We start from the raw sequence: 72,089 nt of genomic DNA, 5'->3' as shown, positions 1-72,089 counted from the left end.
GCTATTGAAGTTGCGCAAGCCTACTTAGACAACATCTTCAAGCTACATGGCCTTCCAAAGGACATTGTCAGTGACAGAGACCCCACTTTCTTAAGTGAGGTATGGAAGGAATTATTCAGAGTCCACGGTGTAGACTTGCGATACTCTACTGCCTATCACCCTCAAACTGACGGGAAGACTGAGATCACAAACAAGACACTGGAGACTTACCTGCGATGCATGACTGCTGAAGCACCGAAGACTTGGAGCAAGTGGCTCACCCTAGCAGAATGGTGGTACAATACAACCTATCACTCTGCTATCAAGAGCACACCTTTTGAGATTGTTTACGGTCAACCTCCTCCTCTACACCTTCCTTACCTACCTGGTGAAAGCTCTTCTACACTGGTTGACCGAAGCTTACGCAAGAGGGAAGAGGTAATCTCAATGCTCAAGTTTCACTTACTGCGCGCTCAAAACAGGAACAGGCAAGCCGCTGATTCACACAGATCACAGAGGGTGTTTGTGGTTGGCAACTACGTGTACCTCAAGCTCCAACCCTACCGACAGAACACACTCAAGAACAGGAAAATCCCGCATAAATTGTCTCCACGCTACTACGGCCCCTTTAAGGTCACCGACACAGTAGGCTCTGCAGCTTATCGCTTGGAACTTCCCCCTGAGGCCGCAGTACACAATGTGTTTCATGTGAGCCAGCTAAAGCTTTGTCCAAACCCTCCTACTTCATCTCCAACGGTGCCACAGTTTTGGTCTGATTTGGGAACTTCCAAGGAACCTGAGATGATTTTGGAAACAAAGATGGCAAAACGTCGCAACTTAGCTGTCACTAAAGTCTTGGTCCAGTGGAAAGGGGAACGTCCTGAAGACGCAACATGAGAGTTCTACAAGGACTTCATTGCTCAGTATCCTCATTTCCATCCTTGAGGACAAGGATGATCTCAAGCAGGGGGTACTGTGACAGCATTTACCTCTCTACTCTCCTATCTTTTACTATCTTTACCTTCCAATAAGTTACCTAGTTAACTAAGTGAGTCACGGGTTGCATCCCGGTTACAGGTCGCTTGTTGACCGTTAGGAATCTTTCCTTTATATGTACTACATTGGCATTTAGCTAAAAGTAATGAATCAGTATTATCTTATCTTCCTTCTTTCTCTCTCTCTTTCGTAAGCATACGCCATTGTTGCCGTTATTGCTCATATCATTGCACTTAGAGGTGACATTTCTAAAGCTTAGATCACCTTTCAGTCCTTGATTTCATTTCTCTTTAAATCTACGGAAGGTTTACAGAGAGATTTATCTCACATACTCTTTTACTGTCTCAAGTGATGAGTTGAAGGAGAATCCAGAAGCTCGGAGAAGTCTAAACCAAATCCCACAAAACCAGTGGTATCTGGCTCATGACGGTTGCCGGAGATACGGAATCATGGAGATATATACCGAAGCCCTGTTTTCAGATTGTAGAGCGTTTAATTTGGCTGATCATGTACGAGTGTTCTCTTTGTAGCCGTGCTTCTCTTAGTTTCGGCCATGTGTATATCAAACCTGTCACGGACAAGCTTGAAGAGTTCAGGAAAGCTTCTATTGCTTACGTCGTAATGCCGTTAGACGATAACACGTTTCAGGTCGCAGCAGCGTCAGGAAATGATGTATGGATCGTTCAGATGAGCGACTGCACCATCTGCACGTGTGGGGATTTTCAAAGGTGTACACGCTAGCCGTCTGCAAGAAGCTGAAACTCAACCCTTTGAAGTATGTAGACGACTGTTACACTTTTGAACGGTATTACAAAACTTATGAGGCAACTTTTCCTCTTGTTCCAGAGTTATCATCGTGGCCGGAAGCTCACGGACTTCCGAGATTGTTTCCTCCACTTATGTAAGGCTCAACTGCTTATGGTATGGTTATGTGTAGTAGTATCTTGTGACTTTTTAAAAAAGGGATAGTTGCTGTAACAGAAACAGAAAGTGTGTTGATGTTTTTTGTATGTGCAAACCAATCCGGTTCGTTTGTAAACCGTTAGGAAAACAATTCTAAACATGATCGAAAACTGAATACCACTAAGAAGCTAATGGTTATTACACACCTTCAACTCAAGTCCCCACTGGCTTTTTGTTAATGAACCTGTTGAAATAACCATTTGCTTATCACAGCTTCTGTCTGGATCGTCTTAGTTCCCAATTCGCCTTATGAAACAAGCTGCAGCAGGATGAATTTGATTCCCGCCATTAAAAAGGCCTCCACATCATGCGCTCGTGCTCATGACCATGTAAAAATCTAACTATATAAAGGCTATAATCTATTGAGTAGGCCATGTAGGATTTAAAATACCAATCGTATTATGACACATCATTATATTAATTTATTATTTATATAAAATATTAATATATCCATATTAATATATCCATAGTAGACCTGTAGCTGGCCATCGACTAGCCTAGCGATAGATGATCGAGGATGATAATCGATCGACACACACTCTGCGTTGTCGATCAACGGCGAAGCGCGCAGATGCCATATTGGTTTCAGCCGACTTTAAGCCAAAGTCCCACAAGGATTACCAGATTACCCTTATGAGTTTTAACCTAATAATTATGTACTCTTCCATTATTGTAGCGACACACGCTTTCTTACTTTCATACAACAAAATACTTAGAGTCTTAGGCTTGAAGAGAAGATCCAAGAACTCATTCAGAGATTTGTGATTGAAACTCCAGTTTTCTACTCTATTCAATCTATGCAGTTTTCATATTTCTTTGTGATGGATTGCTTAACTATACCTGAGTAGTTCTCCTTGTTAGATTTAGGGTTCATATATTCATGAGAGATTATCCAAAAATATAGAATTGCTAAGTATTACGATATCCATCAATTAAACTGTTCTCAATGTCTGTGTTCTAGAGTAGCTAACTAGGACATTGCCTATATATATTAGGGCGCAAGCAGAACCTTGGTTCTATGTCTGAATTAGTTTAGAATGTGCTAGGATTGCTAGAAATAAGCGGAAGCTGATTTAATTAAACCTAGTGAACACGTCAAACCTGTGTGTAACGCTCCCTGGAAGGTTCATTGATCGACAACTCATTAGTTACATCGATCGACGAGTTAAAAGGTGTATCGATCGATAACCCGTTGTTGGTATCGATTGACACTTTCCCAGGACCAACAAGCGACAGTTGAGGTCTTAGATCCGGCGATAGATAGTCTAAAAATATGGAAGTTGATCAACTATTCTTATTGTTTGAGTTCTAGAATATCCATTATATGCTTAGTATATATATCTCTATAACCATGATTGTCTGAATAGAAACTATAAGTCTAACGTTTTTCATATTTGTATTAAAACCCCAATCAATCAACTGAACAATTACTTGTTCACAACCATGATATTTACATTTAAACATGTTTTCCTAGCTTAACCACATAACTAGTAGATCTATTGTGTGCATTATCTCTCTGTGAATTCGATACCTAAGTACCGCAACTCGACCTCTCACTTATAGGGTAATTTGAGTGATATCAATTATATAGATTCACTTCGTATATACAGTATTTTTAAATTTTTTAAAAAAATGTAACACTTTCAAACATTTATTAATTATATAAATTTAAAATACGTGATTTTTCAAATTTTAGGTTATGTGCAATTAAAAATATTCAAAAATAACATAAACTAAATATAATTAAGTTCATGTCATAAACTATTGAAAACTTTCCGTATGTTATTTTAAATCACCAAAAATATGCCAAATCATTTTTTTTTTAATTTGCAATTTCTAAAAATGTCAATATTACCAAAAACTATTTATTTCAAAATAAAACATACACTGATATAAAAGTTAAAGTTAAAAAGGAAAAAGGATAATATATAAGTTACTTAACGTGAAACTGATTTTTTTTTTAAATTAAAATAAAAATAGTTAACAAAGACAATTATTAAACAAAAAACTGGAAGACTTTCAAACAAAAATAGAAATCAATATCAACTAAGGTAACTTAACAAAAGTAAAAAATTATATAAATTAAATTAATATATATATATATATATATATTATATTTTCAAGGTAAAATAAATAAAATAAAAAATGCAAGACGTTACAAAAATTATTTTAGTTTGTTATTTCTACAAAAATCAATATTAGCAAAAACTGTTTATTTCAAAATTAAATATAAATTTAAAAGTCAAACTTACAAAAGTAGAAAAAAAAATATCAGTTATTTAATGTAAAAATGACTTTTTAAAATTAACATAAAAACAAAAAGCAAATATAATTATCAAATAAAAATTGAAAGACTTCCCAACAATAAAATTTAAATCAATATCAAATAAGGTATAAAAAAGTAAAAATATTATATAAATTAACTTAATATTTATAACATTTTCTTATTTAACATAAAAAAAAAAATTCAATACATTTAAGCAATTAAAATTGTATAAATTTAAATCCGTTGATTTTAAAATTTTAGGTTATATGTTATTGAAATACTCACAAATCACATATAAGTTGTTGTTATAAGTTATTGAGAATGTTCACATGTTATTTAATAAAAATATGCCAAATTATTATTATTTTTCTATTTCTAGAAATGTCGATATTACCAAAATTGTTTATATCAAAATCAAATACAAATCAATTTAAGAAGTTAAATTTAAAAATAACATAAAAATAACCAACAAATGTTAATTATTAAGTAGAATTTGGAAACTTTTAGAAAATTATAAAGTAAAAATTTGCACTTTTCAAAGTTTAAATTATATGATATATAAAATTTAAAATAACATATACTATATATAAATTTATGTAATTTTAAAGTTTATGTTATTTGGTATTGAAAATATTCACAAATAACATATTATATAAGTCAATTCCGTAAACCATTGAATATCCATATATTTTTATTATTTGATATATAAAATAATTATTTGGAAATAAATATAACTGTTACCTAAGAAAAAAAAACTGTTTTTAATACAAATCAAGTTTTTAAAAAAACAAAATCTAATATTCATGTATGTAAAAATATACTCAATGCAAAGATACAAAATATTAAATTAAAAATGGAAAATTATCTTAAAAGTTAGATTGGTATTTATACTGACATATTGAACTTAATATAAAAGAGTTTAACAAGAAAAAATAAAATTATGTCCACAATCTTTTTTTTAGAAGGGCTATATGCTATTAAAATATAAAAGAGTTTAACAAGAGCTGTATAATAAGTACTAATTAAAAACTTTTAAAAATATGCCAAATCAGAATCATTGTTTAATATGTTTAGAATTCTTAAATTTCTACAAAAACAATCTATTAAAATAAAATTAAAATATCGATTAATATAAACAAAAAAAAATAAACTAAAAAACTAACTCGATAAATATGCTACTTTTTTCAAAAAATGAACATAATTAATATTGATGAAAATTATGCATAAACTATGTCAAGACATACAAATAGCATATACATCAAATAAAATTGAAAATTAATATCAAAATAGTTAACCTAATCAAATAAATAAAAAAATCAAACTAAAATTTAGTATTTAAAATTTTATTAGTTATATAGGTATTAGCTTTAAAAATAATCTAAATTTATAATCAGTTACACAATTTTTTTTAAAAAAACTAATGGTTGATTTTGATCCCTTTTTTACTCAGACAATTCATTCTTTGAGTTACAGTAAGAATGAATTGAGTTATATAGGTATTGGCTTTAAAAATAATCTAAATTTGTAATCAGTTACACAATTTTTTTTTTAAAACTAATGGTTGATTTTGATCCCTTTTTTACTCATACAATTCATTCTTTGAGTTACAGTAAGTATACAAAGTTTTACTATAGATAAATGATGATAAAAAAATGCAATTTACTAATTTAATTCACTAATTTAAGACACATATTGTTAACTCTCATTTATCTATGTATTTTCAAACTTCCTTTTATGAAGGAAAAATTTCATATTTACCACTTTCATGGTACCATTTTTCATCTTTACCACCACTAAAGAGATATTTTCAAAAATACATTCTTCATTAAGTGGCAAAAGACTCTTATACCCTTGTTCTCTATATATATAATAAATCATTATTTAAATAAATAAAAAAAAAATTTGGGCGCAACTCTCTCAAATAGTCTATTTTAAGTTTTTGTCACAAAAATAGCTCTCAAGAAAAAAAATGACCAAAATAGCTTTTTTTTATTTTGAAATTTTTAATTTTTTTAAAAAAATTTGAAACACTATCCCCAAAAACCATCTCCTTTACTCTAAACACTAAGTCTAAATTAGTTAACCCTAGGGTAAAAATACATTTTTACCTTTTAATAAAATTTATTTTGGTCATTTTCTTCATTGAGGACTATTTTTTGTGACAAAAACTTAAAAATGGCTATCGTAGGGAATTTCTCTTTTTTTATGTTTTCGAATTATACTTTTTCAAATTCAAACTTTTTTGTAATTTTTTTTTTATTTTTTTTTCAAATATGTTTTTTCTTGAAAATTTCTTTTTGAAAATCGAAAATTATGTTTGAAACTATTTTTAAATTTTTTTAATATTTTTTAAAGTATTTATTTATATATTTATTAGAATCTTAAATTTCACATTCCAAAAACCGTACCCCACCCCTCAACTCTAAATCCTAGATCTAGATTAGTTAATCCTAGAGATATAAGTGTCTTTTACCGTTCATTAATAATGAGGGTAAAAATAGTTAGTGTAAACATAAAAAGTGGTACTATGAATGTGGTATTTGTGGCAATTTCCCTTTTATAAATCAAATGAATTAATATACCTATTTACAACATTTTGTTTAGAAAATTATACTCCAAATCTTCATGAAACTAATCAAATAGGAGTTTTTGAAATAAACCTAAAGATTTTTATGATCTACAATATTTTTAAGACGAGGTCGTTAACAATAAAGCAAAGTACATGGTGATATTCAGAAGTCTCTAATGTAATTCACCAGTAAAATTTATAGGATCCATACTTATAAAACTTTACTTATAAAAATTTGTTAAAGCAATCAACAAAACATATACAATTAAAAATAATCTCACACAAGTTTATCAAATAAAAATATTTGCAAAATTAATGAATATATGAAAACATAAAAACTTTAAATAGGTTCACCAAATATTCTAATAATATTAAAATAATATGGACATTGCAATATAGTCTCTGCGACAAAAATGGAGTATATTCATTATACATTTGTCAATGAAAATTATATTATCTAAAAATATTAGTCAATAAAATAGAAAAAATAAAATTGTGACAAACTTCTAACAATGTTTTTTGTCGTCAACTTGAACAGACTCTATGAAGACCCCCGCAAACTAAACTAGTAATTTTACATCCATATGAACAACGAAAGACGTTTGTTTCCTTGCAATCCGTGCCTAGCTGTCCGCCTTAGTATTCAGCGTTCGGAGAATATGAATGATCTCTGAGTGAGTCAAACTTCCTTGAAGAATCCTGATGTGGTCAAAATAATTCTCAAAGGCCGGTCATTCCTCTAGTGCAGAAACCATCTCCACCAGTTGAATACAATCAATCGCAAAAGTAACATGGTATTGACGTAAGTTACTTATACTTTCCATTGCCAATATGAGGACTTCTATCTTTGAGTGTAAAGGTGAAAGACTTGCTCTCGTGTTCCTTGTTCCCATTAGTCACTCAAAACCTGGTAGCGTGATGTACCAGCCCTGTCCCGAGAATAAATCTTGCTCTTTCCATGATCAATCTATAAAACACCAACGGCCCGGAATTGAAGGTAAGCTTATTTCTTATATATCTCGCGGTTGGGTTGATCCACTTGTGGCTGAGGCCTGAGCCTCAGCCCATAATAAAGATCCAGTGCCAATTTCAAGGTATCTCTAGGATAAACATCAATATTGCTAAAAACCTGATTATTACCCCCCTTCCAAATGTACCATAAAATCCATGCAAACTGATGATCATCCATATATACAGAGACGCCCTCCAAAATAGATAAAATATTAAAAGATATGTGAACTACTAAAAACATTATATCCCGCGATTAATTTAAATTCTAACTAGATCAACGAAAAGATATATCTAATATTTTTGATTTTATATATTTTAATTTTAATAAATAAAATATTACTTAATGTTAGTTTTAAATTCTATTTATTTATTTCCTCTTTTCTTATAACTAACAAAAAAATTTAATATTATTTAAATTTCGTCAAAATAGTTATCATGAAACAAAACTAAACCTAAATATTATAATATTAGATATGTATTTAAAATAATTAAATAGAAGTATTAAAATATTAGTTTAATGCAAAGGTTGGTTTAATGCAACTGAGAAAGTACCCTCATCTCCACATGAACATGTGATTGAGGAACTACAAGTCTTAAGCTTAAGTATATAATAATCATATTTCCTTGTAAGATTTGGTAAACACAACGAAAAATTTGACATTGTACATATGGATTATCTTTTATGTCATTCAAATAAAAACATAGATAAAAATTATAATAAAATATTTATAACAGTATAGTATTAGTTAAGACGCATCAAACAATCTATATATTTTTAAAAACAAATAAAGACTAATATAACCACATTATAAATACATTTACACGTTTACATATACAAACAAAAAGATATGTAAATATTAGTTATCTAAAAGATATAATTGTATAAAATTTTAAATAGAAAAATAAAGCATAATGTGAATACAATTTCGTAGAAAATGTATATAAACCATGTATATTTATATATATATTATTTTGAAATTATTAAAATAAACTTGCGTGTAGTGCGTATTGAAAATCTAGTTAATTAGTAATGGTTGAGAGTAGAAGCATGATTTATTGAGAATCACTATATGTGAGCAAATGCAATGTGGACTTATTTATGCTCAAGTGATCTTAGTGAAATTTGAAAACAAACATAAAACCCGAATAGTTCATTGAAGAGCTTTATTCAAAATAGAAAAATAAAAGAAAGAGATTTAAGTTTGTTTTCGAAAAATAAAAAGACCTATTGATTTATCATTTATATACTAAAGCAAAAATCATATTACCAATCATATTCTGACATTTGACAAAGCTTTACAAAAAAAAATAATTAAAAAAAAAACTGAGCGATTGCCACGGAAAATAGCAAATAAGTTGATAATTTGAAAGAATGGAAAATTGACAAAGCTCAATTCAATAAGAACATGAAATGACTTTGTTGCCCGTGTTAATCGATTCAAGAAATAGGGAAGTGAGAAACATGTGATGGTGACATAGATGTAATGATGATTTTATTTAAAATATTTTTTTATTTTCTCTCTCCATCGAAATCATCTTCTTTTTCCATTTTTTTCTCTTATTCTTCCTCTCCTTCGTTCAACCATCATGAGATCTATCAGACACAATCACTCAATAAAAATTCGTTTTATCAACACCACAATCTCTGGTTCAACTCGCTCTCTCAATGGAGATCCACATCGTCATGCAATGCAAGGATAATATGATAATTAGCCATGAGTGGTTAATCTAAATCATTTATGGATCGTACATAACATGAGTTGTATGTTTCATGGTTATATTTTTCACTTATCTGGGCCATTTTAAGTTTAGTATCATTATAAACTGATTATCTGGATACTTTACATGTTAGTTGTATATAATTTTATATTTACGGGTATTTGATCAGTTGATGGTTGCTATTTTGCATCGAAACTAAATTTAAAGTATAGTTATGTGTGATTACATTAGTGACTAATCGACTTGTATATGGTGTATGGATTATTGTTGTATGAAAAAATGATATGTTCGACTAAACATAAAATTTAACTCTTTACCAAATCACAACACATGAAAAAAAATTACATGTTCGGCTAAGTATAAAATTAACTCTCTAAAAAAATCACAATACATATAATAAAATTTGCATGTTCGACTAAGCATAAAATTAACTCTCTAACAAATCAGAACACATGATAAAAATTTGCATGTTCGGCTAAGCATAAAATTAACTCTATAAAAATTTACCATCTCTGACGTCCACGTGGCGATTTCTGACTAATTAACTTAAGTTAATGATGTTGGCTACATAACAACATAAAGTTCAAGGATGTTAGTATGTATAACATATATTTCGTGTAGCTGAGTGTGTATTTCTTTACTTTGCATGGTCAGCTATGTGGAGACCGATACTTTAAGTAGCTAAGTAACATTTTTCCTAAAATTAACTCTCTAACAAATCACGACACATGATAAAAATTTGCATGTTAACCGGTTATTTCACAAAATCCCCTAGAACTATATTTGCGAAGTGATTTTGTCACATGTCATCTCTACAATCAATTTCACAAAACAAATATGAAAACAAATATGACATGACTATTGAAATTGATGACATGACTTCCGAAAAATATGACATGGATAATTTTATTTAATGTTGATTTATATTTTTGGCAAACTTATTAGAATATAGTAATAATTCATATATTATATTTAATATTGATATTTCTTTTTTGTAAACTTTTTTAAATATTTTAATAGCTCATACATCATCTATAAAATAAATGTATTCATATATAACATTTCAAATTTTGAAATATTATTAATTTTGTATAATTATACAATTTGTATTACCAAAGCTTTCAAAAATTTCTACAATTTAAAAAAAATTAAATATCTAATCGTAAGATCATTAGTTTCTTATATATCTACAAATTTTATAAATATTGTTTAGGCTAAATTTTTTTATAATTATACAATTTTATATCATTTTTATTAGTTTTATACAAATTGATTTAATATATATCAAATATATATTAAATATTAGTAAGAAAATAGTAAAATTTATAATATTTAATAAATTTTATTTTTAAATATAAGTTAGATTTAAAAAATTCCTTACTGCACATGGTGCAAGAAAACAACTAGTTGCTTTGTTAAAGAAAGTGAAAATAGAATAGCGAATAAAATCAGGGCACCACTCAGAAATAAAACCCACAATGTCCAAAGAATTAGGGCACCACTCAGAATTGTCTTGTGTGTTTCTTAACACAAGCGATTTGTCTATTCTCGGCCGCTTTCAGTGGAGAGATCTCTAGCACTGTTATTCTAAGTTCCGGCACATCAGCAGATATACTCATTCATGACAGACATGAAGATGCTCGACCATCAACTCTGACATCCATAAGTAGATTAGGAGGCGTCAAGTGGATTAATTAAATGAGATGGAGCGGGACAAAGCCCTCAATAATCAAATAAAATCTGTCACTTGTGGAACATCAAGATCCGGTTATCAAAACGACAGGTAATTACCATTGCAACAAAGTAGCAGCAGAAGCATTAACGGAGGAAGAAGAAGGTGCTAACAATTTGATGATAATGATGATGGTGAAGAAGAAGAAGAGCAGCAGTGACAACCTCCGAAAGTAGGCCTGGGCATTTCGGGTATCGGTTCGGTTCGGGTATTTCGGGTTTCGGGTAGTTCGGATAGGGGCTAGAGGATCCATTTAGTACTTGACCTATTTTCGGTTCGGTTCGGTTCGGATAGTAAAAGTAGGAACCGGAAAATATCCGGAAAAAGTTCGGTTCTCATTTGGATCCGGTTCGGGTTCGGATAGTTCGGGTAGTTCAGATAATTTGGATAAAATATCGGTTATTTAGGGTAAAATATCAAATAATTAGGATGATTTAGATAAAAAATTTGGATATTTCGGATTACTTTGGATATTTCAGATAAAACTATCCGGATAGTTTCGGATACTTTCGGGTAGTTTGGATACTTTATAATAATTTAGTTATCCTCAACTATTTTCAGATACTTTTAATAGAATTTTAAATTAAAATATATTTAGTGATGTTATATTTATATATAATTAATATTTTTATATATTCGGGTACCCGTTCGGTTCTGGTTCGGTTCGGTTATTTCGGATATAAAAATATAGGAACCGTTCGGATATTTGAGGGTATTAGTCCGGTACCGGTTTCGGGTATTTCGGTTCGGTTCCGGTTTGGTTCTTCGGTTCCGGTTATTTTGGCCAGGCCTATCCGAAAGTATCGAGCTTTTACATCAATGGACAAAAAAAAAGCCACAAAATCAAAACTTTATCAAGAAAACAAAATCAAGAAAAACCTTGACAATGAAAAAAACAAGACACCAAGTATGAAACTTTTACATCAAAAGACAGACAGGATCAGAGTCCAAAGAATCACAAAAACCCACAAAAAATCAAAACTTTATCAAGAAAACAAAATCAAGAAGAGCCCTCATGTCTGATAGCTATTAAATCTAATCATTCATGGCTAGATTCTGTTTTTGTAGTGAGAGAAAGCAGTGAGGTTAGAGTTTCTGACGGAGGAGAATTGGGAGTAAGTGAAGCTGACGGAGCTGTTGGCAACAGAGGACAATGGACCTTGACGATTGTGACGGAGAACAACAGAATCTCTTGGTCTAGAAACGGTGAGGTAAACAGTAATTGCGGCCATAATAGCAGGGGAGTTGAGACTTTTAAGAAATTTAGCGGGAGAGAGATAGAGATTCTACTTATGAATGAAACTTTCTTTTTTTTTTTTTTTTGTCTTTTCTTATGGTGAGAGAGAGATGAAAGAAGCTTGTCTCGGAGATGGGGACTCATTCTCTCTCCATTTCTCGCTATATTATGCGTGATTATTTCTTCCCTAAGAGCAACAGATTTTTTTTTTACGGCAAACACCATGTTTTATTAATTCAGGACGAAGAGGTTAGCTTGTGAGGCTAGCCACGTCGGAATCAAAGAGTTTACATGGGATATAATAGAATTTTGAAGACGGGCTCCTTTAGCAAGGAGATCGGCTCATACCCCGACTTGACGGTATAAAGACCTGATTTCGTAAAGATCCAACAGATACCATATTCTTTGCCTATGTAACTTGGACGTAAACTCCGTATCAACGGGATGTCTCCTTGGTCTATTAGCGCCTCAAGTATATCAGTTCTCCATTGTTTTGAAGTCTCATCAATGAGATAACTAACCAATAGATCTTTGTCACGATACACGCTAGCGTCTATGGCCGATCTTGTCGGGGACGTTGGGATCCACGGGTCTAGCCATACGCGTGTGCTAAATCCTGACCCTATCGTGTTCTGCAGTCCTTCGCGGAGGAAGTCTTGTGCAGCAAGAATACTTCTCCATCCGTAGGATGGGGAGTTTGACGATTTGACCTCCATAGGGTTAGAGTGCCTGAAATATCTTCCTTTCAGGACGCGGGCAAGTAAGGAATTTGGATGATGCAGAAGCCTCCATAGTTGCTTGGCTAATAAGGCCAGATTAAAATCGTGGAGATCCCTGAAGCCTAAACCCCCTTTATCGAATGGCAAGCATATTTTCTCCCATGCTATCCAGTGAAGTCCTCTATTATTAGCTTTCGTACTCCACCAAAACTTCGCTATTACACCTTGAAGCTTGTTTAGTATCTCTTTTGGTAGGAGAAAGCATGACATTACGTAAGTAGGCAGGGCTTGGGCTGCTGATTTTAAAAGAACTTCTTTACCTCCTTTTTATAAAAGTCTTGGCGACCAGGAATTGATCCGAGCATTTATACGGTCCCTGATGAAAGCAAAGACTTGCCGTTTGGATCCACATATTTTCTCGGGTAACCCTAAATACATTCCCATACCACCTTCCTTTTGAATGCCTAGAGTTTGTTTAATAGCTCTTTTAATATCTTGACCCACTTTGCTGCCACACAAAATTGATGATTTACCGGGGTTTAATTGCTTCCCCGAAGCCCTTCCATACACAGTAATGATTCTCATCAGCTCAGCACATTTCTGGACATCGGCTTTATAGAAAAAAAGACTGTCATCTGCGAAAGAAGATGTGATACTGCTGGGCTAGCTCTAGCGATTTTTAAACCTGTTATCCTTCCCTCTTCCTCTGCACCTTTCAGCTGTGAGATAAGCGCTTCAGTCAATAGGATAAAAAGAAAAGGTGACAAGGGATCTCCTTGGCGTAACCCTCGAGATGGTTGTATATTGCCCTTTGGTTCACCATTTAGTAGAATTTGATATGAAACCGAGGAGACACACCACCGTATCCAGGAGACACATGTCTCAGCAAAGCCCATTTTCAATAAAAGTGCTTCAAGGAAGTTCCATTCAACCCGGTCGTAGGCTTTACTCATGTCTGTCTTAATCGCCACAAATTTCGCCTTACACATTGGATTAGTACGCAAGGCATGGAATGCTTCTTGCGCCAACAGAATGTTATCTGTTATCAGTCGTTTCGCCACAAAAGTGGATTGGGTCTCTGAAATCAGCTTCGGGAGGAGTTTTTTCAGCCGAGAACATAGGATTTTAGGGATAATCTTATAGCTGACATTGCAGAGACTAATGGGCCGGAATTCTGCCATATCACTCGGCCTCTCTGTCTTGGGAATCAAGCAAATGTTCGTCTGGTTTACCCGTGGGTCAAAGGCACTTGAGTCAAAGAAATTTCTTACCATCACTATTATTTCTTTTGCCGTAACCTCCCAAAACCGATGGTAGAACAGGCTTGTCATACCATCTGGGCCCGGCGCCTTGTCGGGGTTAATGTTGTCGATGGCTTCCTTAATTTCTCCATCCGTTGGGATACATGTTAAAGCCTCATTCATGGATGGAGTGACTTTCACGGTAATGTACCGGAGGGCTTCCTCAAAATCACCTGTCCCTGAGGAGGTAAAAATATTTTGAAAGTATTCGGCGGCAACCTTTTCAATGCTTTCTTCACTTTCTGCCCAACCACCGCCTGGCTTTTTTCAGTTTTGTGATGCGGTTGCGGGCTCGTCTTTGTTTAGTGATAGCATGAAAGAACTTCGTATTTCTATCTCCATCTTTTAACCACAAAGCACGGCTCTTCTGTCTCCAGTATAATTCCTCTTCCCTGAAAGCAGTACAGAGATTCCATTTAAGATTCAGAAGCTCTTCAGTCGTGACGGTATCATCGGTTTGGGCTTTCTCTAGCTGTTCCTTGATGATTTCAATCTTTTTTTGCATATTGGAGGGGTTAGATCTTTTCCATCTTGACATTGCCCGACGCACATCGCATAACTTGATATGGAGAGTGCGGTTTCCCCCGGCTTCTTCTGGTCCCCATCCCGCTTCAATGGCTTCCTTTAGTCCGTCCTTATCGAGCCATCGCCTATCAAACTTGAAGCTTCTACGGAGTCTTATTGATCTTGATTGGACTCGAGTTAGAATAGGACGATGGTCAGAACCCCATAGCTTAAGATACTCCACATTGGTGTGGGAAAAAAATGGTGCCATTCTTCATTGCCTATAGTGCGGTCTAAACGACATTGGACTTTACCGGTACTTCTGTATCCCATCCATGACATCGGATTACCCTTATAAGGGAACTCAACCATTCCACAATCAGCTAGCATGGATTTGAAATCGAGGAAAGATGTCTCAGGCTTTTTTCTTCCTCCTTTCTTCTCATGGTTTCCGATAATCTCATTAAAATCTCCACTCATTAGCCATGCACCAGTTCTAGAAGAGCTCATATGGGTCAATCTTTCCCATACATAGTCTCGGCACTCAACGACCGGATCACCATACGCAAATGTCATAAAGACTCTGTGTCCCTCTATAGTAGCTGCAATATCAATCATACGTTTATCGATATAGAGAATCGACACATCATAAGAATCCATATAAAAAAGTGCTAGTCCACCGCTTCAACCTTCCGGTTCCACGGTAAACAATTTATTATAACATAAAGAAACTTGAAAGTCTTGCAAAAAAGAACGAGATTTTTTTGTTTCAGAAAGAAAAAGAAAAGAAGGTGCGAAAAAGCGATGTAACTCCCGGAGATGTTGCTTGGTCAAATAGGCTCCGGCCCCTTGACAGTTCCAGGAAATTGTATTCATATCTTCTTACATGGTGGTTTCTGGGACCCCACCGAACCTGAAACACAAGACAACATCGTACTTTTAGCAGATGTAAACACCTCATTACGAGGGACAGCAAGAGAGCTAAGTTTTTTTCCATTACCCGAGCCTCTCTTCCTCGGGGATGGGCGTCCTCTTAACGCATTGAGTTTCTTCGATACTTGAACTCCGTTCAGTTCCGAACTTTGGTAGCTTTTCTTTTTTTCCTCCCTTGTACCGCCCGCCCTACTTTGGCCTGAACTTGCTTGTGGGATCTTAGATGAACCGGCGCTTTTGTTCTTCATTTGGTTCATGGTGGTAGGTTGTGGTTCCTTCTCCGCTCCTGTAGTTTCACCATTTTCTTTGTACACAGCATTTGCTGGAGAAAGTTGTGATATAGCATCAATAATCTCCGCGTCATAGCCAGGCTTGTCAATTAGAAGATCATCGTTTTGGACCATATCCTCATCCATTCTACGTCACCAAACTCATCTGCAAGCTTGTCAACCTCCGCTTCTTGAGGACCATATCATCTATGTGGTTCGAATTCATCAAATTGTCTAGGTCTAGGCTAGGTTCCTCCGTTTCATCCCTAAGTTTCAGAGGAGATGGTACAGACCTGGGATCATGTGGGGACGAGCGAATTCCTCCCTCCTTGATTACAACGGCACCTCTGTCTCTAGTAAGAATCGCATGTGGAGTTTGATGGAAGGTCGAGCTTGGAGATTTAGCAGATAGATCTTCACGCATAATTGCTTTTCCTTTGAGGCGTCTCAGTCTTTCCGAAGTCTCATTCTTGTGTACCACGAGAACTCCTGTACCATATCCATCCGGACCGTTACGCACTTGTAACCCTCCTGATATGGTTTGTTGCGAGTCTGCTTTCTCAGGGGTAGGAACACTTTGATATTTCGGGTTTGTAACCGTTCTGGAGGGGCTGCAGCTTTTACCTTCCTTTCTCTGCGTCCGTGGTCTCCAAGCTTGTTGGGAAGCTTGTGACTGATGAGAGTAATGTCGCTCCCTTGGTCTATACGGCTCGCGTTCTCTCTGGCGTTCCTGGCGTTCCATCGAAGTCTGCCTCGGCCGAGAATTGTAGACCACTGGTTTCCTTCTGTCCCTTCCATCAGGCCGATCATCAAGCCGGTTCCAAACAGTAGTTTTTCCTTGATGGTGTGGGTATCGCTCATCTCCTTCCATTCTTCTTCTCTCCATCGATTTTGGAGGAGCATCACGGCCCGAATTGGCTTTCGCAGTCCAGTAACTTTCTGATTCCTTATGTCACTTTTCACCTCTGGATTGTCCAGGAAATCCCGCCCATGTTGGTGATCTTTGGGATACTTCACCATTGGGGGAACGAGGTCTCTTATTATTAGGTATGTTGCCTCTGAAGTTCCCTACCGGTCCAGTCAGTGCCTGGTAAGCGAGAGACTGTGATCCTGTTGCATTGAGCTCCCGAAATTCTTTTATCTTCTGTTCTCGCTCTTCCGGAGATAAGTCCAAGCAAGAGTATATATCATGAGATATACGCTTACACCCAAAGCAGTGTCGGTTGAGACCTTCGTACGTCATGTATACTTTTCCAAAATCTCCATTAGGGAATTCAATCCTTGCCTCTAACTTAAGAGGTCTATCAGCATCGATGGAGACTTGGATACGAGCATTCTTTGCATCAATATCCAAAATTTTCCCAGAGCTTTTGCAATCGCACTGAAAGTATCATCATTCCAGAAGTAGACTGGGACCCTAGTGATCTTGATCCAGAAGGGGATCGTGTTGGGGAAATTTTCACTTGTTGATGGTTCCCAACGTTCCAGAGCAAAAATCCAGTGGTTGAAATGACATGGCCTCTCGTTCAACACCATGTTAAGATCTTCCTACTTATCAAAATCAAAACGGAAACGGCCATTGCCCAGATTAACTCCACGAGCTCTCCCTTCCACATTCCAGATACGAGCTCTCGGGAGAAGGGCAATCATCGCTTCAACACTTCTGCCTCCTCTGTGTAGAACTCTTCCAATTAGGGTTCTTTTGAAGCTTTCAAACGCCGCAGTAAGATCGCATGTTGGGATACGGATGATCTCGTCCTCCTCCGTTGGGTCCAGATGGCGTCTTGTCTCGGCAGGATTCCCTCCTTGGCGGATTAGGTTGGATTGTGAACTCATTGTTTCGAAAAAGGGCAGACACCACCAGCTTAGCTGTGGATTTCAAAGATAAACGTGAGGGTTGCTTGAAATACAAAAGATCTAATTCTTGGCAAGAGTGAAAAGAACGTAGCAAAACGCTAGAAATCGAGTTATTATAGCAGCTATAACCTTACAAAACCTAGCAAGAAGTGTGGGGTAGTCTTTCTTGCGTAGGAGATAAAGTTACGATGGTTTTGTCGTGAAGCGCCGTCAAAAGTTTTGGATCTGACAATCGTCTATCTTGTCGCCCAAAACCGTAGGCATCTTTTCTTTTAAGAGCAACTGATATGAAAATGATTTAAATAAAAATAAATACAATGAGTTTATAGGTGTATGTTAGGATAAGTAGGGGCATCAGTAGCATTATGAAAAATAAACAGTAGAAGTTCCATTTTTGCAAATTACTTAGTTACTGTGTATAGGGAGTGCAAATTCTTTTTTTATTTCATTTTCTATTTTAATGCAATCCAAATTTTCAACTACCCAAATTTCTAACTTTTCTCTTAATTTTAATCCGACGTTATTTTTTTATTATCATCAAACTGTTTTCTTTTTTCTCCTATATAATTTCCACATGTAGTGGTTTTCTTTTCTACGTTTTATCTATAACCAAAATGTTTTTTTTTAATTTGTTACCGAAGTATCAAACCCCAAGAGCCATATCACGTATTCATGTTATCAAAAGGAAGAAGTAAGTGCTTCATCGTTATTATTAGTGATGGAAAATCTGAGTAATCAACTCCAAGTTTTCGTGCAACTACAAGTCTTTTAAAAAATAACATAAAAATTTATAGATTCATTTTCCGTCTGTTTTTATCGACTATATTTTAAAATATTATGTTACATATATGCCATAGATAGAGAAAACATATGTGAAAGAAGATGAATCATTGACAAAACTTGAGGAAACATTAATGTTTTAGAAGAGAAATCACTAACAACGAAGAAAGTATGAAAAAAAAACAAACCATTGCTTCATTTTATCGTCACTGAAAACATTTAATCTTTTTTTTTTCTGTATCTATCATCATGTCACGTTCTATATATCAACGGTTTCATCTCATATATATATTATTTAAACAATTTTTAGTTTTATATAATTTTACTCTCCTCTTCTTCTTTATCATTCCATCTTTTTGTAAGTTTTTTTTTAGTTTTTTTTTTTTTTTTTTTTTTGTTAACCGAGGGTCCCAGGCCGGGGCCCAAACATCCCTCGAGGCCCGCAGCAGCCACGTCATTTCCACCCCAAAAGTAGCAGGGTGGGCCCGGGTGGCCCGGCGTAGGAGTTAATCTGAGGGGGAGATTCGAACTCGCGGCCCTTAGGACCATTACGAGCCGCCTCACGCCACTCGACCACCAACGTCGGGTTTTTTTTTTTTTTAAGTTTTATGTATAGCAAAGATCTTTATTCTGCATCCTTCTCTTTTTCTGAAAATAATTCTACATCATTCCTTCTGAATAAGTTAACTTTAAGATTTTATCAGATTATACTTCTATTTTGTAGCTTTATTTTTATAGCATAATGGAAAATCAAGGTTTTTTTTCAGAGACGCATTTACATTTATAATTATGATATTTAAAACTATTTAAATAGATGAAAATCAGCTTTATAAACATTTTTTTATATAAGAAAGATCTACAATTCAAGCTTTTATGAAAAAATCTTTTTTGAAAAAGCTTTTGTGAAGCAAAACATGATAGAAAAACAACTTAAAAGAGAATCATAAAAATGAGAGTACGGTTGATTTGTATTTTCTAAGTATATATGTATATATTATTTAAGGTTTGTTAACTTTACTAATCATATTAAATTTTCTGCAGATATATTACTTAAATATGAATACGTGTGTGCAGACAAATATTCATTTAAGATATTTAATCACATTTTACATAAATTTATAGATTAATCACGCTCTATGAAATCTGTACTTTTATACATTGTATTTAAGTTTATGTGCTAATATGTTATCCATGTTTAGAAAATATGTGACAAAATAATAATTTATGTTGTTATGTTGATAAATATTATATTTTTGTAATCATATAATATAGATGACACTGAAATATTGATCCATGCTTTGATCCTAATCCTCCGTGATGGAAGGTAATACTAGAATAAAGATAAAGAGAGAGTTGCTTTAAAGGAAATTCTACGTTACAAATGAAAGATGTTTAAAATAAGAAGGTATACAGTTTAAACCTTAGATAAAATATGAGTGATATTATCCTAACCGGCTCATCTCTTTATCCGGACTGTTCGATCAAAGCCCTTAAAAATTACAAATGGACAAGGATGGATCCGGCTACAAATGGGTTTGTCAAGGTAATTTTATTCAACCTAATGACTATGAGGAGCATCCTAGTCAAGCTAGAAGTCCCATGTTCGTGTTGGATTTGGAGTTGGTCGTAGTAGCATGAAACCCGACCAAAGCGAGCTATTTCGACCACCCGAAAAAGTACAAATGGCTAACCTTCTTTCTGATGGACCAATATCAATCCATGCAGGATAAAGATTATTATTTATATTCTAAATGTCCAACCTAGAATTTCACTATTTCAACTGCATTTAATGCATTAAATCTGTTTAGATATTTTGTAGCTGCCATGATATTTAAAGCTGTATTTGTATGTCAGTGCTTAACGTATATTTCTACATGCTGGAAAACTTTCCTGAAGTTCTAATGGTAATTTCCCTTTTTCTATTGCTACATTCTAACTTCATCTTTCGTTGTTGTACACATTTTCCTAATTAATGTATTCTTTATGGTTTTTAACCAATTCACTCTTAAATTAATGAAGTCAGTGGAATTTAATGGGACTTCGAATCTAAAGTGAAATATAATATTATTGGATTGAGTATTCCTTCCATTTTTTTTATATAAGTAGTTTTAGAAAAAAATTTATGTTCCAAATTATATGACGTTTTCGGTTTTCTATGTAAAATTTATTAACACTTAATGTTATATGACTAAAGATAATATACCTTCTATTTTATTATTAGTTGATTTGTGGTTAGGTAAATAATTAATGATGTTTTTGTTTGGAAAATATAAAAAATTAATGATTTCTTAATCTATGTGCACAATTCTAAAACAGCTTATATTAAAAAAACGGAGGGAGTATTTGGTAGATATATGTAATTTGAAATGAATTAAAATTATATGTTCTTCACTATCCATTGGATTTTATTAAAAGTCAGTTTCAATGAAATTTGTGTAATTTGTATGGAAAACATGAGTAAACAAATCCGACACTTCTTATTTGAATTTTGAATGACTTCAAATATGCTTTCTCTTTACGGGTCTCCTACGATGTAACTAATCATAAAATAATCCAAACCCGTATAAAAGAAGACCCGGACAAATTCTAACATGCTTTGGTGTTTCTATTATGTTTAATTGTTGATAGTAATTGTTATGTTCTCATTCGGTAATCTGCAGACATGTTAGAGCTTCTCTTTTAATATTTTTTATGATTCTTAATTAAAACCGCCAGAAAGCATGTATTCTGAAACGTGGATATTTTTGCACCCAAATTCAAATTACAACAGTTTCAATTCTTTGAATTACTAGATTCAATAACAGCCCCTTAAGTTAACAATCCATTTGGTAATATGCTAAAAACCAACCAAGAGTTGCAATGATAAAATGCTAAAAATATACTACTTGAGAGTTGATAATACTACACTAAAGGCTCTTGACTTGTTGCGTCTCTAACTCGCACTGGATAACATTAGAATCAAGCTAGACCCCATATACTTTTAGAAAAAAGATTTTATTTAATCAAAACTATATATGTGAAAAGAAAATAACTACTAAATGTATATATATATATATTTTAAACATGCCACATAGTAGAGAATGCCGGATTTTACCAAGACTAATTTTTTGAGTTATTTTTCCAAATTCTCTCTCTCCACTTAACACACCACGTGGTTTGTATGATCTAGACAGACTCGGCAGAAAACTGAAAAACCTTTGAAAACATATATATAATGATGTCAAAAACACCATATATCACTGGTGGACCTTTGAGTTATAAAGGACTGTTTGTCGCCTTCGCGCTCATGGTGGAAGAATTAGGCTCCGTTCTCCCTTAGCTGATACTTGGCATCATTTAAATCTTCAGGGACCTACGATTGGTTGGTTCGGGGGAGTTTGGTTCAAACGAGCATCATGAAACACTCGTTCATCACATGTGTGGTCCCTAGGCACAGACTATGTATATATATATATATGGTAGGAGTCACAGTTTATTATTTCAATCAATTAACTTATTTTGTTATACAAGTACATTTTCCACGAATACATAGGTAAAAATAGGTTTCAGGGCATCCTGAATCGGGACAATCAGGGTCCGTTTTGCAACTTATGGTCTTGGCCAGTTCTGTTTCGGTTTTTTGCTCCAAACAACTGCACTTTCCGTGCACACATTCCTGACGTACTCTCCCTTTTTCTCCAAAACACAGCAACTCGCAATCAGTTGATGTCGAGCATGAAGATCCTTTGGCTTGTCCAGAGACACTCACTAATAATGTGCCTATTAATTGAAATATTGAAATATCTTAGTTTTGTCGGTCTATTAATTCTATTTAATATACATATAAGAAAATATATAAGAACGGAGTTAACATTGAGAACAAATGATTAAAACAATAAAGATGGTTGTTTTTGATGCTGCCATGTCTTTTGCCTATTACTTTATAATTTGAGTTTGTAGATAAGTAAAGCTTGCATAACTTTTACATGATTGTTCAGATTCTTATATAATGTTTTTGGAACATGGAAATGGTAGTTGATACATAGATACGTATGAGTTATGACTGTATAACTTTGACTAAGGAATTATAATCTGTTGACTACAATGAATGTTCAGTATATAGAAATGCTTTTCTCTTTTGGGTTTATTAAGGTGATAAAAAATATTAGTTTGACTAGCAGAAAAATAAATTCCTTTATTTCTAATGAGGACTTAGCAATAAAAGAATTCGTTCAGTATATATAAATGCTTTTCTCTTTTGGGTTTATTAAGGTAATAAAAAATATTAGTTTGACTAGCAGAAAAATAAATTCCTTTATTTCTAATGAGGACTTAGCAATAAAAAAATTCACTTTATTATATACTAGTGGTATTCCGGCGCTACGCGCCGGGTTCATATGATTTATTTTCACATGAATTTACAATTTATTTATGGTCTTATTAAAGAAAATATGCTCAAAATATGAAAATAAAAATATGTTGAAAGAAAATGATATTTTTTTGATCAATTTGATATTGGTTATCGACCGTAGTGTATTATTATGTTTTAAAGTTGCTTAATTCAAAGTAGAATATAATAAGTGGCTGTGACTAATTGTCTAATGAGAGAACTCATAAGAAAGAAGTAATTCGTTATACATTCTTTGGTTGTTTGTGTGAGTTCAAAGTTGTAAGCAGCGTAAGGTGAGTTTAAGTTATCGATTTTTTTTTGGCTTCTTGTAACATTTTGTTTAAAGGACCATTTATTTCAGAATCGTTTGATTTATTGAATCAATAGTTTGTGATGAATTGACTGTTTGCTTACGTTAGATTTTTAATTTTTTATCAAGATTATCTATAAATATTTATATTTAGTGTGGATTTGTAAGAGAGCATCACAATTTTGAATTGGTATTTTATAAATTATGTATGTATCATTATTCTTGTTTATTTTTCATGACTTCTTTCTATTGAAATTGTTTGATGGTAAAATATTTAACTTTATTTCGTTGAGTCAAGTTAAATTTCCTAATGAGGTTGTTAAGATGGTTTAATAGAGCTATGTTCTTTTTTTTATGGATTAGTCTTTAATATATTTTCTGTTAAGTCATCTACTTTTATTTATATTTTATGTGTTTCTTGTCAAAAAAATTTATAATGCGGTTTTCCGTTTAGACTCTGCAAATATGTACTATTTATATAAATATTAAATTTATGCTTGATTTTTTTTTAAGAAATCACATTTATTTTGTGTGTTATATTTTTGTTTTATTTATTATAACATATTTTATTTTCTCAACTTTGAATTTTTTTTTTTTTTTTGTTATGATTATATGTTAATTTTTGGTTCTTGGTTGAATCATTTTCTTGTTAACTATTTAAACTTGATGAAACTAAAAAGACAATATCATAAATAAATTTTCCACCCTTTTGTTTTTATAAAAGTTTCTTTTATTATTGGAATTTTTATATTATTGAATTATATTATGTATTGTCACTAAATTATTATTTGTTGGCTAATTTTATATTTTTAAAACTCTGTTGACTAATTTTTCATTAACCTTTTTGCTCTTATAAGAAAAGTCAACTCAGTATATATATCAATGAACTCTTATTGTTTTAACTTAGATACAAAATTAAAATTATAGTGCTCTCAATTACATATAATTATTGTTGTAAATATATAAGGTCAAAATACTGGTTTTGTCCATCATGATGTCACATCTAATATTGTGAAAAATTATACACTTGTTTAGCATAATATTTCTTAGAATATGTATTAATCAAAAAAAAATTATATATATTTGTGCCAAAAATACTACAGATATATATTTATCATACAAATAAAATTATTTTTTGTGATTTTAAATTATACACTTTATTATTATTATTATTTTGCTAAAAAATATAACACTTTATTATTTTATGTAATACCAATATAAATAATTATTAATTACAAATAATTACTAATATAATAATAAAAAATAATTCCCTATTAAATATTTCTTGAACCGTGACCAATCTCAGGCTTTCTTTTCCTTTATAAACTGTAATGCAAGATTTATAAGAGATAAGGAACAGAGCAATAGTTTGTAGCTGAATGCGATAAGAGTTTTGTAGAAGTTGGAATCTTGTTGATGTGTGTGTTCTCAAGACCGTCAGTGAAGGTGAGTGTAGTTGGCGGTTGTTTGTTTTGTTAATGGTCATCGTTAAATAACATAAAGGTGGTGTTATAAGCTGACGGGAATTTAAATCATTAGAATCATAAGTTACATCAAGTCTAAGCAGCCAAATGAAAGGAAAAAAGTGAGCTCGTATGTGATTACAGAACCAAAAATCATTATCGCAGAAGAGATCGATGACTAATACTTGTAAAGAAAATCAAGATTGCCAGAGATTTGTGATTCTAAACCCAGCAACTCCACCAGACCCTCCTATTGCTGCATGTTAAAGTATGAACTAAAAAGGGCAAATACATAAGAAAATATGTTTGGAGTATGACTTGGTGAATATATACCTTGAGATTTTTATTGGACACTGATTTTCCAACATAATAAAACAGCTTTTGACAACCATCACTTTTAGACAGTGCTCGGCCCGGGCTTGCTGAAGCCGGAAAATCCCTGACCCTTCTTCCACATGTTTTCAGTGATGCACTTCAGAGATCTAAGTATCATAACTTATTTCAGATGGAATCTGTTTTTTCAGCAACTTTTGAGATAAGAAAACACAAGTGTGTCAATCCTGTTATAAGTTTAGAGCTGGCATTACTAAATTCATATAGATGGCAAATCTCTAGACTCTGCATCAGGAGAAACGTAATAACCATGTGAAGCCTTCAGACAAGATCTTAAGATTTAAAGCAACAATAGAGAATGGTAATATGTGTAACTTAAATAAGCAACTGATTTTCTTTATCTGGCTGCCAACAGAACAACAGTTCTGATAAGCGTAATCCATGTTTCTCGCAAGATGGTAGATAAGCAGAAGCTATCTGAAAAAAATCCAAACATAAAGAATACACAACAGGTACCAACATGGACAAGTTCTCTGCAACTTTAGATTGATATTTTTACAGGAAGAAGGTACATGATAAGTGATAAAAGAAACGGTACCTGACAAGTCAAAGAATGAGAAGAAAGACTTGATCATAGACAACTCTATGGAGCTCTTCCATGTTATTTCACCTAAATTCGCTGCTCCTCATGTGCAAGAACTTCTGCTTCATCGCTTCCATATGTGAATAAGTTCATCACGTGTGCAACAATCCTAACAACACAAACAAAAAGTATTGCCATGGATCCGATAAACAATACTGCATTCTCAACGGAATCAACAACCGCCTTGCCTAGCCGGACTCTTTGAAACACAGTGCTAGCGCAACTTGCATCGCTTCATTACACAATGCCGAATTAGGGTGAAGGAAGGCTGAGAAAGTTACAGCTTTGGTTAGGATTAAAATCCAATGGCCTCAACTTCACAAAATACGACGACATGTAATCACCACGGAGCTTCTGCTCCGCCTCCTCCGAAACTCCTCTCCGCCTTGGAGTCCGTAATCCGCCATCTTGATTGAATCCTGTCAACATATGAAAACTAAACCGGAGGTATATCAAATGTCTAGATCTCTTGGACTTTATAATTGTTTCTTACGATCTGAATTTTGATTCATTCTTCTGCGTTTGATACTAATTGCTGATCGTCCCGGATGTACAGTAATGGTTGTTAGAACAAACTATTCTTCTCGATCTCGTTTGAGTTGTGGTGGCCATCGTCGCACCTTATAACCTTCAGCATGTTACTGTGGGATGGAAGAGGTCATTTTAGACGTTACGGGGAGGTGAAAGGCATCTCGAAAGTTTAGTCCGTAAGAAGAAGAAGAGGAACCAGAGGAAGAGGAAACCTAAGTCTTAACGTCTTTTTCCATTTTGTTTAAGTCCATCTGCAATAAAAAAAATTTGTTTACAAAGCCCATCGGCAATCAGAAAGACCAGTACAAACATTGGGAACAAAACGTAATTTCAGCTTGTGTTTAAGAGTGGCACGTGGCGAAAAAACCCTCCTCTCCAAAGTAACGTGGACGGCTGAGAAAACAGATATGTCAACTTTATTTATAAAGATACTACATTTAATACTTGATACATAGATACGTATGATTGTATAACTTTGACTAAGGAATTATAATTTGTTGACTACAATGAATGTTCAGTATATAGAAATGCTTTTCTCTTTTGGGTTTATTAAGGTAATAAAAAATATTAGTTTGACTAGCAGAAAAATAAATTCCTTTATTTCTAACAAGGACTTCGCAATAAAAGAATTCACTTTATTATATATACTACATTTAATACATTTAAACTTTAATTAAATTTTATTTTCTGAAAATTTATATAAAATAACATTTTTGATTTTCTACTTATACCTTTACACGAATTATTTTTTAGCTATCTATTTTTATATTTATAAATGTGAAATTTTATTTATAGCCATATTTATGGTTTATAAAATATATTTTTTAATTTTTTAAATATTATGTAAATTGATTGAAGCAAATAAAATTATAATACACTATTATAAATATTTTATCATACATTTTACTTATCTTTGTATTTAATGCGAAAATGATTAATCTATATGCATAATATTTAAATTTTCTTTGTACATAATGAAAACATAAGTGTCATTTAACATAAGTGTCATTTATGTTTTCAATGCATATATTAGATGAATTTTCCAGGTTTTACCCTTATTTCTAATTCATTAACTAACGAAAGATAAACAGAATAATGTATTAAAAAGGGTAAAAGATAAAACAAAAATACTAGTTTTCTTAATCTTGTGAGAAAACTTTGAACAACACTTATTGTGAATAGAGGGAATATGTCATAGTATATTATTTAGGTATAAAAATAACTTACAATAAATATTAGTGAACTTTTACTAATGTTAAATACTTTTGTCAGATAGTAGAAAATGAAAATAAATTAAACTAATGTTATATATAATGCTTTATCTTCTACTTTATCTAATTAGTTATATTAGTGAAGCTTGTATGAATGCATAATGCTTTGTGATAGATACATTTTTTTTATCTTTGTAAGAAAAATTAAATAATATTTTTTATATTGCAATTTTACATGAAGCTCTGTAGGACCTTTTCAAAATTATTTCACAGTTCGACAAAACAAATCTTTAACAAAAATCTAACAGTGATATGAAAAAAAAATATATATATATATAATTTCACTTACTGAATCAAAGACATAATATAAAACAATTTAACTAAAAAGCATTAATGAAATATACTAAACTTTTTACAGTCCAAAAATAAACATAAAACATAACCCCACTAAAACAATCTACACAATCATATTAAAAATTAATTTAATGCAACAAAGATAAAAAAAAAGAAAAGCAATAACGAAAATAATGATTTATGCATAATATATAGCCAAACTTTTCTTAAAACAAATAAATATAAAAGGTAATATTTTATACACAATATTATAGTTTTATATATCACACGTAAAGCATATTCCGCGCATAGCGCGGCCCGACCCTAGTACAGTCTATTATCATGTTGATGAATGCAGATTGAACATTTTTCTTATTTTTTTTCAGTTATCGTTCAGACTATAATTTATTGTTGGTGTTACATATGTTTTATTTTAAATTCAACCAACTTATTAGACATGTGTTTTAGACTCTTTTTCTTATCATCTATCTTATAGACAATGTTTTTTTTTCTCATATTATCCGATATCCAGCGACCCAAGATCTAACTGACTAATTTTCTGGTGCATGACCACTAGCGCCAATCAGACATAATTGATCGGAAGAGGAGTTAGATATCTATGTCGCTTGGCCACAAGCTAGGGTAATCTGAGGGCAGCAAATTCGAACCCACAAAATTTCTTGCCAATTTTATTTTATTTTAATTACGTCAGAAATTATATATATATATATATACACGTATTATGTTTTGCTACATGCAGTAGTTGTATGGTTTAACATAATTTAAACATAAATTCTTTATTAATTTTCTGAACTTATTTCCAAAAGCTTGGCATGTAAATAAAGTTAATTATTTTAAACAGTTTTCCTATGTTTTTTTACTTTATTAGATATTATTTTTATTTTGTAAGTAAATATTGTTTTTAAGAATCTTAATATATTTTAATCATATGTGAGATTTTAGTATTATGTATCTTTAACTTTTAATATATATATATATATATATATATGTGTGTGTGTGCTTTACATTCTTATAACTTTGATTCTTTAAAGTTTGTATTCCTTAAAAAACATTAGCTAATTTTATGTAAAATTTCAAAAAATTAGTGTTTATATAAATATACAATTTTATTCTTTTTAATAAATTTATTTTCTTAATAATCTATCAAGTTACCAAGACCACTTCAACTTTTTAAATCGAACGTGATTTAAATTATCAAAGCTTCAAAACAAAAAAAGTTTTGTTTTTGTTTAAATTTGTTTGTTATATTAATTTTCTAAAATATTATATATATATATATATATCAAATTTTTTAATTATTTTGTTTTTGTTAGTTTATCTTATTTACATGAATTTTTATTTTATTCTGTATGAAATTTGTTTTTGGAAGTTTTGACCATTAGAGAATAATGATTTGTAATATTTATATTTAATGTCTATTTTCCAAAAAAAATATTATATGTATCAAGTTAATACATTTTTAACGAGCTACATAAAATTAATACTTTAAGACATAATTTTCTATCTCTCTAATGTTATAATATAGAAAAAAAAATTTAGTAAGATACAAAACAATAATAAAAAAATATTTTGTAGAATTGTTTTTTGTAAATATTAATATTTAAAATATTAGATTACAATTGTGATTTTGTATATTTGTTGATATTTTAAATATTACATGAAAATTTTCCCAATTAGTTAGCTTCAACTTTTAAAGGGAATTTTCATGTTTACCACTTTCTTGGTACCATTATTCATGTTTATCACCACTAAAAAAACATTTTCGAAAATACTTTCTTCATTAAATGAAAAATAACTTTTATACCCTTGTTCTATATATATATATAAAAAATTTTATGTTTTTGAATTATACTTTTTCAGATTCAAACTTTTTATAATTTTTTATTTTTTATTGTTGCTTTCGAATTGTTTTTTTATATTTTAAAATTTTCTTTTTGAAAATCGGATTTAATTTTTGAAACTATTTTTAAAATTATTTTTATATTTTTTAAATATTTATTTATATATTTATTGGAATCTTAAATTTCACATTCCAAAAACTCTATCCCACCTCTCAACTCTAAACCATATGTCTAGATTAGTTAACCATAGGGTTATATATGTCTTTTACCCTTAGTTAAAAGTGAAGGTAAAACTGGTTAGTATAAACATGAAACTGATACTATGAATGTGATATTTTTGGTAATTTTCCTACTTTTAAATCGTTTGTGATTTAAATTATTATAGTTCAAAAAAATTGTATTATTTTTTAATTTTATTTTAATTTTCTAAAATAATGAATATCAAAACTAATTAATTTTAAGTGCTTTACGAAATAAATATTCCATATATAATTTAAACTGACAAAATAAACATTAATATTTTAAAACTTGCTTTAAAATGTTAATTGTTATAGTAAAATGGAGAATCAAAAGTAAATCGTAATGTTAACAAAACATTATTATTTTCTTATGTATAATAAATGAAAAATATTTTATACAAAAAATAGTAATCTAATTTTAAATAGTAAAAGTAACAAACAAAGCATCTGTAAAAAGGAATTTTCTAAGATGTTAAAATTTCTAGAAAAAATTCTTTAAAAATGAAATAGAATTTCATATGATTTAGGTCAACTAAGATAAGAAAAAAAATTAAATTAATATATATATATACTAATTTGAAAATTTAACATAAAATTAATAATATTTTGAAAGTAATAAAATTTTAAAAATCAGAGCTATGAGTATTCAAAGCAGATATATTTTAAAATTTGAAGCTACATATAATTTTAAAGTATAAATATTTTAAAAATGTTTATTTTAAAATAGAAAAAAATAATATGAAATAATTTATATTAAAAATAATTAGCTTTGTACACATGTCAATGTTTTGAAACGAATCTTCTAAAATATATTAAAACATAGAAATATCCTATATATTGAAATAGAATATATATGTAATTTATATCCATATTTCTATACAATAAAATCAACTTAAAATTTAGTGTATAATTTGTTTATATTTCCGAAGTAGTTGTATAGAGTGTAAATAATCATTTAAATTTTAATATAGTCGCTAACAGTAAAACAAACTACAAGATGAGTTTTAAAAAAAAATCTATAATCAGATTCACCAATAAAAATATAGGCTCTATACAATACATAAGTTAAAATGATTTTATATAAGTTTTATTTAATAGGTGTAATAAGTTTTATTTAATTTGTCTAATAAGTTAGTTAAATAAGTCATTGAGATTGTCCATATAAGATTTAAAACCACCGGTCAAAAAATGACAAATCATTACAAAATTTTAGGAGTGTAAAAAAAATCCGAACCAAACCGAGTCAGACTGAACCAACCGAACTGAAACCGATCCAAACAAAACCGAAGTCTATTATCAAATAGTTCGGCTTATGATTTTCCCAACCCGAACCAACCAATCCAAACCGAGTTAAACCAAACAAAAAACTAATGTGTTTTTGTTATTATTTGAATTAAACATACTAGCAATATACAATATACTTAAATACTAAAGTCACTATTAAATTTATTAACGATGTTGGGTTTTTATTAATTTTCTATTTACTTTAGTTAACTTTAGTTTAATCATGTTCTTACAAAAATAATTTGTGGATTTTTAAGGTTTTTATTTTAGTTTTATATTTGATTTAGTTTACATATTTAATTGTTAAGAGACATTGGTAACAATTTTTTTTTTAATTTTCTATTTACTCTAATTAACTTTGATTTGATCGTGTTCTTATAAAAAAAAGTGTTTTTTAAAGTTTTTGTTTCAGTTTTATATTGGATTTAGTTAGTATAGTTTATTTTCACATAGTCACCAACATGATGATTTCATGATCACGAGTTTATGTTTTAAAAACATGATTTCTCTTAAAATAACTAAACTAAGGGAACCCGATTAAACCAAACCGAAACACAACCAAGCCAAGTAAAAACCGAACCAAATACAAAGCGAACCGAAATCGATCCAAAGCAAACTAATTATGGTTTACTTCGGTTGGATAAATATATTTAGAAAATAAGGTTTATAATAAATAATTAAAGATAAAATATCTAAAGAAACACATAAATAAGTTAGATCAATGTTAAATAAAATTTATATAGTATGAACTAAAAATTAAAAACAATAGGAAGAATGGTCAATATGAATTTATCAGTATGATGATATAATATATAGAGATACTAATCAGTTCATTGAATAAAAAGATGGGAAATTGCAGTAAATACCATATTCTTAATACCATTTTTATGTCTACACTAATCACTTTTATCATTACTTTTGATAAAATATAAAAGACACTTATACCCCTAAGGTTAACTAATCTAGACTTAGGGTTTAGAGTTGAAGGGTGGGGTAGGGTTTTTGGAATATGAAATTTAGGATTCTAATAAATATATAAAGAAATACTTAAAAAATATAAAAAATATTTTTAAAAATAGTTTCAAACATAATTTTCGATTTTCAAAAACAAAATTTCAAAGAAAAAACAATTCGAAAAAACTCAAAAAATAGTTTATAAAAAAGTTCGAATTTGAAAAAGCATAATTCGAAAACATAAAAAAATATTATTATTTTATTATTTTATTTTTTGATGATTTATTATATATATAGAGAACAAAGGTATAAGAGTCTTTTGCGTTTAATGAAGAAGATATTTTTGAAAATATCTCTTTAGTGGTGGTTAAGATGAAAAGTGGTACCATGAAAGTGGTAAACACGGAATTTTCCCTAAAAAGATAGGTAAAATGTATAATTATTTTATGTAACTTTTATCATACATTTATACACAATATGAATTCAACACTGTAATCATACATTATATCTAGATTATTCAAGCATCATGATAAGTAATTTTAATGTCTGATAAAAGTAATAAAATGTACGATAAAAGTAATAAAATGTATGATAAAAACAACTACATTTGCAGTTTGATAGGTAAAATGTATAATAAAAATATTTACAATAATGTATTACCAGTTTCTATGCGTAGAGAAATTTACATAAAATTAAAAAGATTAAAAATATAAATTGTAAACATTATAAATACATGTATAAATATAATTTATACATTTGTCAATTCAAAAAATAAATATCTAAGAAGTAATTATTTTAAAAGGTATAATTTGATAAACAAACATAAGTTTTAAAACAGAAAATGACATTTTAAATACATTTTCACATGATGATGATTAAAGACGGGTGAAGCAGTATCGTCGATGATGATGAGGAAGATGAAGATTGGGGTGAGTTTGAAGTAGAAGATGAAGACGAAGGAGAGTTTCTGCCAATGGAGAAGATGAAGAACTGGCTGGAGAAGAAGCCTCGCGGGGCTGGGTGTTGTTAAACAGTACGAAAAGCTTATCTGAACAAGCTCAAGAGCAATCCTATCAAACTTCAAACTTAAGTTCCGTTTTATTTTTTCCTTCCGGACTTGACTATTAGAATCCTAATTGTTTTCTCCAGAACTCTTTGATGTAATTACTGCCCCTCGCTTACGTCTCAAGACTTTGAAGTAGGGATTTTAGAAGATTTTTGATAATTATTTTCTCAAATTCTCATGTTATTTTTATTTAATTAATTAAAAAATAAAGAGTTGAGACTCATCAAGACTCGAGAACATTTAGAACAGAACAGTTCCCAAACATCTGATTATTTTAGCCAATGAATAAACTTATTTTGACGAAACATCTTAAAGATGCAAAGGTTTAGCTTCTTCACTACCACCAACGCTTTGTCCCTGAACCATCTCAGAACCAACAGCTCCGAGTTTCGTAACGGCGACGTTTGGCAGCACCGTGATTCCTTTCTTCTTCATCAGAATCGCAGCGAGATCTGAGATTTCTGATAACGCGAGAGACGAGATCTAAGTCGCTGGATCGTAATCCGTCGGGAGCTTCCTGTGATCCATTTCTTCTTCCTCGTTTGATTGGCTCGCCGGTTTTCCGAAACTCCGGCGATCGCCGATGTGAGAAACGAGTGGTGACCTAATTGATAAATGTCGCCTGAACCTGAGAACCAAACTCATCCTCAGAGCGCCGCAGAAAAGATCAGTTGAAGGTGACGAAATGGGGTTTTTTCGACCTAAACAGTTAGGCAAAAGAAGACATTGACATTGTTTTAAAAAGCTCATACCTTACATAGAATAGGCCCAACAAGTTTTCTGTTTATTGTAGATCTTGCTGTAAACCTGTTTTCAAAATATAAGCAATGCCAACATTTTTGGTGGAAAATTATAAAAATATGATTCTTATGTGAAGAAGATATCACGTCCCTAAAACAAATAAAAGTAAATATAAATCAAGTATGATTTTATGAAGGAATTTGTTAAGCATCATCAGTGTGGCAAATTTATACTTAACCAATTAAAATTGATTTCTTCCCAAGGACAAAGATAAATGTAGCCAGTCTAGAATTAAACAAAAACAAGACAAATTTTTCAACTAGAAGTTGTTGGGCCCACGATAGTGGGACCCTCCAAAAATAGGCGTATGCCATTAAGCATAGAGAGCACACGGTATTCTTTAGTAAAAGGCGAAAGAATAGTTCGCTTTGTGCTCACCACGTGGCTGCGTGGTTTGTGTCAATGGGCTAAGGTCATCTTTATATACGCGTCTCTCTCAGGTAATAAACTTTCAGCTTACCGATGTGGGATTTTGATAAAAAAAAGTTTATGTACGCTACTTTAATAGCTTAGTTATACCGAGCAAAAGAAAATACTTTATACCATATAAAAAAATATTTTAACGTGTCAATTTAGAGGCTCAAAAGCAAAAGACAATGAAAGAAACAAATTTCAAAAAATGTATGAAGAGTCGAAAATTTAATTTGACAAAAGCTTCCTTCAAGTTGTACTATTATTGATTACACAAGTGTTACGTATCCTAATACTTTGAAGACTAATGGCATTTGGACTTGAGGGTCAAAATAAACTACCCATAAGCTTTTGTTATATATGCTTGTTGGTTGCTTATGCATAACGAGAAACAGCTCTCGTGCCAGTCACATTTCAAAATAAGACACGAAAACCTGGCACGAGTGCAGTTAAGTTCTGTCAACAACTTGTCCAAAATAAAAAACTGCATCACAGAGAAGAACTACAGAGGAAAATTCTGCCTACAGTTATATCCGGAGAGAAGAGTTTCGATTCTGAATCTCAAAAAACATTTCCTTAGTTTGGATCTCCAAAAAAGGCCAACAAAGACCAAAAGAGTGAGAATCAACAAGAGAAGCCCCCCAAACCAGTTTCTCACAGTTATTGTCTTGGAAGACACGCTATCGCTTGAAGAATCCTCTTCCTTGGCCCCTGCATTAAAATCAATGGAATGGTACAAATAGTTCAAGAAATCTGCTAAAAGAACAAATCAATCTAAAGTTGTTTTAGATCAAAAGGAGAGTACCATTGGTATGATGAGATCTTTTAGATCACTTTCTTTCATCTGCTTTATTGTGGTCATATCCACCTGTTGTCAATATTAGTGGAGCTTTGTGATTGATGATTGATGAATAATGAAGAAACTTTTGGACAAGGATAGAATGTCACACTTACTTCCTCTCTCTTAAAGGCAAGGGAGTATCTTCCAAGTCCAAGTGAATCTAGAAAACTGTCTACTGTTAGAGGCTCTTCCACCTGTTATATACCACCAAGAAGATATACATGACACATGTATATGATGAGCAAGGCATACAAGTTTTGACTATCTGAGCACAAATTGAGTGAGAAGAAGAAAAAGATCTTACAGGGAAGGGACTGTTCTGCATAATACTTCCAAATGGAGGAAGCTGACTCAAAGGAGGTAACAGATGAGGGTTTGGGACCGGAGGAGGTAACATTGGCCTGGCGAAAGTAGGGCCGCTTGTTGGTGCTTGACTATTTAGGACACTTCTGAATCCATACGGTGAGGTTCTCACATCATCAAGCATCCTGCTTCGTCCATTAAAATCATCTACGTTCCTTGATGGAGGCGAACCCATTGAAGAACCCATGTAGCTTCCAGGATTCCTAGGAGGGGAAAACCCCCGAGAAGAGCTCATGTGGCTGCTTCCCACATTCCTAGTTCGGGACATAGTCCTATAGCCACTACTGAAGCCACTTGTGTTCCTTGGCGGTGATAGATCCCTTGGATGGCCAACTGTTCTTCCTGCATTTCTAAACGGTGATACTGATAGATCCCTTGGATGGCCAATCATTCTTCCAGCAGTTCTAAGTGGTGATAAATCCCTTGGATGGTTACTTGTTCTTCCAGCATGTCTTGGCGGTGATAGATCTCTCGGATGGCCAATCATTCTTCCAGCGTTTCTAGGCGGTGATACTGATAGATCCCTTGGATGGCCAACTATTCGTCCAGCAGTTCTTGGTGGTGATAGATCCCTTGGATGGCTACTTATTCTTCCAGCATGTCTTGGCGGTGATTGATCCCTTGGAAAGCCATTTATTCTTCCAGCGTTTATTGGCGGTGATAGAGCAGCCCTAGAACCACCACTAAAGCTTCTGTTGTTCCTTGGCGGCGATAGAGCAGCCCTAGAACCACCACTAAAGCTTCTGGTGTTTCTTGGCGGTGATAGAGCCGCCCTTGGAGTGCCACAGATACTTGCACCGTTCCTTGGAGGCGATCGGCCCCTGGAACTACCCACAAGCCTCTGTGGAGATCTCCTTGGTATATCATCCCGAGTCCGAGGAGAATAGTTACTGCCTGATGAAAGCATGTGCGAGGGACCACGGACAGTTCTTGAAGGAGGTAACGGGCCATCCCTTGGTTCAGCCATGCGAGGTCGACTATCAAGGCTACGAGGAGGAGGAGGCTGCTCACTCTTGGAGAGCAGCTTTTCACGAAGATCTATAGTGCTGCCTCCATCGCTCAGAGTTCGTCTCTGTGCATTTCTTTGCAACAGTTTGAAGCGGAGATCATTTTTACTTATCTGCAAATCTTAGTAACATAAGAGTAGTAGTGGGGGTCAGAAAAAATCAGCAAAGATGGTAGAGTGTATCCACTATCCAGTATATATCTATACCATTTCCGCTGAAACTAGCTTCCCCTCTTTGCCTACACAAAACAAAAAGAGAAATAACTGTATTTTCAGTGATTGACTAAAATCCAAAACACACAAAGCATAACCCATTATTAACCTATTCTCCTTACACCATGAATCTAAAGAAAGGGCTAACTTTCATTGAAAATCATAGAGAGAATCCAATATGATTGCATCAACCAACACTCATCCGAAAGTTCAATATGATGCAGCAATACACATAAGAAGGAAAAAGGAAACACCTTTTACTCACGGCATCACTATCCAACTGGTTCCCTAATCTCTCTTTGACAGAACGCTTGGTCCCAACTCTGGGCAACTCGTCGTCTAAATCACTTCCATCTCGACTTACCATCTGCAAAAGCGATATCAAAAGATGAAACACACTTTTCTACATTCACTTTTTTTTTTTTTAATTCTTATCACGAAAGTACTAAATCGATTCTTAGCTACGTTCCACTCTACCAGAAAACAAGCTCAGATAGGAACTGTGGGATGGATGAAGAGACGTACCTGCCCGCTACGGCCTAGAGTGATAGTGACCCTGCTCCGCCGAGAACCGTCTGACATTTGACGCGAAACCCTATGAAATTCTCACTTGCCTCCCGATTACTGAGAGGTTTTTACAATAAGATTGCTAATGGTACTTTTCCCGATTAGATATACGGAGAAGAAGAAACTGGATTTATACGTGATGACTGGAGACGAAGACTCTCGCGACGGAGACTCTCTCTGCGCAGTGCGTGCTAACCAAGAGAGGAGGGCCTGACTCAATTCAATTGGTGGAAATTGCAACTGATGCCCTCAGAGTTATTAACTAGTTTCACATTTAAACCCTAGTTTTATACATGTCCACCTTTTATTTGGTTAATTGTTATCATGAACCAAATATTATATATTCTTACATCGGACACCAACCATTTACATCTGTTCGAACAATATATAAAAATTAATAAAGATCACATTCCACTCTCGAATGTCGAACATATTTTGGAATTATAGTTTCAAATTATGAATACTGTTCCACTACTGCATGTCGAGTGAGTTCATTATTTTTAAGGAAAAATAAATCATTATTTTATCATAAACTCGGTTTGATGTGAGTGACATAAAAATAGGCTTATCTGAGATTTCGGTGACTCTACACATTTTAAATTTTCTTTTAGTAATTCTTTTCCATAACTTAAAATATAAATATTTATATAAAAAATATCCAAAAAAATTGGAGGTCAATTCTGATGTTTAATCCGATTATATCTAGATCTAGCTCTCGACATAAAAACTTTAACTGTGATCTGTGAATTAACAAATCATTACTTATTCATATATATGTGGTGTGTAGCCATCATTTTCATGTATCATTTGTCATCATATATGATATATCTAAAACTATCAACTATTCGCTCACAAATGACTAGAATAAAATATCATCTAGCTATTTACGTATACATGGCAATGAGGTGATAATTTGGCAAACTATAGAGTATACATTATATAAAAATCCTAGCACACAAGGTGATAATCCGCTAAAATCACAATGTTTAAACCACTTTATTCCATTCAGAGCCATGTTATGAATCAACGTGTTATCTTGTGTTTCATGATTATGTTAAGCAATTTCACGATCATTCTCATTCTGACTATGGCGTTATTGGCTTGGTGAATGAGTATATGGATAAATAATGTTACTATAGCATCTCATACTAATTTCTATTGTTTACTCCATAGCCACTCATAAGACATACTAACGTATTAACACAATTTCGCCAACACAAAGTAGTTTCATTTTATCGGATGTCGCCAACTAACTTTGTATTCTGAAAAATTCTAACTTTTTCGAAAAACTAGTGTTTGTTCATTTGACCCCAAGTTTTATTTACATTATGTTATATCTATCCATTTTTAAGGAATCTATTTTTGTTTATTGTTATACTGCAAATCATGAACCAATATATAAGATCTCTAGTTGTGGTTGATGCATATTTGTCTTCAAAATTTTATGCACAGATGCTACATCAAACAACACTTATATATTTGATCCATTTATATTTTTTTATAGTTTTAAATTAATATTTTCAGCCTTTGACACATAATAAATTAAAATTAATTATATATACATCATTTTCTGATGAATAGTTTTAAATTATTATGTCACTGTTTGCTAAGAAGAAAACCAAAAAAATCATCCACAAAACCATTAGCTTTTATATTTTGTTAGTCTTCTAAACTATTTTGGTGATTATGTATTTTGGTAATCTTGTTTGATTTTATTCACTTCTTAGCATTCTTGTTTACTTGATTTATGACTATTTTATTGGTTTATTTTTTAGAAAACTCAACTTCTTATAGATTTGATATCTTCATTGAAAATGTTGAATCAATTGTTTTAAACAATTCATAATCCAAAAGATGCAATATTCTCAAAGTACATAGGATCAAAAGAATCATAATAATTTTCTGATGAATAGTTTTAAATTATTATGTCATTTTTTGCTAAGAAGATCAAAACCAAAAAAATCATCCACAAAACCATTAGCTTTTATATTTTGTTAGTCTTCTAAACTATTTTGGTGATTATGTGTTTTGGTAATCTTGTTTGATTCTATTCACTTCTTAACATTCTTGTTTACTTGATCTATGACTATTTTATTGGTTTATTCTTTAGAAAACTCAAATCCTTATAGATTTGATATCTTCATTGAAAAATGTTGAATCAATTGTTTTAAACAATTCATAATCCAAAAGATACAATATTCTCAAAGTTCATAGGATCAAAAGGATCATAAGAGTGTGGTATTGATTGTCTTTGTGAGCAAAATCCACATAACTAATATGCACAAAATATCGGCATAAGATGTCATGTAAGTAATTTTAAATATGTTTGTTCATTATTTTGGAATGTGTTTCTTTCAAAAAGGCGATTGAGGTGGTTAGTGTGGAATCAGGTTAACTTTGTGCGTTTCAAAATGGTGAAAAGGTTGAAAATGCAAGTGTTTTTCTTTGGATTGATTTTTTTTGTAACTAATAATGTTCCTTTTGTCACTAAGACGAAGCCTACATGCTTTGGAGTTCTGTCGGAAGATGAGTGATGTTTACAAGCTGAAGCCTACTGTAATTGAGTACTCATGCCTCATTGACAAAAGACTATGAAGCCTACTCACGACTTGAATCAGTGGGGTTTGAGTTTCCACCAAATCTCACATCCATGCACCTCGAAAATCAATGAGTAACATCTATGTTTGATTTTATTTACTTCTCAGCATTATTGTTTACTTGATCTATGAACATTTTATTGGTTTATTGTTTAGAAAACTTAAATCCTTAAAGATTTGATATCTTCATTGAAAATGTTGAATCAATGGTTGTAAACAATTCTCATGATCCAAAAGATACAATATTCTCGAAGTACATAGGATCAAAAGAATCATAAAAGTGTGGTATTGATTGTCTTTGTTAGCAACACAAAATTCACATAACCAGTATGCACAAAATGACGGCATAAGATGTCATGTAAGTAATTTTAAATGTGTTTGTTTATTATTTTTGAATGTGTTTTGTTGCCTAACATTTTTTTCTTCTTTTAGTATGTTTCTTTCAAAAAGCCACAATTGAGGTGGATAGTGTGGAATCGGGTTAACTTTGTGCATTTCAAAATGGCAAAATGCTCTTACATCCGTGGCTGGTTTGTTCCTTGATCTCCTCCTTTCTGGATCCACCATAAAGTTTTTTTCCTAGATCACTGTATCATTATCTACTAGTAGTATTGAACCAATACTATTGATGCTGATTCAATTATTGCGTTCTTAGTCGTAAAATGAACTCTCAAACTAAATGCGCATTGCCATAAGATCCCCTTGATGTGTTTAGATTTGTGACTGAGATATTGATGTGATCTTATGGTATTTCTCTAAGGCATCAATTGATAGTTATAACGTGATAATCTAGAAAACACTATGTAAACGTGTTGAGTTTCTGTCATTAGGACATCATCTTCTTTTGTTGATAGTTCTAACGTGATAATCTAGAAAACACTATGTAAACGTGTTGAGTTTCTGTCATCAGGACATCATCTTCTTCTGTTAAAAAAAGTCCCATCTTATATATTTTAGTTGTTCTGTCTGAAATTTTTAACGTGTTCTGTCTTCTTCTGTTAAAGAGCTATCGGATTGAACTACTAAGACTCAAAAGGAAATTCAACTTCGTCGCCTGTTTTTTTTTATGTTTGTCAGATAAATCAAAGAGGAAATTCAGTGGAAGATAATATCAAGAAGAACAAGACCAAGAACATATCACTCCATCTATATGTTGTTCTCTGCGAATACAAAGAACTTATCAAAAAGACAAGACATGATCCTTCTCTACAATCTGTCAATCTATGAGGGTTTTTAAACTGAAGGAAATGTAAGAACCATTATACACCCTTGCATGCTTTATTAAATATTCTGATGAAAGAACTGATTATGTGGATAACACTTTCAACTTTCCTTTTGTATGTGTAGTTGGAATTTTTATAAATATGGAATCTCAGCTTCAAGGGTTAACGTAATCTCATCATCTTTTTTTCATATATCTCAGACTCGGATCTTTAGATTAGTATACACAAATGAGACCTTTCTAATCTTTCTAATTGCAGAATCATCCGTTGAGTTTGTGCTGCAAGAGTGGTTCATGTTATACAAAATACATCAAAAGTCGTACTTTGATAACATGCAAGTAATATTTCTTATTAATTATATGTTTTAAAACTTTTTACTTTTCGGCAAAGATGTAACATGGCTTATCTTATTTCCAGATTTACAACTCAGTACATGTGGTGGTGTGAGATGCCTTTTTCAAGCTTTAGGGTTGATGTGAGTCTATTATTTCCTGCAATAACAAGACTGCATGGAGAACAAAGGAACAATAGTCTGAAAGTTGAAAGATATTTAAGATTTAATAACATATTCAAGTTTAAAATATAGTAATTAGCTAAAATATTATAGAAAGTAAAAACAAAAAAAATATTTACTTTTTTTTTCATTTGGATTATGAAACTAATATTCAAAACATATTTAATTTGCTAAGCGTATATACCTATATAAAAAAAATGTAGTAATATGGTGAATCTCACAACTAGGAATGGCTATAAGAGTCTCTAAAACCATTCTGGAAATCTTTTTGCATTTGTAGCAATTTTTATAGTTAACTTTAATGCATAAGCAATTTTTTATAGTCACTCAATGATCCAGTCTCAAACGAATTGTTCTGACTTTAAAATTTTTTGATTGCTTTCTAAGAAGCAAATTTAGAACTTAAAGCAAATAAGTTGTTTCTTAAGCTCTTGGATGATTCTCTTTTGACATAAAACAAATTCAGTGTTGGCACTAATCGTCAAGACGTGGATCTTACACTATAGGACAACCAATAATTTATGTTCAATGAGCTGCAAATCATAAGTAATCAGAGATATTAAGTTGTCATGGTGACAAGTATTATCCCTAACATATATAAAAATAAAAAAATAAAATACAAACTTAAAAGTCTGATACATACTGATTAATAATTCTTATTTGCATAAAAATTACTATTAGCTACAATCTCAGCCACACAGTTTTGCTTCAAAGGAAAAATAAGAATTAGTTCAATACATGAGTTGGAGCTAAACTTACAATCTACAACTTATAAGATTATAATCAAGAAAACAAAATTAAGAATAACTTCACGACATCTTGAGAACTGTTTATGTATTCTGAATTCAATTTTTATATTTTGGTCCAACTAACCAAAAAAAGTTATTACAAAAAATGCGACAAAAAACCTATATGCAATGTTCAAATAACAAAAGCCAGAGCATGTCTCTTTTTATACTATATCTTACACACTCAATAGTTTATAAACACAGAAAATTCTATATTATTTGATATCACACAACAAAATCAGTCGGAATATATTATAGAAACTATCCGCGCTAACGACCTAGTAATCCTAAAATCACCTAAAACTCTTAATCCATTACATCTCCTTTATGAATTTGCTGAGTTTTATAACTTAGAAAAAACATTATTTTCATCCAAAAAATCTTAGTACTCTTTATGAATATTATTCCCTAGAATTTACTGTGAATAATGTACAAAAGAAATATTCCTGGGTCCAAAATCGAGAGCACATTTCCAACATTAGATCTGATAAAATAAAACATCATCATATATATTCACATAAAGTTCTTTCGCATAAAGTTCTATTTCCCTAATAACTAAAAGGGTAAAAGCTTAGTAAATAAACAAACATAAAGCAGACAAACACAGACAGAGAGAGACCAACGTGTTTTGATTAGTCTTTTTCTAACACTTAGAAGGCCTCTCATAATAAGGAGGCAAAGAAGGGCAGTTCTCATTCATGTTTGGATAAGGGTAAATGGTGTTATAACCAGGCAACTCCATTCTATATTCACCTAGAATCTGACAGAACTCAAGCTTCCCTTTCTCTGTGTTACACCAGCTCGGTAGCCTCGTCTGATTATCTTCAAATAGCCTCAGAGTGTAAGCATCCCGGATCTGCAACAAACCAAAGAAACAACGCTCAAGAGTGATGTAACATGGGGAGAAAAAAAAGTGAAAGCTATTGAAAGACTGAAACTCACAGTGAACTCAGTGACTTGAATATGATCAGCAAGAGGGCCAAACACACCAGCGGCTTTGTACATTGCGAGGATGAAAGCAACACACGTTGTTGACTTCCCATCGCTATAAACCCACTCATCCTGTTCAGGGATGGTGAGCAGCTCATCAAATGACATTCCACGCCTCGCTGTTTCTTCAAGAATCCCATACAAATCCAGATCCTGTAACAACAGAAACTTATTAGCTTATCCTCCTATTCATAATAGGAAGAGAAAAAGTGCTTGTATATATACCTCAGTACCAAGCCGTTTATTGAGTGCCTCGTTCCACATATTAGCAGCATATGCAGGTTGTACACGAGTCCACATAGACATGACAGAAATAACCTGAAAGTTCCAATGTCACTTGTTTAGATGATTATTGGACATGAGTTGATGCATCTTTATGAAACTCTTACCAAGTGAGCATCAAGGGGAGGTGGGTAGTTATCGCCTAAAGTGTCGATCCAGCTGAATATCATGTTGTGGTATCCATAAGGCTTGCCCAGCATGCTCCGTGCATACTCCCACGCAGCAGTGTTGTTGAACTTTTTTCGGATATCAGGATGCAAAGGAAGCAAAGCTACTTGTGGATTTGAGTTATCCTTCAACGTGAGAGCCCACCATTCATCCCAAGGAATCACGACAATGATCTCTTCACCCTTCTCGTTCTCATGACCAGATTCACCAACCCAAAGGTTCCCCAAATCATCCTTCAAACAAACAGCAGTGTGACCAGCGAAAGCACCAGTCACCCATTTCTCCAAAGTCTCAAACCCACCCCACCTTCCTCTAATCTTCGACAAAGCCAAGAAATCACCAGAATGCACATCTTCCGGATTAATCACAGACCGCCAAGGCTGAGGGCGCTTCTCAAACGTAGCACCCATATGCTTCTTCAAGAAAGCCAAGTTCGCATTCTGTCCCCAAGCCGTGTTGGAGAAAAGAGGCAACACATCGATCAATGAAAGCAGCGTCCCAAGCATCCCTGATGGCATTAGAAACACTGAAACTCCATGCTCCTTCACCTAAAACACTCGCAGATTAGTCTATCAGGGACACAAAGAGCAGCAAGACAAGACGAGAACTAATTCAAAAAAAAAAAACTTACATAATCCAACTCAGCTGTCTCTTCCCATGAATCAAAGCTCAAAGTATGATCTCTTGCAGAGAAGTAGTAGTCCCAGGTGATCCTATAAGGCGTTGCAAAGACGTATAGGTCCATACAAGTCAAGCTATGCGCCTCGGATGTCTACAAAATTGTACAAAACCAGCTTAGTTTCAACCATAAAGCTACAAACTTTGATGATCAACAAGTCATATAGGTCCATACAAGTCAAGAAATGTGCCTCAGATGTCCTATAAAGTTCCAAACTAGGATGATCAAGAACAAAGAAGAACCAACCTTGAGATGGAGAAGGCCGCCTCCGAGACCAGGCTCGTCGCGATCGCTAGGGGTGATATCGAGACGAGCCTCGTTGCCGCGAAAGCAAGCACCTTTCCACTCAAGAGACGCGTTGTTGTTGGGAGTTAAGGACCCGATGAAGACAGGCAACAGATCCACGGCGCTGTGGAAGCTGTTGAGAACGGGCCATGAGACTTGGCGAGGAAGCATCGGGAGAACATCGTTGACGCTGAAGGGGACCTTGAGGGATTGACCCAGGTCAACGCAGAAACCTAGAAGAAGAAGAAGACATGAGAGGAAGAGGAAGAGGAAGAGGAAGAGGAAGGGCTTCCTAGACATTCGATCGGATTGTGAGACTTTTCTCCGAGATGTCTGGGGAATTTTCTAGGAAAGAGAGGGGTTATGGTGGTGGTGTCAAGGTTGAAGATGATGATGACCCATTGTCTGTCTCTTCTCTCTCTTTGTCTCTGTTTTTGGTTGGACTTTTTGGGATGATGAAGAAAGAGACTTTTCCTTGCAAACTAGTATTTTGAACTTGCTTTTGCTTCCTATCTCCATAACCGTTTTCAGTTCCGGTTTATTTCGGTATTCGTGTTCAATTGCTTCATTTTGTAATCTGAATAACTCTTCTTTATGTTAATTTTTGGTTTCTCTTGTTCAGTTATGTATGATGAATATTCCGTTTAGAAATAAGATACTTTGACCTTTCTTTTTCTTTCACTATTGCTTCATTTCACGTTTATAACATGTTACATATCTAGTAAAATATTATAGTTTTCACTGCGAACATTACATGAGGATGGGATAAAACTCCACTTAATAAATTAAATGACTACAATGATGATGGTATGCAGATGCTGGTCCGTTTTTATTTTCGGTCTGGTTCGGTTTAGTTCGGTCTTAGTGTTCAATTGCTTTATTTTCGAAACTAATTCAATCTACGAGTAATCTATACTATTAAAGTAGAATTCATGACTTCTTTCATGTCTGATATTTTAAACAGACCATCCCATTTTATATGCAAATGTTGATTGGAGATCTGGACATTAGTGTATGTAAGTGGCTCCACATTGATTTCTACGAAGATATGAAAAAGAAACATGTCTTGTTGTCCTTTTTTCAACTTCGTTATATGGTAATGGTATATGCTATGTGTCGACCTCTCTGTTCTCTTTATACAGTTTTGATGAGACATGGCAGGAATTTTATCCACCCTTCATTTAATTTTACCCATTTCTAATAGTCTGACATCAACCCACACAACTAGATTTGAGCAAGTTAAATAGGATTAGACTTACAGGTAATGATAGAGGTTGTCCTCTGATGGTTTTAATGCAACAAGCTGCAAGATGACAAGCTTCTTCACAGTAATCAGAAAACACAACTGGGACTTTTTATCAGTTCCTGAAGTCTATGTGCTCTCTGTATATATGTATAATTGCTAAAGGGACATTCCAGGGAAATACTAAATCTGATTATCAGTTACTGGAGAAAACGCACAATAGTTGGCAACCAGCTAGGATATGCTGACGTTTGGAGCAATTCAAGGTCCTTTGCTATAAAATTGGAGATAGTACATGACTATTCTGTTTATACAAATAGTAGTAAGTCGTACCTTTGCTATGTCACTGTAACGATTATGATAAAACCCTCTATAAAGCTGTAACGATACATAGTTTCTCACATGAATATTTACAATCAGTCTTCTTCCATCCAAGGGCATAGCTGCAGATAGACATGTCAATTAGGGTAGGATCCCGGAGCTTGAGCCTGTCCAGCCTTAAAAATTACCGGATTTGGGCTTAGTTTTATAAGCAAAAAAAAAATTGGGCTATTCGGGCTAAGCCCACTTCGGCTTTGGGTATTTTGGGCTAGGACCGATCTGAAAACCCGAAATTTTATACTTTAACTTAAATATTATCATTATTGCAATCCAAACGATTATTAGTATTGACATATTATTTTGATATTTTTATCCACTCTAATAAAGCAAATATAAAAGTTGTTAATGATTTTATTGTTTGATCATTACAAGTGTCACAATTTAAATTTTGCAAATGTACCTTTTTTTTTATGTACAACATGTTTTTTTTTCAATATACAAAGTATGAAACGTTTGAACATGTTTAACATAAATTTTGTTTTCTTATATGTTTAGTTTTAATTTATATTTGATTATTTAAATCTTATTAAATTTGGTTTGTTTATAATATGTTTTAAAGTATATGAAAAAGTAAAATATTTTTGATAAAAAAGAAAAGTTTAAACTCATTTTATATTTTAAAACAAAAAAATGAACTGTTTTTTTGATGAAAATTTACATGTATTAAAACAATGAAAGTGACAATGACAAATTATTTTTCGAAAAGACCAAAAAACCCCCTTATAAAAACCGGGCCGGTCTTTGCATTCTAGACCCAAAATATTAGTGGACCAGATTTATGTGTTAAATCCAATTCCTATTCTTAGATCATGACGAGTCATGTATTTCCAACTAATCAACTTTCATATTAAAGTATAGAGATTGTAGACTGAATGGATGAAATAATGTTGTTTCGGTAAAAAAAAAAAAAAAAAAACCCTTGCAAACTTAATAAAATAAAGAAAACAAGTCAAAAATATACGCAGGTAGGGTTGTTCTTGTTCCCAAACGAAGTGGCCTTTGTCTCAGAACCCGGCTCGAACCGTAAGGTGGTTTCACCGCACGCATACCTCATAACTCCAGTCGACTTTTCTCTACAATCCGTAAGAAACAACTGTGATCCGAACTTCACTTCCTTCTTCTCTTTGATATCTTTGATAATGTTTTTTCCAATCAAACCTCCTATATCTTCTTCATAGATAGAAGCTGAAACCCTAAGTTGTTGAGGCGAGTTCAGCTTGAGATTCTCGTACCTGTGTCTAGAGGAGATAGCAATGGTAATATTCTTGTAAAACAAGGAAGCTTGAAGGTCTCCTTGAAGACATTATAGGTATCAGGAAGCGTATCGGGGATCCTTGTCAATAAATCCCAAGTGGCACTGAGATGAGTGTGTGTAATGTCTTGTATCGTGAAATCCATAGAAGCTACTTCTATTTCCGGCACGGGAGTTGGTCCCTCTAACCAAATAATAAGAGCAAAAGGAAGCATAATAATGAAGGCAATCAAACAACCAAAAAGGACAATTACTAAGCCGTCTACTTCTTCGTCTCTTCCTTTGGGTGCCATTATGCAAGATTTGAGTAGAGAGAGAAGATTAAAACTTTTTGATAGAGATAGTAAGAATGTTCCCTATATATAGACACACACACGAGATTTTTATAATCCAATTTAAGATTCGGATTAGAAAAAAAGGAAAAGGAAAAAAGGAAAAATTAGCGCACGAGAAAAAGGACACTTTACATTCTCAGTAGAAAAAAAACTTTTCCTTTTTTTTTTCAAGATAATGTTCTCTACAGAAAAATGATCCTTTACATTCTTAGTAGGAAAAAACCGAAAAACTCCAAAATCTTGAAAATACGCTAAAAAATATCACGAAGTTTCATTTCAACTAAGGGGGTTTTGCCAAAACTAACCCACAACTTGATTTTAACCCCAAACCTATACCCAAACTTGAATCAAATGCAAAACTAACCTAAAATCCTAGTGAAATTACAGTTCAGCCCCTTGTGACCAAACAAAAAAACAGAAGCCATTTTTACGAATATAACCCTAGTAAATCGTCTGAGTCGTCTGAGATGTTGGAAGTCGTCTGGACGACTGAAGTGTAAGTCGTCTGGTACCGGTTTATTTTAAAAATAATTTATAAATCTTGTAAAAAAATATTTTGATGCGTGAAAAATAAAAATCAAGTAATTATAAACAATTTTAAGTGATATAAATTAAGATATGATAAAATTGATTTGTTTTGAAGATAGATGAGTGGAAGTAGTGAATCATGAAATACTTTGGTTTAAGAGTTTGGCAAACATATGTTGTAGTATTGTATGTATTGTTAGGGTTAGATTTTGGAAAACTAAAATGTTTTTTTCAAAAATTAGTTTTCACCTATATGTGTTTATTTATGTGTATAGTAAACACTTTTCAAGTTTGATTTGATTTTATGAAGTCTTTAATTAGATAATTAAGTTTAGGGGTTATGTTTAGGGGGTGGACGACTTATATTTCAGTCGTCTGTTGAATAATTTACTCGGACGACGTATATTTCAGTCGTCCACATCGTACCGAACCTTTAATTTTACCAATGTACGTTTTAACCTAACCGGATCATTTTACTCGGACGACTTACATTTCAGTCGTCTGGTGAAGAAATTAAAACAGACGACTTACATGTAAGTCATCCAAATATTCCCGCCTAAATTTTTTTAAAAAAATTATTTTCCCGCTTAAATAATTTAAACCAGACGACTTACTTGTAAGTCGTCTGGAAAGTCTTCTATTTTAGTTTCCCGCTAAAAATATTTAATTTCCCGCAAAAAAAATTAAACTCTTCTGGACGACTTACATGTAAGTCGTCTGTTTTAATTTCTTCACCAGACGACTGAAATGTAAGTCGTCCAGGAAGTCGTCTGAGTCAAAAATATTTAACCTAATTGGATTTTTTGTCTCCCTATATAAAGAAAAATTTACACATTCTCTCTCCTCCTCTCAAATGGCTGCAACAAAAATGTAATGTTCATCATTCTAAAACTCTCCAACCGCTCTCTAATCTCTTTGACTTGAAAACACCAAACTTTATATGAATTTTTCAGTTTTGTCTCATGTATTTCTTACCAATCTATCTCTTTTGCAGGTTTTTAATCAAATGGTACTCATCTTCCACTAATTTAAAGGTAAATCTATTAATTTTAGATATGTATTTTTGTGTGTTCTATAAATGTAGATTTATCTAATCTTCCACTCATTTTCTCTATTTTTAAGTCATTTGAACGTTTTTGGATATGCAAGTTTTTCAGATCTGGATTTGATATGCAGGTTTTTCAGATCTGGAAGACTTCTTGGACGACTTACCTGTTAGTCGTCTGGAAGTCGTCTGGACTTCTTGGAAGTCTTCTGACAAAGTCGTCTGGACTTCCAGGAAGTCGTCTGGACTTCCAGGAAGTCGTCTGGACTTCCAGGAAATCGTCTGGACTTCCAGGAAGTCGTCTGGACTTCCAGGAAGTCGTCTGGACTTCATGGAAGTCTTCTGACGAAGTCTCCCTTTCATAATAGATCTGAGCGTTTTGGTAAGTTCTTATGTCCGATTTTTCTTCATTTGGTAACTTCTTGTTGTATAAAGTTCTTACTTTTTTCCCAAACTAAAACTCTCCAAACTCACTCTAATCTCTTTGACTTGAAAACACCAAACTTTATATGAATTTTCCAGTTTTGTCTCATGTCTTTCTTACTAATCTATCTTTTTTATAGGTTTTTAATTAGATGGTACTCATCTTCCACTAATTTAAAGGTAGATCTATTATTTTTAGATATGTATTTTTGTGTGTTCTGTAAAGGTAGATTTATCTAATCTTTCACTCATTTTTTCTGTTTTTAAGCCATTTGAACGTTTTTGGATATGCAGGTTTTTCCGATCTGGATTTAATATGCAGATTTTTCAGATCTGGAAGACTTCTGGGATGACTTACCTGTTAGTCGTCTGGAAGTCGTCTGGAAGTCGTCTGGACTTCTTGGAAGTCTTCTGACAAAGTCGTCTGGACTTCCTGTAAAGTCGTCTTGACTTCCTGTAAAGTCGTCTGGACTTCCTGTAAAGTCGTCTGAACTTCCTGTAAAGTCGTCTGGAAGTCGTCTGAACTTCCTAAAAGTCTTCTGACAAAGTCGTCTGAACTTCCTGGAAGTCGTCTGGACTTCTTAGAAGTCGTCTGGACTTCTTAAAAGTCTTGTGGTCTTGTCTACTCAAGTGGAATCCAAGCTTGTCTTTGTAGAGGAATGATCTATAATAGTTTTGTTTGTGGTCTGTTTTGTGAATTGCATGTCTACTCTTTTAGTTGTGAATTTTTTGTAAAATCAGTAATAATGTTTTCCAAGATGTATTAAATGTGCTAACAATGTGTTTACACATTTACAAATCAATGAAATAATAGATTTCAGTAGCCTTTTTCTTATCTTTGGATCTCTCATATGCAATAATAAACTCCAATGGCCTTTTTCTCATCTTAATAAACAAGAATGTTGGTAGCTTTATATTGATACAACATTTTAAGAAGCATTTTAACCCTTCTTCCAACTCATAACAATAGTCATTATTATTGTCTATAACAATAATACTTAAGAGATGGAAACAAACAATAGTAACTAGTCAAAGCATATCATATTTTATTATAAGTTTGCGTTGAAAAACTTAGTCAAATTTAGTAAAACTAAGGGAGAGAACATATTTTGTAAATATAAGTTTTACATATCTTGAAGTTACTTATCACTCTTAAAAATACAAGTTATTCAAAAACTAACGTAGAAGACTTAAAAACTAGCGGAGAAGACGCAGACAACTTCAATCTAAGTTGTCCAGACGACTAAACTATACGTCGTCTGGTCAACGCAGAGGTTATTTTTGCAATTGACTTTGAAATCTGTTATTTCGGACGACTGAAAAATAAGTCGTGTACTATTGTTTGTCTAAAAAAAAACTCCAAAAAAGCTAGACGACTTACATTTCAGTCGTCATAGGTTAGTTTTGCATTTGACTGGATTATTTCAGAAGTTTGACTTTTCTGGACGACTTACATTTCAGTCGTCTAGTGAAAATTAAAATAATAATATTTTTTTAAAAGTAGACGACTTACAGTTAAGTCGTCATAGGTTAGTTTTGCAATTAAAAAAAAAACTTCAAGATTTAATTATATACAGACGACTTATAATTCAGTCGTCCACGAGACGACTGAAATGTAAGTCGTCCAGGATTTACGAGGTTTGACCAGAATCTCGGAAACAAATCCTGGACGACTTACAAGTAAGTCGTCTCGTGGACGACTGAATTATAAGTCGTCTGTGTATAATTAAATTTTGAAGTTTTTTTTTTCAATTGCAAAACTAACCTATGACGACTTAACTGTAAGTCGTCTACTTTTAAAAAAATATTATTATTTTAATTTTCGCCAGACGACTGAAATGTAAGTCGTCTGGGGAAGTCAAACTTCTGAAATTATCCAGTCAAATGCAAAACTAACTTATGACGACTGAAATGTAAGTCGTCTAGGTTCTTTGGAATTTTTTTTGAAACCAAACAAAAACAGACGACTTAACTTTCAGTCGCCTCAGGTTACAGATTTCAAAGTCAATTGCAAAAATAACCTCTGCGTTGACCAGACGACTTCCAGGTAAGTTGTCTACAGCCAGACGACTTCCCAAGTAAGTCGTCTGACGAACATATCTGGAAAAAAACTCGATGTCATACCTTAAATTGGTGAGATAAGTTCCTTAGCATACATAAGGCTTCTCCAAGCACACAGAATCACAAACGAAAGTAACCCACCCAGAATCGTTAGCTTCTATGACTCTATGAACCATCAAAAATTTAGAATCAAAATCTTGGGTTTTTTTAGCTCATTGTGGAGAGAAAGTGAGAGATATGTTGTGTTTAGTTCACAAGAATGGAAAAAGAAGAAGGGTAAATCGATTTTGGGAGCATTAAGAGCTTCAAATTGGTTGTTCATGGTGGTTGTGGTATTGATGACAATGTCAATCTTGTAATTACTTGAAGATGATGAGGGTGAGAGAGTAAAAATGTCATTTTCGGAAAAAAAAAAAAGAAAAAAAAATTGATGGCATTTTCGTAAATTGTATGAACTTGTGGGGTGAATAGGGCAAAACCAATTTTTTTTTAAAAAAGGAGGTTAATTTTGTGTTTGACTTTAAGTTATAGGTCAATTCTGCAAAAAGCCCTTCAACCAATTTACTTTTGTGAAGATATGCGAAAAGTCAACTTAAAACTCAGAACACAACGCAAAACAATTTTGTCTACGACTACAAGCAGAGTCGCCTGGACACGCAAGAATCAATTAAGTGATCGAGAAAAGAAACACGTACAGACCTAAAAAGCCCTTAGAGGAGGATATGTTGGGGAGTTGCAATAGTGGATAAGATATCTATCAGTTGCTTTAGTCCTTATCGTCTTGATTCTTGGTTAGTGGATCTTTCTGAAGAGTCAATGATGTATTTAAATATACAGAGAAGTCGCCAAGTGTGTTCTAGTTAGAGTTATGTAAGAAAAGTATCATACAGTTTTCTGTCAATGTATGTGCATATATTCTATAGCGTTTCAAAGTGAGGACGATGATACATTCATTTTGTTTCTGATATATCCTTCTTACACGCTTGCAAACTTACTACATATCAGTCAAGGATTTCATTTTCAGTAGAAATCAAGAAGTTACAAGACCATCTGGGTTTCAATCTTTTAGCGTCCATGAGAGACAAAGGATTCAGTGAAGGTCAAGGGTGCGACAGAACAGGAGTCACCTGAGATTTCAGTACCTCCATGAACTTGTCGAGCTTTTGCAATGTTAAGTAAGTTATGAGGAAGCTGTGCGACACTGTCCAAGTATTGAATGACGCTGGACATGTTTGGTCTGATGGCTGATAATGGATGAGAACAGAGTAAGCCAAGTTTCAGAACAAGTTCGACTTGCTCCTCAGAAAAGTCCCGCCCCTCAATCTTCTGATCAAGAACCTGCATTATATCCCCCTTCTCCCAACACTCTAGCACCCAATCAGTAAGTACCATCTCGCTTTGTGATGCTCGTGACAATATGGGTTTTCGACCACAAGTAATCTCTAGCATGACCACTCCGAGCGCAAATACATCAGAGCTTGTACTTTCCTTCCCAGTTCTTGAGAGCTCAGGTGAGATATACCCAAGCGTGCCTTCCAAGTAACAACATTGTGAGTAAAAAATATATTTCTTAGAGGATAAAGTATTCAACAAAAATAAAACGAGGTACCTGCCACATGAGAGGTCTGAGGATCAATCCCATGATCACATAGCTTTGCGAGGCCAAAGTTACCAAGTTTTGCATTCATAGTTCTGTCAAGCAAGATGTTGTCTGGTTTAATGTCCCTATGGATAATCACCTGCACCCATTGTTGGTGCAGATAGCAGAGTCCACAAGCTACATCTTTGATGATCTTGAATCTTTGAGACCAGTTAAGACTTTGTTTCTGTTGGTGGTAGAGGAACTTATCGACGCTTCCTTTGGGCATACAATCATACACTAAGTAGAGTTCACCTTTTCTTCTGCAGTAGCCCTGGAGCCGAACTAAGTTTGGATGTCTGAGTCGGCCAATGGTTGCTATCTCAGCGATGAACTCTCTCATTCCCTGTCTTGAATCGTGAGAAACCCTCTTCACCGCAATCTCTATGTTGGACACTGGTAATGTACCCTTGTAGACTTTCCCAAACCCTCCTCTACCAAGAAGCTCAGTATCCTTGAAACCCTTTGTGGCAGTGTGTAGATCTTTGTAAGCAAACCTATGAGGACCAAACTGTACCTCCCAGTCCTCAAGAACTTCCAGTAGCTTCTTCCTCTTCAAGAAAAGCCATAAGCCGAGACTCAAGATGATGAGTATGGTGACGCCTGATGTTGTCAAACTAATGGTCAAAACACCCTTTGGAGTTTGGATCCATGGCTGTTTAAAACGGGGAACCTCTGGAAGGCGAGACGGGTCTATATCTGGAGCCGTCCCATTCATCTTGAAATTCCAAGCCAATATATAGTGAGATGCAGTTAGCATTCCTGTGGATGAGGTGAAGCCAACATACATAGATTCAAGCAAATAGGGAGAAAGATCTTTTTGTAGAGAAAGGAGTGGAAGCTTTGGTTTACGGACACGAACAGGATGAAGTGTGACATTAAGCCGTTTCTGTTTACTGTCATATTCCACCCACAACTGCATGGAATCTCCACTGGTAAGAGATATGTTTTTGAAAGTACCATCATCTTTGAAATAACCTGCTGAAGCAGCTATTTCCGAAACTACACTATTTATGTCTATACCAACATGGTTATCATCTATGTCATGGACCTCAGCACCTTGGACTGTATCTAGTTCAACAGCTACAATATGATTTTCAGGATTTCCAGTATTGTTTATGTTGAAGAGTCCAAGATATTGGGTGGCATCAACGTTGACCAAACCTTTTGTTGGAGAAAGGACAAAGGCCAGTCCATGACCTTTGATAACTCTATCCTTTGAGACTATAGCGAAAACGAATGTGGTGGAGAAGGAGAAAACGTTACCATTTGCAGAGCCCTTGAATCTCAATGGCAAATTGTAGAAAACTTGACCAGATGTTTGTGTCTTAGAATTCGTTAGTCTGAATAGACCATTGCTGTTCAAATTGGCTGATCCTGCAGCATATAGTAATCCATTGAAGCTGAATTCTCCACCAGTTGGGTCTGAACCTTGGCATACCACGTTCTTGGGGAAGAAAAACATCAGCAAAAACAACAACAACAACATCATGATTGATTTGGTTTTGAATCTTTGATCATACAACCAAATGTTCACACCAAGAAATGAGAGACTTTGGGGGATGTATTCAACTGAGAGTTTAAGGTGATTTGTATTAAAATGACAAATCCATTGTTATTGAAACATGAATTTTAAAAACTCATTTAAAATCCACTGTTATTGAATTTGACATTTCTTAAAGTACTCTGAAATCCACTGTTATTGAAAATATTTTAAGTTGCGGAGTTTTAAAGTTTTCAGGTGATTTTAGGGTGTTTGGGTAGGATTTCTTAGTTAAAAAAATTAAAACCTCAAATCCCATAGTTTTAGGTGATATTCTAGAGTAGTTTAACAAAAATCACTTAGGGGGATGTATTCAATCTAAAATTTGAGGTGATTTGACTTTTAATGAGGTTTTAGAAGATTTTAAGAAATTGCAGAGAATAAAATGATTTTTGTTAAACCACTCTAGAATATCACCTAAAACCATGAGATTTGAGTTTTATTTTTTTTTTTAACTAAGAAACTCCACCCAGACACTCTAAAATCACTTGAAAACTTTAAAACTCCACAACTTAAAATATTTTCAATAACAGTGGATTTCAGAGTACTTTATAAAATGTCAAGTTCAATAACACTAGATTTTAAATGAGTTTTTAAAATTCATGTTTCAATAACAGTGAATTTGTCATTTTGACGCAAATCACCTAAAACTCTCAATTGAATACACCCCCCCCCCCCCCTTAAATCTCTGCAACTTATTGAAATCATCTAAAACCCCATTAAAAATCAAATCACATCAGATGTTAAATTGAATACATTCCCCATTTAAGTGGAGTCAACGCTAAGATTTGTTCAATAAGAAGAGTCCAAGAGTGCTAAAAGTCAAATGATCAAACCCTTTTTAAGTACTATTAATTATCATTGAAGCAGCACTGATAGGGATGTGGCACCATCTGAGAAATTTTCTATTGAATCATTCTTTCCAATAGAGGAACAATTCCCAACATATAGATGTGGACAATCTGAGAAATATTCTGGTTTGTTCATCCTTTCTTGATTAGTTTAATGACTCTTTGTCCATAATATTTGTCCAGGAGATGAAACAAAGTAATACGTTTGCAAAGGATAGAGACTTACCAAAGCTTTGTTTCTAGACAAGATATTTTTAAGTTGTTCATTCTATCTCTCTAGATGTATGCTACTCTGATTCTTTTGTTCCTGGAAACAGTTGAATTGAATTAACCCTTTCATCATCAATTTACTATTTAAGATAAGGCAAAATATTCGTTTGACCTCCTCATTTTAAAGAGAGAGAGAGAGAGAGTATACATAAATCTCAATGTGTTTATGGCACATCAATCTCATGGCCGGCCATGCCTTTTGTTTTATTTAGTTTAGGGGTGGGCACAAGCCGAGTACTTGGTATTTTCGGTATATTTAGTACTTGGTATTTTCGGTATACTTAGTACTCGGCTTGGCTTGTACGAGTATTAAAATTTTGGACTTGCACTTGGTTTGTTAAAAACGAGTACTTATAGTTTCAAGTACTTGCGAAAAATTGATGGACTTGGTAGTTACTTGTCTTGTTTTATTACTTGTTACTTGTAAATTATTTACAAATTATATGATAATTATTGGTAAATTATTTGATAATTAGTTGAAATTTAAAAGTAAATAAATTTATTATATATAAATAATATGTCTTTGTTTTTATTTTGTCATTGTTTTTCCTGTTTTTTAGTCATTCGTAAATAGATTAAATTAAAAAAGAAAAATTCCAAAATTCTTATATAAATATATCATTTATGTTTGATTCACTTATAAAAATTGAAATATAAAGGAGTTGTTTTACTATAATTTAGGAAAACGTATCTTTGTTCAACTAAAAAATGAATAATAAACCAAATAATTAATTTTATTTTATGATTTTGTATTTGGACTTGCACTTGGTTTGGTCAAAACAAGTATTCGATTTTAAAGATCAAGTACCAACCAACCAAGTTGTGAACATAGGCAAGTAACAAGTAATTGTAACCTCATAAAATACATAAATTTTAATTAACTAATGAAATATATACTAAGTATTTAATAAACCAAATAATATATAACAAATAACTGAATAAGCAAAGGATAACAAGTAATAAACTAAGTAATAAGCCAAGTAACAAACTAAGTAGCTAAAAATTAAAATGAACTTGATACTTGACTTGTACTTGCGAGTAATAAAATCCGCTTACTTGTTACTCGACTTGATTGGAGCAAGTACTTGTTTTTTCAAACCAAACCGAGTCGAGTAGCGAGTACAAACCGAGTATCAAGCATTTGTGCCCAGCTCTAATTTAGTTGATTCTTTATTTTTTCCTACTTGTTTCCGTTGAATCATTTCATTATGTAAGTAGTAGAATATTAAAGTATTAGTTACGCAAGTTTGGACAATCTGGAAATTTTCATGTATGTTCTTCATTTCTTGATTTAACAAATAAATGTGGACACTCTCCTGCTTTTAAAATATTCACAACTTGCAACTTACGACACCTAGAGAAAAAAAAAGAAGACAAACGAAGACAGTAATTAATAACAAACACTTCTTTGTCTTCTCCTCTCTTTTCTGCTGTTATCCTAACTCCGAGGCAAATCAATTTTTATGCTCGAGTTTGCTCTAAGCAGAGCCGGTCTTCGGTTTTATGAAAAGTTTGGTCTAGATCTCCAAATTTTTAAGAGTTCATAAACATAAGTCATATCACCCATAACAAATTTTCATTCAGGTGATTAATGTTGAAAAAAATAGGACCAAACAACAGATGAATTTTGAGTTAATGCTACAACATACAATAACTTATTATATACACAACTGTTGAAGCTAATCCCTTCAGTATTCCTTCGATTTTTCCACTCCTCTTTTATTTTCAGTGAGAATTCAACAGGGAGCTGAAGCATAGGCAGCAACAGAAGTGAGCCATCTTAAAAAAAATTGTTTTCTTTAGCCATCTTAAATTTCTTCTCTTCTGACAAAGCTCAATGCAACAAGCAAATAACGGCAACCTTGCGTTTTAAAGGCTTGCCGAGTTTCTCCATTCACGACCTTTAGCCAATGGTAAGTGAGAAATATCATTGCCCGGTGAGAAGTTTTTGGTATCTTTGTATCCTCCTTTGTCTAATTAAAGAACCACTGGAAACAGGATCCTGTCTGCTTTTCTTCAAAACCTTCCTCCTCCTCTTAGCACGACGCAAAACATCCTGTGTCATGTACATAAGAGACCTGCAAATATTTTTTATATGAAAATATTTTTTTATTTCCATAGATTTATTTTTAAAAATACTTCTGGTATTTAAAAAAAAAACATATATCTATCAGATTTTTTAAAGAAAAATAATAGTTTGAAAATTAAAATTTTTTTTTTGCCCCAAGGTCCATGACACTATTGAGCCGGCCCTGCCTGCAGGATAAACCTAAAAAACTTAAAAGTCATTATCATAGGTACTCCACAGTGTTAAGCAGAGAATAAGGCTTATCATGGATATGGATGTCACATCCGGCTTATCATGTCCGTAGTCCAGAAGCTGGATAGATAGTTTTGTTGGGGTTGATAGTTTCAGCAGAAACAAAATCACAAAGATACAAAGTCATATGATCAGTTTGTCCAATGTGAAGAGAACATATGACTGAGTCCCAATTATTGCTCTGCAATCATCTTCAAACTTTAGAATTATCCGAGGTGCCATCAAGCAAATTGTAGAGAGCATTCATGAAGCTGTTCCAACAAAGCAGCAACAAAGATGCATCCTTTATTAACTGCATAAAAGATCATAAGGGAAATTCACCTGGCCATAGGAGTCCGCAGGGTTTGTTGAATTTTTGAAGTCTTCCACTTTCTTTCTGGAGAAGATGAATTGACTTTGCTGATAATATTCTGTCATACAAAATCTGTTTACAAGCAACCACAAGAGGTTGCCAATGTCCCATTTGGAAATACCTCCACGCGTGGCCCTCGTCAAGTTAAAAAGGGTACTATATATTATTAAAAAAGAAAATCGATATATTTAAAGAATATAGTGATGCTTTTATGTAAAGCCCAAAACGTATAAAAGGGACGGTGCAAATGGAATTAGGGTTTCAACCCCAAAAACCAATGTTTTTAAACACGACTTACCGGGATCGACCGCAGATGTATTGCAGGTTAATAAATAAATTATTTTTTTATATAATAATATATTAACTATGAAAATAAAAATATAGAAATTAAAGTTTAATATTTTTAACACATAAAATGATAGTTTGGATATATATATATTTTATGTTTAAAACATTTAGAACATACAACTTTAGTTTTTATATTTTTATGTTCATTTGACATACAAAATATCAAAAAATAATTTAGACTATTTAAAATTTTCTGTAACAAGATAAGAGTTATGACATCTAAAAAAAATCAAGACATAGAATTCATAAATATTTAAATGTTTAATGTGAATAATAAATTAAACTTCAAATCCAAAATAAACCAAAAATAAAAGATCATTGTAATAAAATTGTCAATAACGGAAATAAACTAACACCAAATCACATCAACTAATTTTGGTTCTCTCTATCGTTCACTTAATTTTTCCAGATGGCATAGTGCAATATTCATCAAAATCTAAAAATCACAAATATAAAAGTGAAAATTTAACTCTTTTTTTTCCAGCACCCAACTTCTTAATTGGAAACTTAGAATATAAAACATAATTAAAAACTAAAAAAAGGGTAAAAATTATTTATTGGTTCAACCGGTGGTTCAACAGGTATCAGATTCCGGGTTTTAGTGGGTTTTTGCAGGTTTTTAAATATTGGGGTTTACAAAAAATCCAAACTGGATTTTTTCTGGGTCACCGGATTTACCGGTTCAACTGCGGATCCAAGTCGGGTTTCAAAACACTGCCAGAAACTATTCTTCTCCGTTGGTCGGTCGTATCCTTCATCGAAATGAAACATGGGGTACGTTGTGATGTGCCCCGGTTCGTGTATCAGTCCATTGGAGCCGACCAGCATGGAGATCAGGACGTTCTAAACAATTTGACCGAGGTTCGTTCATCCGACCGTACCGATCAGACTGACCGAGCCGTCCTGCCTGCGTCCCGATTGGAGCTTCGGCTGGAACGACGACCAGACGACCGAACTGACCGTACCGGAGCTCGTCTTCCCCGCCCAACTCGACATTCTAAGACCCACGGTCGAGCCAAACTTAGCTTGGGTCGTGAAGAAACCGAAGACGGACATGCATTCTCATCCGGCGGTCCATCAGGACAGTCCCACAAGCGTCCTTATCTTTACCCCGTGCATCCATCTGGTTCGGATGAACATGGACATTATCTGAAGGGCCATCTTTGACCAATCTGCATGGAAGACTGAGTCTTTGACTCATTAATTTAGATATGGTCAAATTTGTATTTTCTATGCATTATTTTCCATGTATTTTTTTTATTAGTCTTTGACTACAAACACTATAAATATGTAGTCTCATTCTATGAACAAAAACATTCTATGTTTTTGAGTTTATTTTGTTTCTTCTCTGAGTGAGAGAGATAGAGTTCTTTAGCTAGTTCATTGGTGTGACTGTGAACCGGCTTGTTGATTTGGTGGTCAGCCAATTCATCTTTGTGTGTTGTTTGGTGGTTAGCCAATGCATTACAATCGTTCTTAGGTGGTTAGCCTTAAATCGTGGGTATATCAAGAGTCATTCCGCATCTCTTGACGATCCTTTCAATCCATCTCAGTTCCAGAAGTGTCATTGCCTTCTCGGATCATATCTAACACTCAGCTAAATTGATCCTTCCCGATTTAGGGCGTATCACGTTGTTTCTTCCTTTGGTTGAGGAAAGGTTCTTTCCAACCCTTGGAAGTAGCATCAAGGTCTGGTCGATCTATGCTGCTGATTTTCGCTCTTTCACGTAGAACAAAGAGTACAATGATGGATCTCCTCGTCCCCTTGGAATTCCCTATGAAAAAATGTAAGATAACAAAGAAGAAATAATTTGCTTTGTCAATTCATGAGGATATGTAAGACTGAACTACAAGAAAACAAAATTTTCTTTGTTATACCTTTTTAGTCTCTGTGCATGATTATGCAGCGGTTGTGGTTGTAACCCGCATGAGCCTGTTCTCTGTAACTGTGCTAGAGAACTGCATGTCAACAATGAAAAGAAGATTGCTCCTTCTGTCCCCAACAAACCTCTTTTTAACATCACTCGTGAGGTTAAAATATCAACCCCAAAGAAGCCTTTGTACCCAATTCTTAAACATGGATTAGTGTCTGTCAAATGGTTGAATCATCTTTTGTTTGTTCGCAGTTCATGTTTTGTTTAAGCTGTTATAGGCATCTCTTCATATTTACAGGTCAGATATTAAATTAGGGCAGTGAACGCGAATAGAAATTTAATGAATTAAACATGCAATCATATAATGAGCAGGGATTCAAAGGAGAAAAAGCAAAATATCGTAGAGTAAAAACTAGAAGAATGCTTATTTCTTCCTCTATAAATAGAGGAAAAAATAGAAATCTTTACTATAAAAGAAGAAATAGAGACGTGTTAGACCAATCTCACCTTTAAATGCTATTATAGAGGTGGAAATAGCAATGAGTTAGAGATGTTCTAATAGATATGAGGTAGAAAATTTAGGTTTAGAGCTAGTGACCGATAGTATACTGTATACGCGTGTGTGTATGAATCTGTGTAATTACTTTTTTTTTCAAAAAAAGATTAAGACATCGTAAGAATGACTTTCATTTAGCCTAATCTCTCTTAGAGATTAAATTAATTCTCTGAAGCTTTTTTTATTATTAAACATATGAAATCATTACATAGGGATACAGCTTAATTGAAAAAGGAGAACACTTAAACTAAGTAAAAATAAAACTTAAGAACTAATTATTAAATGGAAAATCTTCAAAAACTCTTAATGTAAAATAAACTAATCTATCTAACTAACCATAGTCATGTATCTCAAAGAACTCTTGGTACTCAGAGTTGTTAAGCTTCTCCTTCACTCGATCAACAAAAGCAAAGTCCTTGGACATGCCCTGGCTATCTCGGAAATCAATTATTATCATAAGTATAAAATAAAGGAAAACCAGAAAATCTGCTTTTCCTAACACCGTTTTCATCACAAGTAGATGAAGTACCAACAGCTCCACAAAACTTGTCTCCTTCTCTAGCCTGATTCGAGATTTCAGGAGAATCATCGGCCGTTAGTGTCAGCTTCTTTTTAGAGATATCATTCTTTGTGCCAATGTGTCTAATGTCTTCTTTACTTTCTTTCAACGAAGACCTCTCATGGTCTAGATCCCTATGCTCCGGTTTGAGGTCACTGTCTGTATGTGAAGCAATGATCCGGTCCTTCTGCAACAATGCGCAAACAAGTAACAGCTCTGAGTATCGAAATATCCAGTAGCTCACAAATTACTTCAAGGGCAAAAACTAGGTATTTAGGAAGTTAACCTAGAGACGGCTCTTTACTAGCTTATAGTCATTTTTAATGTGTATTTCCATTTATGTTCAGGTGACTAATTGACTCAAAAATTATTTGATCAAGTTCATGAATTGTGTATGCATATCAACAACAATTTGAACTATATACCACATATTAGCTGATGTCAGAATAACTCAACTTGAACAAGAAAACACCAATGTATACCCTCTAATACAAACCATCTTAAAGTTGTAAACAACGTTATACAGATGGAGGAACCAAAGAAGAAGATAAACATACAAAAAGTTACTTGACATATATATCCATATAATTTATAGTTGAAGTAGAAACAATAACACTTGTAAATTAGATACATTATCATATTAAAACTCCCAGATAAAAGAATTGTCCAAATAAAATACAAACGAAAAATTTTATTGAAACACTAGATAAGGATTAAAATTTTCTTTTATAAGTTCATCCATATATATTGTCCATAATATGAAACTCAAACGATGAAAAGTAGCTGAAATGAATATCGGTTTTGTCTTAAACGATGAAAAATAACTGCAATGAATGATAAGTTTTTTCATCAACAACAAACTAGTGATTACAACTTATTATCCCAGCTTATTTCAACTGCAAGATCAATCTTCTCTATAGCGAGCTGGGAGAAAAGCTGTAAAATCCACACACAAATCTTGGTGTTCTCGGAGGGCATACAACACTGCAAAAGAGGTAATCATTTCTTTAACAAAATATAGGTAAACCATCAACCCAATACATTAACACTAAAGAAGAAACAAGTTTAATAATAATATAATATTATACACATATTAGTTACAGTTAGTTTTTTTTTATCATAATGGTTACAATTACTGAAACACACACACATATATATACCTCATGATGGACCTCAGTAAAATTCTTCTTATTTTCTTTGAACATTCGCAATATCTCTAATAAGGACTTGTATGCATGCTCGTCTTGCAACCTTTCCTACAAATAAACGATATTTAACGAGAGATGGTGAAACATAAAAAATGAATATAATTTATTACAAGGGCTAGAATACAATTATACAAACTGTGCTATATTTCTTTTTAAAATTTAAATATTTATAGCACAAAATAAACTGAAAGTCAAATCATTAGTCGAATTATATATTCCTATTTACTATCATGGGCGAGTGTGCGTACCTTGACCTTGTTGAGAAATTCAGAAGCATCCCGAAACTCAGGCTTCCTTCGTTGAGTTTGATCCTTCGGGAGTGTTATCTTATAAACCGGCGGCAAGAACTTATTGAAACCCAAAAGCAGGTCTTTGTGTCCCTTAAAGAGTTGACTCACCTTTGATATGACATCATTGTAAGTAGAACGCAATTAAAACACCATTAATTTTTTCAACTTCTCATAAGTCATAAGACTATTATGCGGACAGAAATTGAACAAATAAAAGAGGAAAATTAATGTTTAACACATAGAAAATACCTTGCAAGTCTCAAGTTCTTCAAGAGCTTGGTAATTTTATCATATATTTCACAATTATCAGGAAACCTATTCAGCACAATTTGGAGGTACTCACGTACATCCCTTGTAGATTGTCTCTTTATGATCATGATTTGAAATTGCCTAGAATTATTTAGAGACAAAGTATAGCAATGTAAAATAACCCCAAACCACAATAAACTAATCTGAAACGTATAAACTACATATTCAAATAATCCAATTCGAATTCCATCCCAAAATACAAACATAAACAATCACGCAGCGCAGTTAGTACAGGTACGGTGAACAATCATAGGGAATACGGCAATGAATATCAAGACCACAAACTAGAGAATTTGAACAAGCCTAGTCCAGATAATATTTTACAATATAAACATAAAACATTGGAACAATTACCACAGAGTGAGAGAAATGAAAACTATAGAACCACATCATACACCTATCAAATCTTAAGCGAGATCTACGTCATCAGAGGAAAAGGTTTCTCCTTACCTCACACAGCACCCAGACAGGTTTTGAACAATTCCCACAAAAGTAGACAAGAATATTTTATGGTTTAAAATTATATTACATTGCATTTATATAGAAATGTGGAATAGACAAAAAAATCATTTTTCTAAGGTAATAATGAAAATATATCTTTTATTTCCTTCCTTTTATTTGACTAAAACAATTCCTTCATAGAAAATATTTGAAAATATATAATAACATATACAGCCAACAATTATATTTATAAAAGTTTCAAAATTTAAATTGATATTTTCTATATCTTTTGATACTATATAGGTGGATAACATAATTATCTTCCTTAGTTAACGATTTAAACCTCTCTTTCTTTTTTTTTTTCTTTTTTTTGAGAAAGATTTAAATCTCTCTTTCTCTATTAAAAATGTACAATCCTCATATATAAACTAGGCCCGAGACTTATTATCCAGGATTCAGATCCGATCCAAAATCCGCTCGGGATCCACTCCGAAAATAGAATATCCAGAGTGTCTGGATCCAAATTCGTGTAGTAAAATCTTGGAACCGTCAAAACCGGATCCGGATCCGGATATCTTAATTTTTAGATCAGATATTCGGATTCGGATCCGTGTTTTTAAACTATATTATTTTTTTTAATTTTATTAATAATTATATTTGATATAATGAATTTTATATATAAAATTAGTTGTATAATATTATATTTTAATTTTAATAATATTATTAGACTTGCTATGTGTAGTAATTGAAATACACATTTTAATTTACACCGGTTTCTATTTTTATCCACTCATTTTACTGCATATAATGAATATACATGCAGTAAATAAATCTATGACATGAGCAATTTGTACCGATATGTGATTGTAAATACTAGTGGTTCATTACTCACCAGAGGCAAAAAAAACACTGTCATCTACTTTCATAATTATACATCTAAATTATTAATTAACTTTTTGTTTCTTTGCTTTTCCCTTAATATATGAGATAATTAGAGAGTTTGAAAGACTCTCCAAGAAAACTAACTATTTGATCATGACTTTTGTGTCCGACTGAGACAGTACAAAGAGTTAGTTTATATATATAAGAGAGGTTTAAATATTGCGCTTATTTGCGTAGTAGTCATAATTTAAGTATAAATTAGGTAAGTGACTACTACGCAAATAAGCGCAATATTTAAACCTCTCTTTTATATATAGATATATATATATAAACTAACTCTTTGTACTGTCTCACTCGGACACAAAAGTCATGATCAAAGAATGCAATTCAGGTTGGCTGATTATTTCCTTTGAAAATAGACTAAGACATCGCAAGAACTCTTGGTACTCAGAGGTGTTAAGTTTCACCTTCACTCGATCAACAAAAGCAAGTTTTTGGACATGGCCTGTCATCACAAAAGTCAATTTCAGGCCATAACTAATGGCAGACAAGTCTGCTTGAAAATGAAAATCAAGAAACTCACTCCTTCCCTAGCCTGATTCGTGATTTCAGGAGAATCATCATCCCTTAGTGTCAGTTTCTTTTTTACTGTCGAGAAACTGCTCTTACTGGCTATCAATTCCATAACCTTTCCTGTCTCTGTCATCCATCCATGTGATCATTCTTTGTGTCAATGCGTCTAGCCTCTTCTTTACTTCCTTTCAACAAAGATCTCTCATTGTCTAGGTCCATACGCTCCGTTTTGAGGTCACAGAGTCTGTATGTGAAGCAATGATCCGGTCCTTCTGCAAATAAGTAACAGGTCTGGGTATCCAATATCCAGTAGCTCACAAATTAATCCAAGAGCAAATAAAAACTAGAGAGAGGAACCTTGTTAGAGTCCCGCATGGTGGGAAGTGATTTAATGGCTCTATCACGTACCCACATTTTTACAGGACTATTAGTAGAGGAAGGGGACAACTAGCAGGGGCGAAGCTAGTAAGGAGAGAGTGTGTGCACATGCACCCATAATATTTTCCAAAAATAATGTGTTACTGAGCCTAATTTCATATATACACATATTGTTACCGGTAATTTTACACTGTGTGCACCCAGTGCAAAAATCAGTTTGGATTTCCCACTGACCACTAGTATCAAATCTACAAAACTAAAAACAAGATCAGATTCAGTTCCCGACAAGACAACAACTGAATCAAAGAGGTAAATAAAAAAACTCCAATACCTCTGAGCTTTAAAATTTGTCATGATCTCACGAAACTCATCATATTTTTGCATTTATCTTAAAATTTATACTTGACAGCCTTGAGATATGCAAGTGGATCATTTGTAGTTCTTCTGTGCACTCCCTCCAACCCCAACCATGTTTTGAAATTAGTTAGAGCTTCATTAAACAAATAATACAAAAACAAAAAGTTTAGTAGCAAAAATAGATCACTGTGCTTCATATCTGCCAATATATCACGGCAAGATTACATAACAATCAAGGATTCATGTAAAATTAATTGAATAAAAAAAAATTAAAACCCTTTGATCTTTTCTTCACAAATAAAATCTTTACAACAGTAATCAATGAAAAAAATTAAACAAAACCATATCCGTATACTCAGAGGCAATCTCTCAACTTGGAGCAAAACAAGAAGTGGATCTAGAAACTAGTTAACAATCAAAGAAAAATGAAGATGCTGCAAAATACGATTTCTAACTTAAATCTTTGGATAGTTTCTCCACATTACGGCGCTTCGAGATAAGGAATTAATAAACGTTTCGGAAAATAAAGAAGAGGAAGACGATCGTAGAGTTACGTAGAGACACAACAAGTCTAGAAGCAAGAGCTTTCCTTCTTACGGCACACGGAAACACAACAGAGATAGAACAAGAAGAGACTTTAATCAGAAAATTTGCAGAAACTAATAAAAAAAAGAGTTAAAAAATGTAGTGTAATTATTAAATTTGTGAATACAGATCATTCGAAATCACATAATTGAATAGATATCTCCATAATCCAAACCAAGAAGCCTATGTTTTTTCTTCTTATCGTATAGTATTATTGTGATCTGAAAATTCGATGAAGTATAAACAAATGGAAAGCCAAAAAAAGGAGTCCAAAAAGATAAGAGACTACACTACAGAGGTGAACCACTTGGCACTTGCAACAGAACATTATGGACAATCAAACGAGTTATATCTTCGTGCTAAATGTCATCTGTCATATATAGTATAGGAAGATAAGATTAGGGCGTGGATATATTTAACTAATTATCAAATAAATTTCTTTCAAAAAAAAAATCTTGGAATTTTATTGTTATGAAACTTATTTCAGATATAGATTTTAAGCTTGTATAGTAAGGTACTACGTTATATTTTATTAGAAGAATTTTTTTATCATATTCTCTAAAACTTTCATCAGTTAATATTTTTTTTCAAATTGATTAAATTAATAAATATTAAATATATAATTTTCATTAAACATGTTCTCATATCTCTCATCTAGTAGTGCTTTAATAAACTAAATAACTTATTTTACTTTTCTGAAATTCATAAATTATTAAATTTATTATAAAATAAATTAATTACTTTAAAATCCAAATTTTATGGAATTAAAAACTTATACAGTAAAATTATATAAATTAACACTCGATAAATTCATAAATTATGTGGTTCCGAGTTGGACCGCTTCTAAATATGACAATTCAATAAGATAATATTTTCTACAAAGTCCTATGTAAATATATGGTTCCACTAAAATCATAAATTAATAATTTATATATATATATTATTTTATTATTTACTTTATATTCATAATGGTTTTCTTCTTTATTTTTCTTAATATTTCAGTATTTTTTATAATATTTAGTAAACTAATATCTAAAACCACATTTAAATTTTTAAAAATATATTTTTATGCCCAAAAATATAAAATTTAACACTATGTAATTTGAATTTTAAGATTTATTTAATGTATATATAGTAAAAAAACTATTTTCTAATTTTATAAAATTATATTTTTTTTGGTCAACTTTTGATTTCATTAATCCGAAGGCAAAGTGGATCGGTTACAATGTTTTCTAAGCCCAATCGAAATACATGAGGCCCAAAAGAGCATAAATTAGATAAAACAAAAACGATACATTAGGTTTATCTTTCACGTGTCTTTTCACGAAGCTTCACGATGCAGCATCAGGGCCACGTCTCTCACACGTGTTGCACATGCTATCACATGTAACCACGGCCTACAGGAAGCTTCACCGTCGCGTAATTCCTCTACAATCTCCTCCTCTCCGCCACAGCAGAAATTAACACCCTCACCAAAGGGTGTGGATGCTTCAATCATCGACACCAAAGCTCCTAACTTTCGATCCAACTGTTTCTTTGATCAAAGTTTCTAATAACTTTCATATGATAACTCTGGAAACATCAGATGCCTCAATGGAAGATCTTTTCTCAGACCACCTTCAATATATAGAAGATGCCAACATTTTCTGAAATCTCCAATAGAGTCAGCCGAGAGTAATCCATTATCACATCATCCTTTTATCAAGGATACTTCACTCATAGTCGACAACTTAGGCTCCATATCAGAAAAGTGAAAATTGATTCCCATCAAAAGGGTTAAGTGCAAATCTGAAAAGAAGTAAAAAATCTGATACAAACAAACAGGATATAATAAAATTCTTCTAAAGCAGGAGATAAGATTATTATGACTCAAGCTTGGAGATAGAAGAAGATCATTAAGAGAAGCTCCACCTTGAGACAATTACACAACAAAATTGCCTATTGCAAAGAGAAATTCTCCTTATGTGAAACAAAAGATTGATCCTAGGAACGAAGATATGTTACAAACAAAAGATTTAATCAAACATCTTCATCTGAAAGATAAAGGTTTGGTAAGAGGAAGAAGTTGAGAAAGAGAGAGAGCCCTAAAAACTATATATTCTAAAACAGAAAAATTTAAAAATAATTTTTTTGTTAATTAATAACACTACAAATTAATAAAATAATATAATTTAATATTATTAATTTATAGAGATTTTACTTTTTACTGTACATGAGGAAACACTACGAAAACAAAAAAAAAACCTAGGTATTTAGGAAGTTAACCTATTGACCGCTCTTTAATAGATTATGGTAATTGTGTTAATGTGTTAATGTGTATTCCCATTTATGTTAAGTTGACTGATTGACTGAAAAATTATCAGATCAAGTTCATGAATTGTGTATTCATATCAACAACAATTCGAACTATATACCACATATTAACTGATATCAGAATAACTCAACTTGAACAAAAAAGACACCAATGTATACCCACTAATACAAACCAACGTAAAGTTGTAAACAACATTATTCGGATGAAAGAACCAAAGAAGAAGATCAATATACAAAAAGTTACTAGACATATATATATATATCCATATAATTTACAGTTAAAGTAGAAATAACAGCACTTGTAAGTAAGATACATGATCATATTAAAACTCTCCCAAATAAAAGAATTGTCCAAATAAAATACATACGAAAAAATTTACTGAAACACTAGATAAGGATTAAAATTTTCTTTTATAAGTTCATCCATATATATTGTCCATAATATGAAACTCAAACGATGAAAAGTAGCTGAAATGAGTGTCGGTTTTGTCTTAAACGATGAAAAATAACTGAAATGAATGATAAGTTTTGTCATCAACAACAAACTAGTGATTACAACTTATTATCCCAGCTTATTGTCCAGCTCGGTCGTTCAACTGCAATCTAAATCTTCTCTATAGTATTATCATCTATAGCGAGCAGGGAGAAAAGCTGCAAAATCAACACACAAATCCTGGTGGTCTTGGAGGGCATACAACACCTGCAAATAGGTAATCATTTCTTTAACAAAATAAAGGTAAAATCATCAAACCCAATACATGAACTCTAAAGAAGAAACAAGTATTAATATTATACACGTATTAATAGTTTTTTTTATGATAGAGCTGAAACACACACACACACACCTCATGATGGACCTCAGTAAGACTCTTCTTATTTTCTCTGAACTTTCGCAATATCTCTAATAAGGACTTGTATGAATGCTCGTCTTGCAACCTTTCCTATAAATAAACGATATTTAACGGGAGATGGTAAAAAAGAAAATGAATATAATTTATAACTAGGGCTAGAATACAAACTGTGTTATATTTCTAGCACCAAATAAACTGAAAGTCAAATCTTTAGTCAAATTTTATATCCCTATTTACTACCATTGGCGAGTGTGCGTACCTTGACCTTGTTGATAAATTCAGCAGCATCCCGAAACTCAGGCTTCCTTCGTTGAGTTTGGTCCTTCGGGAGTGTTATCTTATAGCCCAGCGGCAAGAACTTATTGATACCCAAAAGCAGGTCTTTGTGTTCCTTAAAGAGTTGACTCACTTTTGATATGACATCATTGTAAGTAGAACGAACTCTGCAATTAAAACACCATTAAATTTTTCAACTTCTCATAAGTTATAAGACTATTATGCGGACAGAAGTTGAACAAATAAAAGACGAAAACTAAAGTTTAACACATAGAAAATACCTTGCAAGTCTCAAGTCCTTCAAGAGCTTGGTAATTTTATCATATATTTCACAATTATCAGGAAACCTATTCAGCACAATTTGGAGGTACTCACGTACATCCCTTGTAGATTGTCTCTTTATGATCATGATTTGAAATTGCCTAGAATTATTTAGAGACAAAGTATAGCGATGTAAAATAATCCCAAACCACAATAAACTAATCTGAAACGTATAAACTACACATTCAAATAATCCAATTCGAATTCTATCCCAAAATACAAACATAAACAATCACGCAGCGCAGTTAGTACAGGTACGGGGAACAATCATAGGGAATATTGCAATGAATATCAAGACCACAAACTAGATAATTTGAACAAGCCTAGTCCAGATAATATTTTACAATATAAACATAAAACGTTGGAACAATTACCACAGAATGAGAGAAATAAAAACTATAGAACCACATCATACACCTATCAAATCTTAAGCGAGATCTATGTCATCATCCAGAGGAAAAGGTTTCTCCTTACCTCACACAGCACCCAGACAGGTTTTGAACAATTCCCACAAAAGTAGACAAGAATATTTTATGGTTTAAAATTATATTACATTGCATCTAT

The 72,089-nt window shown here is 32.8% G+C and overlaps 4 protein-coding genes, 1 long non-coding RNA gene, 1 other non-coding gene and 1 pseudogene across 7 annotated transcripts; all 7 read right to left on the bottom strand.

The window, feature by feature from the left end:
- Window positions 1–12,759: 12,759 nt before the first annotated feature.
- On the bottom strand, window positions 12,760–13,461 carry LOC106442831 (uncharacterized mitochondrial protein AtMg00310-like). The gene has a single exon (XM_013884468.1). It carries the CDS (start codon window positions 13,459–13,461, stop codon window positions 12,760–12,762), a length of 702 nt encoding a protein of 233 aa, XP_013739922.1.
- An 8,824-nt stretch (window positions 13,462–22,285) lies between these two features.
- LOC111202895 lies at window positions 22,286–22,843 on the bottom strand. The gene is made up of 2 exons (XR_002655811.2): window positions 22,687–22,843; window positions 22,286–22,594 (listed from the first exon to the last, which is right to left on the bottom strand). It is a non-coding gene; the product is annotated as an uncharacterized LOC111202895 (long non-coding RNA).
- An 11,662-nt stretch (window positions 22,844–34,505) lies between these two features.
- On the bottom strand, window positions 34,506–34,621 carry LOC125582856. Its single transcript, XR_007320300.1, has one exon. It is a non-coding gene; the product is annotated as a U5 spliceosomal RNA (small nuclear RNA).
- A 351-nt stretch (window positions 34,622–34,972) lies between these two features.
- LOC106360407 (zinc finger CCCH domain-containing protein 18) lies at window positions 34,973–37,888 on the bottom strand. 2 transcript variants are annotated; one of them, XM_013799998.3, is made up of 8 exons: window positions 37,772–37,881; window positions 37,594–37,692; window positions 37,323–37,435; window positions 37,063–37,094; window positions 35,791–36,977; window positions 35,600–35,680; window positions 35,451–35,513; window positions 34,973–35,356 (listed from the first exon to the last, which is right to left on the bottom strand). In XM_013799998.3, exons 2-8 carry the CDS (start codon window positions 37,648–37,650, stop codon window positions 35,306–35,308), a joined length of 1,584 nt encoding a protein of 527 aa, XP_013655452.2. In that variant the 5' UTR covers window positions 37,651–37,692; window positions 37,772–37,881; the 3' UTR covers window positions 34,973–35,305. The 2 variants fall into 2 exon arrangements, with proteins under 2 accessions (XP_013655452.2, XP_048603582.1); XM_048747625.1 differs by having other exon boundaries at window positions 37,594–37,888.
- A 5,357-nt stretch (window positions 37,889–43,245) lies between these two features.
- Window positions 43,246–45,647, bottom strand: BNAC02G19650D. The gene is made up of 6 exons (XM_013799996.3): window positions 45,123–45,647; window positions 44,829–44,969; window positions 44,137–44,745; window positions 43,973–44,065; window positions 43,700–43,900; window positions 43,246–43,613 (listed from the first exon to the last, which is right to left on the bottom strand). Exons 1-6 carry the CDS (start codon window positions 45,459–45,461, stop codon window positions 43,401–43,403), a joined length of 1,596 nt encoding a protein of 531 aa, XP_013655450.2. The 5' UTR covers window positions 45,462–45,647; the 3' UTR covers window positions 43,246–43,400.
- A 2,040-nt stretch (window positions 45,648–47,687) lies between these two features.
- On the bottom strand, window positions 47,688–48,805 carry LOC106358653 (annotated as a pseudogene).
- Window positions 48,806–52,859: 4,054 nt separating this feature from the next.
- On the bottom strand, window positions 52,860–55,617 carry LOC106359447 (putative L-type lectin-domain containing receptor kinase V.1). The gene is made up of 2 exons (XM_013799152.2): window positions 54,039–55,617; window positions 52,860–53,961 (listed from the first exon to the last, which is right to left on the bottom strand). The coding sequence occupies exons 1-2, from the start codon at window positions 55,558–55,560 to the stop codon at window positions 53,495–53,497; spliced, it is 1,989 nt and encodes a 662-aa protein (XP_013654606.1). The 5' UTR covers window positions 55,561–55,617; the 3' UTR covers window positions 52,860–53,494.
- Window positions 55,618–72,089: the final 16,472 nt, after the last annotated feature.

This window comes from Brassica napus, chromosome C2 (assembly GCF_020379485.1).
Source record: "Brassica napus cultivar Da-Ae chromosome C2, Da-Ae, whole genome shotgun sequence".
Classification (NCBI taxonomy): Eukaryota; Viridiplantae; Streptophyta; class Magnoliopsida; order Brassicales; family Brassicaceae; genus Brassica; species Brassica napus.
This window is presented reverse-complemented; position numbering and strand designations above follow the sequence as displayed.

Coding starts and splice junctions, on each gene's coding strand:
- LOC106442831 (XM_013884468.1), bottom strand. CDS start 13,461: ATGTCATGCTTTCTCCTACCAAAAGAGATACTAAACAAGCTTCAAGGT.
- LOC106360407 (XM_048747625.1), bottom strand. CDS start 37,650: ATGTCAGACGGTTCTCGGCGGAGCAGGGTCACTATCACTCTAGGCCGT. Junction 36,978..37,062: donor AGCTAGTTTCAGCGGAAATG/GTATAGATATAT, acceptor TATGTTACTAAG/ATTTGCAGATAAGTAAAAAT. Junction 35,681..35,790: donor TGCAGAACAGTCCCTTCCCT/GTAAGATCTTTT, acceptor GGTATATAACAG/GTGGAAGAGCCTCTAACAGT.
- LOC106359447 (XM_013799152.2), bottom strand. CDS start 55,560: ATGATGTTGTTGTTGTTGTTTTTGCTGATGTTTTTCTTCCCCAAGAAC. Junction 53,962..54,038: donor TCAGACCTCTCATGTGGCAG/GTACCTCGTTTT, acceptor GTTACTTGGAAG/GCACGCTTGGGTATATCTCA.
- BNAC02G19650D (XM_013799996.3), bottom strand. CDS start 45,461: ATGTCTAGGAAGCCCTTCCTCTTCCTCTTCCTCTTCCTCTTCCTCTCA. Junction 44,746..44,828: donor AGACAGCTGAGTTGGATTAT/GTAAGTTTTTTT, acceptor CGAGTGTTTTAG/GTGAAGGAGCATGGAGTTTC. Junction 44,066..44,136: donor CTCCCCTTGATGCTCACTTG/GTAAGAGTTTCA, acceptor TGGAACTTTCAG/GTTATTTCTGTCATGTCTAT.